General features: G+C 37.8%; 3 pseudogenes; all 3 read right to left on the bottom strand.

Annotated features, from left to right (window-relative positions):
* Positions 1 to 13,346: 13,346 nt before the first annotated feature.
* Positions 13,347 to 14,943, bottom strand: LOC149148439 (F-box protein At-B pseudogene; annotated as a pseudogene).
* A 99-nt stretch (positions 14,944 to 15,042) lies between these two features.
* LOC149148438 (uncharacterized) lies at positions 15,043 to 15,753 on the bottom strand (annotated as a pseudogene).
* A 16,129-nt stretch (positions 15,754 to 31,882) lies between these two features.
* Positions 31,883 to 32,569, bottom strand: LOC149148437 (uncharacterized; annotated as a pseudogene).
* Positions 32,570 to 69,208: the final 36,639 nt, after the last annotated feature.

Genomic DNA, 69,208 nt, shown 5'->3' with positions numbered 1-69,208 from the left:
TTTGATTTTCTTCCATCATATAATTTGTTGCAATTCTAAATTTCAAAGGTAATACTATACAAGAAGTTCAAAATAGAACCCAGCATACCATTTTCCATGTTTAATAACTCCCTTGAACCAACCCCTGTGATATCCATTCTTGTTGTGGCATGTCTCAAGATTCACACCTTCACTCCATTCCACTCTCACAGTTGACTTAACCAAAATAACCCTAAAAAACTTCTCTGGTTCTTTTTTGCACCGTAAGATCCTTGTTCTTTTCTTGCAATAATTCTCCTTGCATCGATTAACAACCCATTGACTTACCATTGCACTGAGATTCACCATCACACACACTGATCCATAGATGCACACTTTTCGCTCTCTACTAATCATAGATCATTCACATTGATTCAAAACTCACACATGAACTGATCCGAAGCTTCACTCCTTGCTTGTTCTCATCACATTGTTGCACCATCAGGCCATGCACCATAACACTATCACTCTGTAGCACCATCACATTGTTATAATTATGCATACCATTGCACCATCTCACTTTAACACCATTTCTTTGCCACGCCATCAAACCAATGGATTTATACACCCCATTACACCATAACACCATTTCATTGTAGAAATTATACATACCATTGCACCATATTACTATAGTGTCATAGATCTGTCACATTATTACACCATTGGTTTTACACACCCCATCACATGAAAACGAAGATCTATTCCTTGGTATGCCTTGATTGTTCATCACATCAATGCACAAATTTATCAAAGTATAGAGTCACTTGTTCTTGTACAGATCACATTGATTTGGAGCTCGACTTCTTGTTCTATTCCAATTGAATTAAATGGCACATATATATAGTTCTAAATTGGATTGGAGTTGACATAAAAAACAAGAATTATAAAATGGGTGTTTAACATGGTAAATAAATTTTCAAACTTAAACCAGGGGTGTGGTCAAAACGTTAATATTCACAACTTGTATTAACACACTTCATATCAACCATTTGGGTTGTCTTGAATTGGGGGTGTGGTCAAACTATTCCATGGGCAATACAACTTATTTCAGTCTTGCAATTTAAAATTCATGAAAATTAAATGACATATATATGTTCTTGGGTTCATTGGGTGATCTGTAAACTGTCATGGATATTCCATAGGACAGATCGTCACAATAGATCTGATTTTATTATATTAAAATATGCAAATTTTACATTATTACATTTTTAATTAAACTTCAAGATTTGTAGATTTAACTATAATTAGTGCATGCATGTAAATGGAAATTATGCATAAAAATAAAGAATGACAAAATAATTTCACATACACACATAAAACACAAGATATGCTATGGGAAACCATTTCTGGAGAAAACCTAGCTATAAGGTGAGGCCACTTCTCTCTCTTTCTATGTCTAGAAATATGGTTGTAAGTACAAAAAAGTATGGCCAGTGGCCTGTGGGCTACTACAATGCACAAATATTCATTATGTGCTTTACCTCCTATTTGTGTTGGCTATCTTTGCTCAAGTATGGAACAAAATTCTCTTTAAAGTATGGAATTCCTCTTCCTCTTAGTGGCCCAGTTATAACACAAACCTATAACCTACTAGTGGTTAAGTTTGACTACATCAACCCTTAACTAGAGTTACAATATAAACTCTTCTAGATTCATTTACATCAAAATCACGTGGCTAATCCATTTTCCATGAAGAATGAGGGCCGACGTGACATCCTCTCGAACCATGATGGCGAAAACAAGAAGGTCAACTTCTAAGTGGAATAAATTTTGCATACAGACTCTGATTGACACGATTCTTGTGCAATTGGAAAGGTCTCTGTGTGTAGAATAACATGAAAAGGTTTCACGCTAAAGAGGCACATTTTTTCCCAAGAAAACATCGTTTGATGCCTCAAAATGCACTCCCATCCTTTGACATCAATGACATGAGTTATTATCAATTAAAATATACTTGCTAATATTCTCCCACATTCATATTGATGGAAACACGACCAAACATTTATGATCATTGATAGCAATGGGTTCAACTCCCCCTATCAAGCTTCTGGTCCAATGGTTTCTTTCTTTCTCATTATTCTAATTAATTTTTTCTTTATCTCCCCCTTTGACATAAATTGAAAAGATGCTCTTTGCAAATGGTTGCTCATCCAATAATTTCTCACTGCTCAACTTTCTTTGCTGGAGTACTCAATTTCTCTTTTAAATATATTTCTACATGTGGATCACTGCTCAACATTTCTTCTACTATTAGTTGTGGATATGCTCCTCCCATTAATGGTATCTCTCTGTATGAATGCTTTATTTCATCTTTGTTGCAACCATAATCCCCATGTACTGTATAACTAACTAGTTAATCTAAGATTTATGTGGACATGTCTACAAGCTCCCTCTATACATGCATCATCATGATTTCCATTGTGATTTTTCATGAACTGCTCCTAGAAAAATAATGTGTCATACCAAGCTACATTACCTCAACCTAACTTTTTATATTAACTACTCAGACTAACTGATCAGGTGCTCATGTCATAAGTGTCGTAAAATGCTCAAATGCTCAGAACTAGTTCAAAGTTGAACAACTAGAAAGTGCTCATCCTCTTGATTCCAGCGCCGCAAATGGTTCGAAAAACGGTCGCCATATGAGAAAGTTATGGCAAAAAGAAGAATTTCTTAGTAACATTGAAATTTTGAATTTTTCAAAAAAAAAAATAAAAAAAAAAAAAAGAATATTCCACAGAATATTCCTTGGAATATTCCAAGGAATATTCCTTTAGGGAAACCAATCACAGGTTGCCACGTGGCAAGCCCGGAGGCCGCCACGTGTCTTAGGATGACGTCATCATATCCTATGGGCGCATGACGTCATCATATCCTATGGGCGCATTGTAAAAAATTTTGGCATTGGCAATTTTTGAACACGCGACCTCCTCCGCACCAGCCAAACGCTTTACCAACACGCCACCAGGGTTACATGTGTTATATGGGTGGCAAAAACATTTTATAAAGTTTAAATTTGGTTTGGGCGGGGCCCTAAGGGGGCCAACCCCTAACGGCCAACCCCCATTCCATGTGACCTTTGCCCTTGAACCGTGGGCTTAACCCTGAACCGTCGGCACAAAATCCGAGGTAAAACCACCAACCGTTCACATGTATTTATTATAACTGCAGTTAAGTTGGCGGAAATTTGGCAGGAGCGCCAAATTTTGGCGGACCTACCATATTTGGCGGGCCTAACTGGCTCCAACTAAATTTAACTGGAGTTTTTCAAGGGCAACTGGCAGTGGGGAGTAAATGGCCATAACTTTGGCTAGGAAAGGCGGTTTTGGACGAATTTTTTCTTTTTTTTTTTGGGTATTTTCGACCTTATGAAGCCATTGGTGCAGGTCTTACAGCCATATGAGGTCATTTTTAGAGGTTTTGGAGCCGTGGAAGTTCTAGGAGCCACTAGGGCCCAGTATTGGGAGAACTGTATAGGGTTGCAGATATCTATTGGAGGTGAACCAGTAGTCAATCCTGAAGGATTCAAGTGTGCTTAATCCGTTTTTACCATTTAATCCACCTGTAGATGCTTCTATTCAGCTGTATATTCAATTTGAGCATTTAATTCAAACAAGGACAGGCCCATTTGGGAGCCTTGGACCCAGCAGATGTAGCCCAGGAGGGGTGAACTGCTTCATCAACTTCTTTTGCATCTGTGGTTGATTTATTTTGCAGAACAAATTCGTTTTAATGTGTTAAATAGTAAAAAGAAATAAATCTGTTATACTTTAATGGGTCATGAACAGCTGAAAATTTCATTTGTTTCTTTTCTGCAAGACATGGACATCTTTTAAACATGTATATATCTGAATTGAATACCTTGCAAACCATTTACAAGTAGTTTCAAATTCAGATCAAGTTGGTATCAGAGCTATGTTGTTGTTTCTTTTTATCAAAAGCAGTCAAATAAACTATAGACAGAGCCTGAAACGAGCCAGGAAGCCTTCGAAATGCTCTTGTTATACAATTGTAAAGTAGATGAATGCTCTTTCATTCAATCTCTAGTATAGTTGTCTTTTGATTGTTTTTGTGCAAAGATCTTCTAACTGTCTTGCAAGTATTGATACTTACCAAGTTGAAACTTAAAATAGGGGAAGGACAGTTGACTAGAGAACGAGAGAATCCTCAGTCAAGGAAGGCCAGAAAGCCATCACCTCCACCTTCAATTTCACCCTCAAGAGTCTCAGCAGAAGCTTCAAGAATTTCTGCACATGAAGGAGAAATTCCTGCAGACATGGATCCAAAAGAAGAAGAAAGAGTCTTCAGAAAGGCTTTCTTGGACCTCACTGAAATGGTGAGGATATTGTACCAAGAAAGAAATGAGAAATTGGCTGGAGAAGGGTCCAAACATCCACATGAAGGAGAGGGCTCTTCAAGAGGTAAGAAGGATGATGATCATTCCAAGAAAGGACATGGAGGTAATGGTGATCCACCACCCCCATCGTCACCTTCTTCCTCTTCATCCTCGTCTTCTTCTTCTGTGCATAAGCATAGATCCTCTGGAAAAACTCCTTTTTTGAAGCTTGATGTAAAATTCGAATTACCTATGTTTAATGGTGAAGTGAATGCACAAAAGCTTGACAACTGGATTAGGCAGTTGGAAGTTTACTTGAGGATCCAGAATATGCATGATGATGCCACAAAGATTCAGTTGGCTTCTTTGAGAATGGATGGAGCAGCATTGGTCTGGTGGGAGGCCAATACTAAAGAGGAGATCAAGAAATTTGGTAAGGTTACCTTAACATGGCCTAAATTTCTGTTAACTATTAAAAAACAGTTTTATCCTCTTGCTCACATGCAAAAAGCCATTATGAACTGGCAAAATTTCAGACAACTTAAGGGTCAGAGTGTCCAAGACTACACCCAAGAATTCAGGAGAAGAGCTCTCTTGTTAGGGGTAGATTTACAGACCCAGGAAACCTTGCTGAAATACATTGGTGGCTTACATAGCTACCTTAGACACACCATCTTGATGTTTAACCCTACTAGCCTGGACGAGGTTTGTGTCCAAGCTACACATCTAGAGGCAAGGGGAAAAAACACATTTTAAGAGGGTAGAAACAAGCCCCCCAAGGGGAAAAACAAAGAGAAAACCTCCAAGGGAAAGGGCAAAAAGAATGCATCTATCAAACAGGAGAGTGAGAAAGTGATCTGTAAACACTGTTCTAAACCAGGCCATGAGGAGAAAAACTGTTGAAAATTACATCCTGAAAAAAGACCCCAATTTAACAAATTCAAAGGGAAACATAAAACTGCTGCTACTACATCTACACCACAGGATTTAGGGGATGATTCAGGTGATGAAACCAAAATTGCAGCCATGGCTTTGAAAAACTTGAAGGGAAAAGAAATTGAAACTCAAGCCAGCACTAGTACCTCAAACTGCCATGTACAAGCTCCTAATGAGGAAGAAAGAATTGAACTGTTTCATGTGAGGGTGATTTCAAAACATACTAAAATTGACACACTTTCTGATAGTGGGTCACAAGCAAACCTTATATCAGAGGACTTGGTCAAGCAGCTTAAACTTGAGAACGTTCCACATCCGAAGCCATATCCACTTGGATGGATTTGCAAGGATGCAAATTAACAAGTTTCAAGAAAGTGCACATTGCGCTTTGCAATTACTGCACATTTTATTGACACAGTTGAACTTGATGTGGTACCTTTTGATATAGCAGGAATTGTTTTGGGAAGTCCTTACTTATTTGACAGGAAAGCTATCTTTCATCGCCATGAAAACAAATATCATCTTTTCAAATATGGCAAGGAGTTCATTGTTAGAGCTCATCGCAAGAAGACAAATATAGCGATGGTGAATACAGGATAGGTAAAAAGGCTGGTCAATTCAAGTAAGAATTTTGTTCTTCTTATGATTAAGCCCAAGGTTGATGTGAATCATGAGTCATTTGACAATTGTGATCCAAAACTTAAGTCAGAACTGTATGATGTAGTTGATGCATATCATGAGATGTTTCAGGAGCCAACAGGTTTGCCTCCTAAGAGGGAGATTCAGCATGAAATCCATTTGCATCCAGATTGTCCTCTTCCAAACATAGGCATGTACCGCATGTCTATTATGGAGAATGCTGAAATAAAGAAGCAAATCAAGGACTTGTTGGACAAGGGTTTCATAAGGCCAAGTACGTCACCATGTGGGTCACCGATTTTATTGATTCCAAAGAAAGATGGCACTTGGCGTATGTGTGTTGATTTCAGGGCCTTGAACAAGATAACGGTAAAGAATCATTACCCACTCCCAAGTATAGATGATTTTCTAGACCAGCTGAAAGATGCTCGATATTTCACTAAGTTAGACTTGCGTAGTGGATACCATCAAGTAAGAATTGAAGAAAGTGACATTTGGAAGACAGCCTTTAAAACCAAACAAGGACTCTTTGAGTGGCTTGTGATGTCGTTTGGTTTGTGCAATGCACCCGCAACTTTCATGCGGGTAATGGATGATGTCTTGCGTCCTTTTTTTGATGATTTCGTTATTGTCTACTTAGATGACATATTAATTTTCAGCAAGTCTAGAGAAGATCATGTCATGCATGTTAGGAAAGTACTTGATGTTTTGAAGAAGAATCAGTTCTTTCTTAAAATGTCAAAGTGTCAATTTGGAAAGACTTCTTTGGTTTATTTGGGACACATAGTAGGAGGAGGTGCTTTGAGAATAGATCCTGCTAAAATAGAGGCTATTGTGAATTGGCCTACTCCCAAATCCATAACAGAGGTAAGAAGTTTTTTGGGTGCAGCTCAATATTGGAGGAAGTTCATCTCTAACTTCTCTTCCATAGCAGCTCCTATGTATGCAGTGACAAGTGTGAAGCATGCTTTCCAATGGGGAGGCAAGCAGCAAAAAGCTTTCGAATCTTTGAAAGAGAAGATTAGTTCAGCTCTGGTCCTTGCATTACCGGATTTGAGACAGCCATTTGAGATATAAACCGATGCTAGTGATTATGCCATGGGTGCAGTTCTTCTACAACATGGTAAGCCTATTGCTTTTCATTCTGAAACTTTTAATGGTGTTGTCATAAATTATCCTACATATGATAAGGAGTTGTATGCATTGGTGCAAAGTGTCAAAAAGTGGAAACACTATTTGATGGGCAAAGAAACTGTTATACATACCGACCATCATCCCTTACAGTACTTGCAATCACAAAGCAAGTTACAACAGTCACGACACTTCAGATGGATGGGCTTCTTGCAACAGTTCCATTTGGTAATAAGGTACAAGAAAGGTACTTTGAATAAGGTTGATGATATACTTTCAAGGCCTATTATTGGTGCTATTACTTTACTTAAGAATGATTCCATTGTACATGATAGTTACATAGAATAATATGCATCTGATGATGACTTTAAAGATGTGTATGCTAACTTGAGTAAAGGGAATCATGTAGAGGAAAATGACTATCACATGCATAACAATTTGCCATTTCATTTGGGCAAGTTGTGTATACCACAGGGGGAGAGAATAAATGTCATAAGAGAAGCTCATTCTTCTCTTATTGCTAGCCATTTTGGTGTAAGCAAAACAGTTGCACATCTACAGAGGTATTGTTATTGGCCTCGCATGGTAGATTTTGTTTCAAGGTTCATAAGAGGTTGTTCATTATGTGCTACAAGCAAGCCTAGTAATAGGAAGCTTGGCTTGTATACTCCTTTGCCGGTACCTTCTAGACCATGGGAGAGCATCTCTATGGATTTTGTAGGAGGTTTTCCAAAATCTAAAAGCAGCATGATTATTTATATGTAGTAGTTGATCGTTTCAGCAAAATTTGTATACTTATGCCTTGTAAGAAAACTATAACTGCTGAACAAACTGCTAAATTATTTTTTCATCATGTATGGATTCACTTTGGTTTGCCTACTTCCATTATTAGTGACAGGGATTCCAGATTTGTGGGGAATTTTTGGTCCAACCTATGGGAGATGATGGACACAAAGTTGAAGAAAAATAATGCTTTCCATCCGCAAACAGATGGACAAACAGAAGTTGTGAACAGAACCATTGTGCACCTCTTGAGAGGATATTGCAGCAAGCATCCCAAGCTTTGGGATGAACATTTGCACTACATACAGCATGCTTACAACTGTGCCAAGCACTCTTCCACAAACACCTCACCGTTTGAAGCTTGTTTTGGTTACTTGCCAAAATCACCTCTTGATTTCATTCTTGAGAAACATGTTGCCATTGAGGGACATAGTGATATTGACAAAGCTCGTTCATTCATTGAAAGAATTCAGCAAATTCAAGAACAGCTTGAGAAGAGTCAAGGCAAGTACAAGGAAAGACACGACAATCATAGTGTCGATCACAAGTTTCAAGAAGGGGATGAGGTATGGTTGTACATTAGTAATGAAAGGATGCAAGGAGAAGGTAAAAATCTAAAGCCTATTCGTTATGGTCCATTCAAAATCCTCAAGAAAATTGGAAATAATGCTTTTCAATTAGATTTGTCTTCCTACATGCAAATGTATTCTATTGTCAATGTGGAGAACTTACGTTTGTATGAACCTCCTTTTATTGTTGATCATGAAAGTGTTGTTCAGCTGCCATCTATAGAATATTTCTCGCCAGAATTCTTAGATGAGCTGAAAGAAGATACAATCCTTGATAGAAGGACACGCACTTTAAGGAGGCGCAGTGTAGATTATGTTCAGGTTGGTTTCAAAGGCAACAAACCGAACAATGCAAAGTGGATGGAGGTGGATAGAGTGAGGGAGCTATACCCTCACCTCTTTAACAGGTAGTTGAAGGCTTTTGGGGTCCAAAAGCTTCCCAATGGGGAGGCGTGATCAGGTGCTCATGTCCTAAGTGTCGTAAAATGCTCAAAATTTAAAATGCTCAGAACTATTTCAAAGTTGAAAAAATGTAAATTGCTCATCCTCCTGATTCTAGCGCCACAAACGGTTCGAAAAACGGTCGCCGTATGAGAAAGTTATGGCAAAAAGAAGAATTTCTCAGTAACATTGAAATTTTGAATTTTTCAAAAAAAAAAAAAAAAGGATATTCCACAAAATATTCCTTGTAATATTCCAAGGAATATTCCTTTGGGGCAGCCAATCACAGGTTTCCACGTGGCAAGCCCGGAGGCTGCCACGTGGCTTATGATGACGTCATCATATTCTATGGGCACATTGTAAAATTTTTTGGCATTGGCAAGTTTGGAACACACAACCTCCTCCACACCAGCCAAACACTTTACCAACACGCCACCAGGGTTACATGTGTTATATGGGTGGCAGAAACATTTTATAAAGTTTAAATTTGGTTTGGGCGGGGCCCTAAGGGGGCCATCCCCTAACGGCCAGCCCCCATTCCATGTGACCTCCGCCCTTGAACCGTGGGCTTAACCCTTAACCGTCGACACAAAGTCCGAGGTAAAACCGCCAACCGTTCACATGTATTTATTATAAATGCAGTTAAGTTGGCGGAAATTTGGCAATAAAGCCAAATTTGGGCAGACCCACCATATTTGGTGGGCCTAACTCGCTCCAACTAAAGTTAACTGGAGTTTTTCAAGGGCAACTGGCAGTGGGGAGTAAATGGCCATAACTTTGGCTAGGAAAGGCGGTTTTGGACGATTTTTTTTTTTTTTTTGAGTATTTTCGACCTTCTGAAGCCATTGGTGCAGGTCTTATAGCCATCTAAGGTCATTTGCAGAGGTTTTGGAGCCGTGGAAGTTCTATGAGCCACTAGGGCCCAGTATTGGGAGAATTGTATAGGGTTGCAGATATCCATTGGAGGTGAACCAGTAGTCAATCCTGAAGGATTCAAGTGTTTTGAATCTGTTTTTACCATCTATTCCACCTATAGATGCTTCTATTCAGCTGTATATTCAATTTGAGCATTTAATTAAAACAAGGACAGGCCCATTTGGGAGCCTTGGACCCAGCAGACGTAGCCCAGGAGGGGTGAACTGCTTCATCAACTTCTTTTGCGTCTGTGGTTGATTTATTTTGCAGAACAAATTCGTTTTAGTGTGTTAAACAGTAAAAGGAAATAAATCTGCTATATTTTAATGGGTCATGAACAGCTGAAAATTTCATTTGTTTATTTTCTGCAAGACATGAACATCTTTTAAACATGTATATATCTGAATTGAATACCTTGCAAGCCATTTACAATTAGTTTCAAATTCAGATCACTAACTTAGAAAGCTCACATTTTACAGCCCAAAATTCTTTACCAAATTTTGGTGCTTGTGCACTAGATTTCCAATTCCTAGCTCCTTTACTGTAAGTGATCCAAGTGGATATTTGTGGCAACCTGCCTATTCCACCTGGACCCCCACCATTTTTTCTTTCATCTTTTCAATTTCCTTAATTGTAGCATAAGTTACTATTTTTGGTAGTTTTTCAGGTCCTAAACTTCCGGAGCCATTTTGAGGCAATAAACGATGTTTTTTGGAAAACGATAAAACATGGGTCTTAATTTAACATTTGTAGTCGAAAGTTATAGTCATTAGACAGATATTTATAATTAAGTATTATGTGCATCAAACGAAGATCGCATGCCAAAGTTATGACCCCAGGAAGTTGATGTACCAATTTACACAAACGAGGCCCACAATTTTGGCACTTCATCTCCTAGGGTTAGGTTTTTGGATGTTTAGGGTTTTCAATTATTCCTCAATAATAAATAGGTCTTTGAGCCTCATTGTAACACAGTTCAGAGGCATGTAGCTATGACATCTCCTCTTAGAGATAAAGTTACCATCGCCCGAGCTAGTATATTTCCATTTTGTATGTAAGCATATTTCAGTACTTTAATACTCATGCAATGCTGTTTTATTTATGCTACATCTTTGTGTTTATGTTTATATCTTTATTTTGTTGTGTTCATGTATAAGTCTGGATTAGTGGTATCAAAGCGGTATGCTCCTTCTCTATTTTTCTTTGCATTTCCCCAACGAGGTCAGGGTATAAGAAGTTAGGGCTCGAATTGGTTGAACCTTTACAAGACCAGCCTTACAAACCCCAATGGTCTCCCATGGCAGAAGAAAATAAAGACGAGGGAACAGGAGATCCCTTCAAAATATTGCTTGAAGAAGCCCTTGACTGACAAAGGAACGCGATGATGGACAACTTTTCTTGGATCCTTCGGCGACTACCCACATGCAATGTAACTTCATCCAATAATCACTCTATAGGCGCCACTCCCTTTAAGGTATAAGTCAACTTTGAAATATCCATATTTGAAGTCCAGAGAGATGCAGATGTCATAGATAAATGGTTAAATATTTTAGAAGGATATTTTTTAGTTCATTCTTTTTCCAATCGAGAAAATATTACTTTTTCACTCCTCAAAGTCGCCCCCCAAGTCAAGGACTAGTGGTAAGCCTACTGTGAGAAGAGGGATGAGAGGGAACCCTCAATATTTTCAATCGCACCCACTTAGAACTATTTTTGAAATGCCATCACGGAGTAGTATTACCTTGTCAGGAGCTATGATGATAAATACTTAAAGTGGACCACGTTGTGGCAGGGAAGGGACCAAGATGTGCCAGAGTTCACAAATAGTCTTCATAGCCTTCGCACAAAGTTGGGTATCAAGGATTCTGAGCAGCATTTGGTACTCAAGTATCGTGGTTGACTACACAAGTACATCTAGGACAAGATGGAGTTCCTGGACATCTACTCGTTCGACACCTCCTACAACACGTTGTCAAGATCAAGAAAAAATTTAAACATAAGAAGTGAGACTTTGGATCTGCGAATTTGAAGCAAGGGAAAGGAGCCCCCAAACTACATAACAAAGGATAAAGATAAGGTGGGGTGACCCAGGACAACCAGTTGAAGCAAAAATCAAAGAACAACACCATGAAGACAAAGAATGACTTGGGAAAATTGTGTGATTTCCATAAGAGCCCCACTCACAACACGAGTGAGTGTCAAGCCAAGAAGTCACTCGTGGTCGAGTTGAAGGCTTCTAAATTAGATGCATGTTTCGAATCTGAGTCAAAACCCGACAAGGGGAATGAAAAAGGGAATCAAATTACTGATGTGGAGCCCAGTGCCACTATTTCCACCACCAAGATCCAAAATATTGATCTCGAAGATCCAGAGGAGGGGGAGCACCTCTTCCACTAATAGACGTGGGTGAAGGGTTCTCTGCTATAGTTATTTCTCAACAGTGGGAGCAAAAAGAAACTCATTTCAACAAAGGTCGTGAAGCGGCTAGGCCTATTTCCCACATGTTAGAGCCTAGATTTGCCTCAGGCTGAAAAGGTAAGGTTCCAGGTCCACATCAAACCACGTTGAGCCTTGTAGCTAGCCCTACGAGGACAGGAGAGGGCTCTCTCTGGGTCACTCTCAGTAAAAATAAACAGTAGGGTCTGAGATGACTCAAAATGACTAATGATTTTAGGCTAGTAAATAAATATGAAAGAGGTAATTTAATGAATGACTGAATTTTCTGGGTTGTATGGGACAAAGAACAGCATGAGCTGAGAAATTAAATCAAATACACAGAGTGTTTCATGAGGCAAGATAGGCAGGAAGTTTAGCAATCAAACTGAAATAATATGGAGTGAAAAGATTGTTGAGAAGCTGAAAATGGCATACACATGAATCCCTTTAAAACAGAAGAAGAGACACAAAGCATGAATGCCTTCCCAAGGCAGATTAGCAAACTGGATTCTACCTTTCTTACTTAAAAGCATTCAATTGGAAATGATCATGAAAGGACAGTAAAACATAACAAGGTACATATGAAACAGAAATAAGAGACAAATGATAAACTCATACCACATGAATCTCATGAATGAGAGTTGCATCATTTCATTAATTCTTTGCCAAAACTATACAGTGAAAGCGCTGGGTTTTTCCTCCACACTACTCTAGAAACTCCAACCCTTTTCAAATGATTTACAATACAATAAATAAAAATCAGAGGTGGGAAAGCAGATCGATGAAAATAGGGAGTTGTTTCAACTAAAATTCTGAAGATAGAAAAAGAGTTATCCATTTGTTCTAAAGACAGAACCACATTACATTATTCCACTTGAAAATTTCTGATGACTAATGAAAAGGTGAAAATTGTAGCGTGATTCTCATTGAATCATGACTAAAGATAAAAATAGGCAATTCGTTCTTATCTCGCTGCTGTGGTAGATATTCTTTGTTCTAATTTTGGCTTTTGGCCATTGACTTTTCATCTTCCCTTTGTCGTTTGAATAAAATCCAACTTTTAATAAAAATATTTTTGAATCGGAATTCCACCAATTCCAGTCGCAATTTCTCCTTTACACATTCAAAACACCATTTAATTGTCATTGCAAAAGAAATAATCCATATCTATCAATCATTACATATGTACCCTCATGAAAATGCCACCTGTCATGACAGCCCATTTCACGGTCTGCCCTGCATATGTTTAAATATGGACGTTCCTTTGTAATTTTATTCAGATCTCTCGTACCTGACAGAGCAGTAGATGCTAGACCTAGCCAGCGCAGCCATGGTTTTTTCAACCATTGTAGAGATACCAAAGATAAGCCTTTACAATTGTAGAGATCCAGTCGTCTAAGTGTTCCTCTGATCACCCCATCACAATCTTTACCTGCAAGAGCTGCAACAGACATGTCTGTGACAGCAAAACAATTGCGAATGCAAAGTTCAACTATCTCCAGTCTCACTTTTGTCAAAAAAAAAATTTTCTTGTCTGATATAGCAAGCATGTAACCCAAATCAAGTTTTCTCAATTTCTTCTTAGTGGAACCTCCCAACAAAAGTGCTACTCCATGCTCAGTTACTCTTTTACAACCACGCAGAGATAAGGATACCAAGGGAACATGGACATTCCAGTATCAGTGATATCTTCTCCACTAAGAGATAAAGTATTCAGTTTCTTAAGCTTTGAAATAGCTCGCATACCATCATCTGCTACACTTTTACAGCCTGTGAGGTCAAGCACCTCTAGATCTGCACAGAGAGTAATGTGTTCCAATGATTCACTAGTTAAAAGACAGCACGAGATTAGTCTGACAGACACAAGGGAAAGAGAAGTAGCTAGATGATCATGAGAAGCCAAATCAGACAAATGGAATGTATTATAGAGTTCAAAAGTTTTCAAATTTTGCAAGCATGTATGAGCGCACTAAAACCAGCATTTGTCACTCTATAAAATCCTTCGAGCTTGATGGACTCCATGTTTTTATAGCCTTCATTCATGAGAAACATGCCCATGTCATTTACTCATCTAAAAAAAACTGGATAATTTATTCTACTACGGGAAAGGGGGAGGTGACATAAATAATTACAAGAACCCAAAGACTCCACACCACTATTGGTCAGATCATGTCATAGAAATGGTTCTCATAGAGGCGCATCCCTCAGATCTAAATTAACCGGGAGAATGAGATTTTGTGTGATCTGTGATATGATCTACAAAAAGTGTTAAGGACTGTATACTTTGGAAGGAAACTCCCATTGCGAAGGGAATCCCATTTTTTCCCTGGACAACAGCTATCCTTTGAATGCCCCAACCATATAATGATCTTTTTCTGTTACTTATTTCATATGCAAGTAGTTTACTGTCATGGGCATGAAAGATACTGTCACTTCAAAAATGCAAGAATCAAATTGTGCCTCTTCAAACTTGATGCACAAGGATTCCAGAGAGTGGCAACCATCGAAAATTTTTTCACCAACACGGAGTGAGGAGAGCTAAGTGATTTGAATTTTTCCAGTGCAACGATAAAAATTTTCATTTTTTGCCCTGTGCGCCGCACACAAGCCCAGTGCGCCGCGCTCACTGTATGCGTCGTGCCAATGGAGAAAAACAATGTGGAAATGTGCCCAGTGCGTCACGCAGCCTATGTGCGTCGCGCCTACTGCCAATGCGCCGCGCACATAACTCAAACCCATTTTTGTAATGTTTCCTCTGACTTTTGAATTTGAATGATGAAACTTTGTATCAAATTTTGTAGGGATGACAGATTTTAATATACCAATTTGAATAAAGAATCATGGATTGTCACAGACGTTTGGAGACGTAACTGCACGTGCTATTCTTTGAGAAAGGCGATGAAATGGTAAATTTTGGATGAAAACAATACCAGGACCTATATATTTGATGTGGGAATATATAGTGCTTGACACAACAACAACACATGCTGGATCAACAACTAGTACTTCTCCAGGTGCCAAATTTTTCTGTACAACAGACCCTCTCGCAACTATAAAAGCAAGGCCACATCCAACCAGTTTCTATCTCAAAATTCCCTCGCCACCAAAAACTCCAAGAAGCGCCCTCCTATTTACCGTAGTTGACATTGTCACATCATTAAGTGAACAGAGGTATGTATCTAGCTGACAAATAATTTCTCCACCAAAAGTGACCAGATCAATCAGAAGTATTCTTGCAAGAGACGGTGCTGCCACTCCAACAAAACCATCTTGGGAGCCAGAATTCACAAAAGCAGTGGTTACAAAATTCTTCCCAAAAAAACCATTGCCATATACCGCCTCCATTCTCTGGAGGCAATATGTTTTCCATTTGAATAGATCCATACATATAGCACATCGTACCAGGCTTGGTAATGACTATCTCATGTGGCTTTAACATAATCTGCAGTGTCTGAGCTTCTCCACCCAATATCTGGAATGTTATTACCACTGCCTAGGACTCTGGTACACATAAGGCTGAAACGGAGTAGAAAGTGAAGGAGCAGCCATGGCGTTGCTGCATATTTTGCAACATTTCTAATAGCCAAAACAATCACCCATCCATTTTCGGATACTTTCTGCACTAACTCTGTTTTGTTTGCTTTATGATTTTATGATGAACTTCTTTGTCTGCTTTGCAGGAATAGATGGCTGGAATTTCAGCAAAGGTGACCAGGGCTGGGCCTGGAGATCTATAGAACTTAAAATGCCTTAACAATTACATATTTATTACAAAAAACAATTTTAATGATTTCTTCTTCAAAACAAAGTTTTGAAGAAGAATCATTCTCAGCATTATTGGTGACAAAAATTATGGATTGAAAACTTATTAGGAACATCTTCATGGCCTGCTAGCTTTATTAGACACTTTGAGGACTAAATTAACTAAACCCTAGACCCTAAAAGACCTAAAAACCTTAAATAACTCTTTGCTTACAAGAGGCCAAAACAGGACTATGAATGATTTCAAAATTGATTCAACAAACGGACCTAAACCAGCAGGTACAAAGCATGAGGGGAAATGACTGACAAGACCTTTCCGTCAGATAATGGCATGTCCCTATCGGAATGTAACTGAATGAATCGAGCGAGACACGTAAAAAATGAAATGCAAAAGAGAACTTTTGATCGCTGATGGAGGGCTGACAGGACCAACTCTAACATTTGCTCCAATGGGGATGGTAGCTCCCTAGAGGTGCCAAGAACAACAGATCTCTCAAAGAGCTAGACAGTGCCTTCATCCATTGGGCTATGGAGTCCATTATTTCGAAAATCCAACATGACTCAATTTATTGACTGGAAATTCGACTCAAACTAACTCGATGCAAACATAAATGATTGAAAAAACTTGACTCTAACAAACTAACTCAAAATACTAAGACCTGAACTTAAAACTTAAAGCTTGATGGTAGTACATGACCACCTGTGTTTCTTACAAGACAATATACCATCAAACTATATCAAAATGCCAATGTAACCAATCAAGCAGATGCCTTCTTGATTGATTCTCCTGATCAGATCTTCTAGTCAACATTAGATACTTGTAACTGGGCATCCAAAAAGCTAATTGACCATGATCTCCTTCATCACTGACTACTGCAATAATCATCTTCACTACTGACTACAACAGATTTACCATTGGATCCTGTAAAACATGAGGATTTACCTCCTGCTAAAGAAACAAGGTGTCTTTCTCTTTTGATTCTGATCTTCCTTCATAATGTGCTTCAGTAAAAGTATGTTCCTGGTCCTCAAATAATTCTGAACAAGTAGATGAGCAGATTTCTTCTTCTAAGAACACTTCAAAACATGAGACATATGAAGAAGACTCTGAAAGGCAGTGTTGAATGTTCTGATCTTCTGTAGTCTGAATATATTTTTGATCATCTTCATATGATATGACAGCCAGATTCTCATTACATTCATCAATCATGAGAAAAGAAACTTCTGATGTTTCTTGATACTCAAGCATGACATTTCTATCATCTACCATAAATTCAGCGAGAGAAACCTTTTCACTTACTTGAGCAAAGTTCTCGTCTTGTTTTTCATAGAGGGAATGAACTACCTCCTCGTGAAGATCTAGTTTTGGTGAGATGAGAGCATTTAGGTCTGTACCTCTGTTTTCTGCATTTGAGGCAGCCTCAACAATGCAACTCTCTTTTCTGAAATCTGGAACAACATGTTTTTCCTCATCACAATTTATCTCTCGATCTTGTTTATCGTCATCATTATCTGAGATTGGAACATCATTTTCCTGCGTATCATCCTTTATTTCAACCAGATCCGAAATAAAACTTCTTCTTTCATCATTTTCAGCCATATGGGAATCTTCAACCTACTGATCTTGATAAGTGTCCTCTAAGATTTCTGTGTGCTGCTGAAACGGGTTTTCACACAGGGCTTCCATGATTTCTTCATCCATGAAATTATCATCTTCATAATATTTTTCAAGGCTTTCAATAAAACCATAAGCATGCTTGCAACAGTCCTAGACTAAATTTAATGATGGATAAGATTCTTTATATCTTTCAATGAACATGGCATGAAAATCCTTTAAATAGTAAATACAAGCAGGTGGCAAATTTTCATACCAAGATTGGGCTTCACCTTCCGGAGTGGCCAAGAATATCTTCATCAAGCAATCTTCTGGAAAATCAAAATTCAACTTGCGAATATGCATGTGAAATCTAACCAGATGTAAAGCAGCATCCTTCCTATCATCAACTTTAAACGTAGGTAAATTCCTTGACCAATCTACCTTCGAAATTTTATTTGGGAAGCCTGGAATGTGATCTCGGCTCATGGGAGCATATCTTCTTGCAACCCATTCCATCTTGAAAATCTCAAAGCTACTGATCTCTCTGCAGTGGAGTGTTATAGACATTTTTGGGCCCTACAACCCCAAGCATGAAATGTCCATAAATCAAGGGCTCCTAAGTCCCTAAAAGTGTTGTTCTAACCCCTAAAGGAACAAGGTCAACAGATTACAACTTCTCCCAGAAGTTCTCCAAGAAAAATTGCTCATAATTGGTCAAAACAGGATCATTTCAGCTGCTCCACTGGCCAAGTGCGTTGCATCTCACCTAAATACACTGTGTGGGTGCGTTGCATTTCAAAAATCCCTTCTGTGGGGTACGATGGGCGAGAAATGACAAATGGCAGTGTCATTCCGCGAGGTGGAGAGGCAATGGAAGCTTCCAGAAACTTCTCCTGTGACACTTGCCTCACTGAATTCGACCAAGGATGAGTAAGAGATCATCAATCTCCAAGTGGAAGCAAGAAATATCAGAGAGAAGACACTAATCAAATCACAAGCTAACTCATCCCCCTTACAGATATCTATATATGGATCCCTCATCCCAGATATCCAGAGGCTGGAATTTTGCATATTGTAAGGAATTGTTGTTGGTTTCTTGAGACAAACATCAGATTTTTGGGTGATCTAAGCTTTGTTTGAGGTGAAGAGGGGCTTTTTAGCTGGGAGGTTGATGCTGGGTCAGAACAACTGGTTGTAACTCCTCTTGGCTCTTTCTTGTTTATCAATAAAAGCTATTAAAGTTTTCCTCCATGCTCTTGTGTCATTGATGCTTGGTACATTTGTATGGTAAATTTACATCTGATCCTAGATTGTTTATGATTATAGATCCATGTCTTTGTATAGTGTTATGCTTTTGTGATTTTCAAACTTGATGCACAAGTATTCCAGAGAGTGGCAACCATCGAAAAAAATTTCACCAACATGGAGCAAGGAGAGCTGAGTGATTTGAATTTTTGCAGCGCAACGATAAAAATTTTCACTGTCTGCCCTGTGCACCGCACACAAGCCCAATGTGCCACGCTCACTGTATGCGCCACGCCAATGGAGAAAAACGCTGTGGAAATGTGCCCAGTGCGTCGCGCAGCCTATGTGCGTCGCACCTACTGCCAATGCGCCACACACATAACTCAAACCCATTTTTGTAATGTTTCCTCTGACTTTTGAATTTGAATGATGAAACTTTGTATCAAATTTTGCAGGGATGACAGATTTGAATATACCAATTTGAATAAAGAATCGTGGATTGTCACAGATGTTTGGAGACGTAACTGTGTTTGGTCAATTTAGTGTGTCCTAAATTGCTATTTAAAATGTCAATCTGAGAGTCGTAAACTGTTGAAGTGAAGTGCATTGTATATGCAAGATAACCAACTTCTTAGCTCTTTGTCGTTTTTGAGTTTTTGGTTTGTTTTTGGGTTTATCTTCTATGGATTCCCTAGTGTGAGATGGCGAAATTGAAAGTCAAGTATGGATGGTAATGGTGATTTCTACAATGAATCAAGTATGGATGATAATGGTGATTTCTACAATGATTTTCCAAACTTTAAAGTTCTCAAAAATAAGGTTTCAAACTGATTGTGCTGAAATCAACTCTCAAAAGGAAATAAATGCACCAAAACAGTGAACTAGTGACAATGGCCCAGTAGCCTTACTGCTGTATGAAAAGAAAATGAAAAAAATTGAACTCAAAGCAACTCAAAGACTGAAAGCAAAGCAAACTAAATCATACTACTTCAACCCACATTCTGACCCTTCACCTTTCAACTCGCTCCGGCTATAGGAAGTAATCATAAACAAGCTGAGTAATATGATATCTAAATTGCAAGAAATCAAATTGCATAAAAGAAAACTAAGATTTAACTATTCATTCATATTTCAATTCCTGAAAATGACATAAGTAATTTACTCTCTAGCTTGCAGGAAAGAAAACTAAATCATACTACATCAAATAATATTTTGATTCCTCACTAATTGAGTCGCTTGGCTATAGGAAGGAAATCATAAACAGATGAGTAATATGATATCTAAGTGGCAGAAAAGTAAATAAGCAAAGCAAAATTGAAAGAAATGACAATGCTGGAATTAAAACTCAGTAAATGAATCAGCAGAAAGGACAAGATGATATCATGTCAGTAGTCATTAAAAATATGTAATTTACCCGGGCTACCTATAAGAACTTGAAAGACAAAGACTAATCAGCTAGCAACCATAAGAAAGCATAAAATGAAAAGATGAACAACAGCTAGTTATAAACATCAAGAAATATATATACAGGCAACTAATTATAAAAGCAATAACATATTGAAAGAAGGCGAGAAATTATACAGTAGATACAGGGCTTTGGTGTACAGGGGCCCTCTGCAACCTCAGCCAATCAATACTCAGTCACAAATGGAACTCAAGAATGATGTCTTCTCATATATTAAAGTGCAGTAAAAACATAGAAACAGAGCACGGTACAGTGGCTCGTAAAACACAGTCAATATTACATATGAAAAGCTAACTGTCAAGTGTTTGATAACGCGTTATTTATAAGTGAAAATGATGCAACTAATTCCTAGATTCTACGCTGCGAAACAGACACGTAAATCTCCACGGCCTGAGATCTAGCGGTATGGTAATTATGACAGTTAAAGCCATGGAGTGGTGGCTGCTCGATTCAGTTCATGGATTGATCCACAGGTGTGCCAACACCTCCAGAAATTGAGGATCGTGCCACACAAACCTTCACGTGGGAAAAACAGAGTCGTGCCACCGCAAAACTCTTGGTTTGACCCCTCCTTTGACCGTCTTTGACCATGGCTGTTTGTGAGTGATTCGGCTGAACTGAGGGGACACGCTCCATGTACATGTCACTTGCAGCTTACCCATGTGGCCGGATTCTCCATTGAACACTTGTAACATAGTCTTTAACAAAATGGTTGCAGAAACTTGAGCTGGCTGCGGAAAGTGACAAGTTTCCACAGCTGCTTGAACAAAAATCTAAATCAAACAGCAGTCGTAAACATAGTTAGGAAACCATTTCATAAGCTCTTTTTAGACTAATATGCGATGATTTGACAGCTTGGTGGATCAAATAGATGGAAAAGAAGGCTGAAAAGGTATATAGGGAAGATGCAGGTTTGGGACTCAACATACCCCCACTGTGAAGGTGTTGCATGTCCTCATGCAACCAAAATTTAGTCATTCCCCTCTAATCCATAGGTTCTGAAGCCTCTGCTAGGACATCTAGCCCTCTTTTCTTCTTCTTTGGTGCTACCACCATCCTGGGTTTCCTTATTAGACATCTGAATTTGATATTGATCAATTCTCTGCTCAAATTTCTGCACTTTTTCTTTAGTTTCTTGTTTTTCTTTTTCCATAGTCCCAAATGAAGCATAGTGTTATCATGAATAATTTTATCTACTTTGCTCTGCTCCTTGAGTGCTTCATTTTCTTGCTTGATATGCCTATTTAGAACCTCTAATTCAAATACCTCCTGCTTTAAATATTGAACTTGTGCATCTGGTGTCATGTGGGGCAGAGTGGTACTCGGACCTACAGCTGATTTTTCTAAAGATTCCAGGTAGTCATATACCTCCTATTGACAGGGATCTATTTCAGGTGTCTTTCTTGGACTGAGTTCAAAATCTTGTGGAGGAGGAGGACTTCTCTCTAGCTCTGGCCGAGAAGGGCTTTCATCAATATGTGGAGGACTAGTTTCAATACTTGGCTGAGGACAAGGTGGACTACGGCCAGCTGGAGGTTTCTCGGGTGTATCCCCACCCAAGTCAATGAAGTGGGGCCGTTTTACTTGTGTTTTACTCCCCTTTCCTCTTAGCCTGGTGCTTCTCCTTAAGTATGGTGGATTAGTACTCCCTTCTTGTATGCTCTGTTTTCCTTTTTCCTTTTTCTTTGCTATAGCAGCCTGTTCTTGAAGATGCACTAATCTCTCTGACATTTTTTGATAATATTCCTCTATAGATGGCTCAGGTGATTGGTAGACTTCTTGTATGGTTCTTTTGCCTTTCACTTTTTTCTGTTTCTTGTCCTTAGTTCTATTCTCTTTTTCTTTTTGACCAACTTCTTGAGTTTCTGTAGTAGGAGAGTCTTGGACTATGGCACTCTTTTCTTTTCTCCTACTTTTTCTTGGTGTCTTTGGTGTACTACTTTCAGATGCCTCAGGTGGCTCTTGAAAGTAGTTACTTATCAAGAATTGTTCCCAGGTATCTTTTTTTTTCTTTAGTTGGTCCTCAATGAGAATATTTATAAGTCCATGATGATATAGATGAGGTTCTATATTTCCTATGTGTTTTTGGACTGTAATACTCATCTTTTTCAAACTCAACAGTAAGAAATAAGGCAAATTAAGAGTTTGACTCTCTAAGAAATTCATCAACAGTCTAGCATGGTACATGTACATTGAACCAAAGCATCCTTCGCAAGTGATAAATTTTTGGATAACTAACAGCAGACTGGCCCATTCTTCTTTCAATGCATGAACAGGAATTCCTTTCGTAAACACAGTGGTGTCCATACCTGGGTTTCTTAGCATAATTCTCCATGCATGTTCGTCCACGCTTTTTTTTTTTAACCATCGCTCACCTTCCTGGGGTAAGCCTGTGGCAGCTGCTACTATTGTTTCAGTCACCGTGAGCTTCAAGTCTCCAATCTACACCATTTGGCCATCGAAAGACCGTGCAAAAGCTTTGGTTACCTCCTTATTATAGCCCTTAAACTTTTGAATGAAGCGTAACCATTTGGCTTTCTTCAGCAAATCTTTTGCTTGAGGGTAACCTTCTAAATTTGGTCCTTTTGGTTCTGCCCTTAGTAATTTTCCCATTCCTTCCTCTGTTTTGAATTTCAATATGAAAATTTAATTGCGTGTGCGGGTTTAGCAGAGGGAAGGTGGCTCGGTTGCAGGGTTTATGGTAAAATGCAGTGGCTGCAATCGGTAGGTGGATAGCGGGTAATGGGAATGCTTCGGGATTACAAGTGGAACAGAGGATGAGCAGCCGCAAATAAGTTCACAAGATGAAATGTGGATGTGTGTGAAGAGGATGGCCTTAATAGAATGGTAAGGGAATGGAGTGAGGTCGAGATTTTTGAATTAAACGGCTGCGTACGAAATATTACACGTTTTAATGGATGGCTGCGGAAAATGCGGTGGAGAGGAGCCGTAATGGGATAGGTCACATCTCATGAGTACAGGTGGTAAGTGAAAGTGCAGTCGACTATGAGTTTAAACCCGAAAATCAATCATGAGACCGTTAAGAAATGAATGCATGGTGTGCGGAATAATATCATGGAATGAGAGTGGGTAATGGAGCTATCATACCGATCATTGCACATAGTAGAGCTTTTATGGTTTGATAACTATGCATAATCATGACTTTAATTGCTATTTGATTAAAAAAATATGCTCATACCTTTGGAAACCTTACCATTTCTTGCTCATAGCTTTTAACCAACTGCTCTTCCTTGATGTCTTGGAGATGCTCCATGTCTTCATAGCATATGATCAATTACACTTGCATTTTCATGATTATTGCACTAACATTTTGACTATGAATTTGAAAAACATAGTGGTGGCTGCGGAAACTGCTTCTGGCAGTGGAAACTGCTATCGGCTGCGGAAACTACACAGCACCCTCTTAGCTGAACAAAGATAGTTAGATAATAACTAACTGAGTGAAAATAGTCTTGAAAGGGACTTTTATTGATGAAATGAAGATGAAATCAGTGGAATGGAGTGAAAGTGAAGCGGAGTGAATTGAAATGAAAATGAGATGGAGATGGAGTGGAATGGCAGAAGAGGTGGAGTGAATATGGAAAAAGAAGGAGAGAAGAGATTTTTTTTTTTCGGAAATTATAGTGTCAGGTGTCCCTGATTTTCACTCTACATTTTCTGTATAAGACCGCCAATCTGTGATTGGTTTTCAGTCTTATACAATTTTATTTTATTTTTGAACTAAAAGAAACAAAGGCTAGGCTGGTGGGGAAGAAGAATTCTTCTTCACCAGCCTTATTGCAGAATTCTCTTGAAACATTTTGACAAATTCCTTTTTTGAGAGTGGCTTATGATAAATTTTCAATCGGTGGCCATTCACAATGAGAGGAGTTTGAAATTCATCAATGGTCTTGATTCTTACTGCTCCATTGCTAAAGACTTTGTCAATCTCATATGGCCCAAGCCAATGAGTCTAAAATCTACCTTTGAAGTCTTTAAACTTGGAATCAAACAGTAGTGCCCAATCTCCCTCTTGAAACTTTTTCTCTTTGATGTATCTGTCATGCCACTTAGCTCTTTGATGTTGAACTAGATCAGTTCTTAGAATTACTTCTTGTCTGATCTCATCTAGCTCATTTAGCTGCTCCATTCTGTGCTTTTTGGCTTCTGATAGATTCATCCCCAACTGAACTGCCATCTTGAAAGTCTTGACTTGAAATTCAATGGGGAGCAGGACTTCTTTCCCATAAACAAGTTCATAGGGAGAATGCCCTGTTGTGTTCCTCCATGTAGTTCTGTAGGCCCACAAGGCTTCAGGAAGCCTCTCTACCCAATCTCTTCTGTGTAGATGGACATTTTTGGTGATGATGCTCTCAAGAACTTTGTTTGTAGACTCCACTTGGCCATTTGCTTGCGGATGGTAAGGAGTAGATTTTCTGTGCTTGATTTTGTATTCTTCCATCAGCTTCTCCATCAAGTTAGATGTAAATTGACTTCCCTGATCTGTCACAATTTCTCTTAGGACACCAAAACGAGTAAAAACATCCTCATAAAGAAAATGAACAACTGAATTTTCAGTGGTAGAAGGCAATGCTTTGGCTTCTACCCATTTAGTGACATAATCAGTGCATACCAATATATACTTCTTCTGTTTAGATGGTGGATTAATGGGTCTAATGAAATCTAAAGCCCATTTTTCAAAGGGTTCGATGAGTACCTGTGGTTGTAATGGCATTTCATTTGAAAGAGTTGGTCTCCCAACTCTTTGGCAGCTGTCACACCTTCTGACATATTGTTTTGTATCTTTGAAGAGGGAAGGCCAATAATATCCTAAAGAAAGGATTTTATAGGCCGTCCTTTTTTCAGCAAAGTGTCCACCGCATGGTTCATCATGACATGCCTTAAGGATGTCAAGCATTTCATCTTCCCGAACACATCTTCTGATCACACAATCTAGCCCTGTCTTAAACAATTCATTAGAAATCCATGAATAATTTGAACTCTCCTGAATAATTCTTCTTTTTTCACTAGGAAATAAATGTGGAGATAGCTTCCCTGTAACCAAATAGTTATCAATATCTGCATACCAAGGAGTCCTAGTAGTTACTGCAAATAAATATTCATCTGGAAACTTATCCTCTACAGGAGAATCTTCGTTAGTATTCTGGATTCTAGACAAGAAATCAGCTACTGTATTTTGTTTCCCTGGTCTATCCAACACAGTAATATTGAATTCTTGTAAAAGTAAGAGCCATCTTGTAACTCTTCCATTAGTAACAGGTTTGTTCATTAGATATCTAATTGCAAAATGATCAGTATGGACAAAAGTTTCACAGCCTGTTATATAATGTCTAAACTTATTGATTGCATGAACAACAGCTAAGAACTCTTTTTCAGTCACGGTGTAGTTTAACTCAGTGGGAGTCAAATTTTTACTGGTGTAGTAAATGGCATAAGGAACTAAATCCTTTTGACCCAACAAAGCTCCGAGAGCTGTATCTGAAGCATCTGTAGAAATATGGAAAGGAAGTTCCCAATTTGGCCCTCTCAAAATGGGTGCTTCAGATATTCTTGTTTTCAAAGTTTCAAATGCAGATTGACAATCAGGATCCCATTTGAATTCACAGTCTTTTGTAAGTAATTTGAAGAGTGGAGATGCTATTTTGGTGAAGTTTTCGATAAATCTTCTATATTATCCAGTAAATCGAAGAAAACTTCTAACATCTTTCTGACAATTTGGAATAGGCAACTTGGAGATGACTTCAACTTTTGATCTATCAACTTTAATCCCATCCCGCGAAATATGATGTCCCAAAACAATACCTTCAGTAAACATCATAAAGAATTTTTCATGACTCAATGAAAGGTTTGTTTCTTTACACCTTATAAGGACTTTTTCCAAATTCTCTAATGCCTCTTCAAATGAATTACCATAAACTGTAAAATCATCCATATAAACCTCTACACAATCATGGATTAGATCAGAAAAGATTCCTAGTACTACCCTTTGAAATGTTGTGGGTGCATTACATAATCCAAAAGGAAGTACTCGGTAAGCAAAAGTTCCCCATGGATAGGTAAATGTGGTCTTGTCTTGATCTTCAGGTGCTACCTGAATCTGATTATAGCCACTAAAACCATCCAAAAATGAAAAATACTTTTTGCCTGCTAAAGTATCTAATACCTTATCGATAAAGGGTAAAGGAAAGTGATCCTTCAAAGTTGCTTTGTTAAATTCCCTGTAATCAATGCATACCCTCCATTTACCATTCTTTTTAGGTACTATAACCAAAGGAGAAACCCATCGACTATCTGAAATTGGATAAATGAAGTTTACAGTGAGTAGTTTTTGGAGCTCTTCTTTCACTATCTCCCTAAGGTTTGGATTCATCCTTCTTTGAGGTTGTCTGGTTGGTCTACTGTTTTCCTCGATATAGATGTGAGGAATGCAAGTCTTAGGGTAAATACCTTTCATATCGGTATACTCCCATGCAAATGTAGTAGAATGTTTTTGCAAGATTTTGGTTAGCTCTCCCTGTTGTGATTTTTCCAAGTTTTTGTTGATATTCATTGTTTTACCTGGAAAGATCTCAATGGCGGAACTACCAAACTCTTCCATAGAGAAAAGAGACATTTGTCTAGATGATAGATACTCAAGGTCAGAATCTAACTGAAATTGTGTGTGGTCATATTCTGAAGATGTTTCAAAGTTTTCTAATGTGTTCAGAATTTGACTATCTTCACTGATTTTAGAAATGGTAAAGACAGGTTGTATAGTATCCTCATCATCAACCCACTCATTATCTCCTATTCTGTAATTTCTTTTGCTGGAGGATACAGATTGAATTTCTTTGTAGAATTACCATCAGAAATATGCATATCCCCAGACCTACAATTGATAAAAGCATCAGTTGTGGCTAGCCAAGGTCTTCCTAAGATGAGAGGCTGTCCTCCTAAATTACTCTTGGGAGTTAAAATCATAAAATCTACTGGATATTCCCAAGATTCTAAGGAGACCGAAATGTCTTCTAATACACCATCTGGTTTGATAATTGATCGAACTGCAAGTTGCAGTAAAATAGGTGTAAAAAGAAGATTAGGAAGTTTCAGTTGTTCCATAGTCTGTCTACTCATAATGTTGATAGCAGCCCCTAAATCAATCAAAGTATTTGGAATTTCTACCCCATTGATATGTGTTTTGACAATTGGACTACCGGGGTCTACATACTTCTGCATAGTAATTTTTCCCATCATGATATCCGCAATTTTTCCTACCAGGTGGATTCTTCTTGTATCTCTCGGTTTCCTTCCTGGTCTTCTAAGACTCAACTCCTTTATTTTTTTTGCTAGAATAGGAATCTCTCTAATGGCTTGTAACAAGGGAATCTTGATACAGACATTCTTTAATTCATCTAGGAAATCATAGTCAGGCAACAAGATTTGTTTTTCCACCCCTTTGTCAATTTGTAATCTTTTAGGAAAAGGAGGTGTAGATGAAGGTGCAGGTTGCTCAACTATAGGAGTTGTGGGGGTTGACTCTTTTTCTTTTTCTTTTTGAATGCTTAGGTTTTGAAGAGATGCTTCAGAACCTTTATTGGCTTCAAGAGAATCTTCCTCAGAAATGCTTTGCTTTTGAGCATCTATAGAAGGTTTATCTAAAACTCTACCTGATCTGAGTTGTACATCATTGAGAGGAACAATCATATAGGTAGGAAATTGTTGTCCTTCTACCATGTAAGCATTTTTAGGGTTTTTTTTGTTGGGGTTCGGCAATGGCTGGGAAGGTAATTTGATTGGTCTTCTGTTGGAATGGAAGCAAGAGTTGAGAATTTGGATTTTGTTGAGAAGGTTGTTGTTGTTGTGGAAATGGCAATGATAGTTGTGGATTTTGATTTGGAAGTTGTGGAGCTTGTTGGTTTTGAAAAGATGGAGGATATTGATAAAATTGAGCAAATCTCCCATAAGGATTTTGCATACCTTGTACCCATGATTGAAAAGGATTTTGAGGTTGGGACCAAGGTTGTTGCCAAGGATTCCAATTTGGTGGGGTTTGAAAGTTCATAGAGTTGTTAAACCCTTGGTTTTGTTGCCCCTGCCAAGGTCTCCTTGCAACAAAATAAAGAGACTCAATTGTATTTGGATCTTCTTGAAATACAGCTTTGAGCCCAGGAATTGAAGGACAATCCTTGGTCTCATGGTTTTCTGAACAAATCACACATGTTTCTACAACTTTTGCATCCAAGGGACATTCCCTTAGAGCATGTTTCTTTCTACATTTTGGGCAAAAGATGGCCAAAGCTTCAGCTTCTGCTTTCTGTTTGTTTTGTATTTTAAGGGTGTCTAGTTGCTCACTAAGACTCCCTAAGATATCAGTTTTGAATTCATCAAGCATGTTGCCAATCTCAGCCCTACTTACTGATCCAGTTGCAGATTTGTTTGCTCTAATGAGAGAAGGATCTCTAGGTCCTTTTCCAGTTTTAGATTTTCCCCTTGAGAGATGGACACATAGCTCTGCTATATCATGAAGTGGAAGTTGAGATATATCTCCTTTTCCCATCATGTTCAAAATATCTATCCATTCATCTCTAATGGCTTTTAATAGAAGGGCTTTCAAGGTTTCCTCATCTAAGTTATTCATTTTTGCACTTTTCAGGTTGTATTGAAATCTTTCAAGTAAATATTCTAAGTTTTCATCTTCTCTTTGCACCATTTTGAATACCTCATCCTTGTGATTGGTGGGCATACAATAGTCCAGGTATCTATCCAAAAATGTTTGTTTCATATCATTCCAAGTCCTAATGGATTGAGTGACTAATCCCATGAACCATTTCAAAGCAGCTCCTTTCAATGTTGAAGGAAACAATTTGAGTTTTTGAGAGTCTTCCAGATAATCATAAGTTCGACATACGACCTCAAACTCAAATAGAAATGTTTCAGGATCTTCATTTCTTAACCCATGAAAGTTTAGGAGGACAGATGGTGAGATGTTTTTCATTGTTGCTCGAGAATCCTCATCGACTATAGGAAATCCGAATGAGTTATCTCCATCCCTATTTTCCCCATTGTTACCTCTACCTCCTCCATTGTTTCCTCCTCCTCCTCCTCTACCTCTACTTCTACCGAATCTGTTTACTACTTCCTCTGTCATGATAGTTTCCTCAGAGACTTTAGAGTCCTCTGGTTCCTCTACTAATGGCGAACGAGGAGGAATTTCTCCCTCTTCTTCTTCAGGTGATTCTACTTCTTCAACTACAATGTGTCTCCCTGTAGAAGGAAAGAAAGGATCTTTTCCTAATTCAGATTCGATGGATAGTGTGGGAGAGTCTCCTAATTCAACTACTGCCTCTTGAATTCCAGGAATCCTAAGGCGAGGAGTGTGAGTTGGAGATGATTGAGGTGTCGCTTGTCTATTCCTTGAAGTAGATGGAGTTGTAAAAATCGAACTCTTGGCCCTAGCTAAAAACATTCCCCTAGAATCTCTTGCTCTATGCATGTCATTTTTTATTTTTCTTCAAGTTGGGCTAATAATTCTCTTTCTGAACTTCCAGGTCACTCTAGGTGCAAGAAGAGAGCATACTCAAGAAATTATTAAACCAATAACTCTCTCTTTTATGATCCTCCAGTTCACACTAAGTGCAAGAGGAGAGCATACTTTGAGAGGTTATAAATTTTACTTTCTTGAAATTTTCTTGTTTTTTTTTTAAGAAATTGGCTACCTAGTTTCACTTCCCCGGCAACGGCGCCAAAATGTTTGGTCAATTTAGTGTGTCCTAAATTGCTATTTAAAATGTCAATCCAGGAGTCGTAAACTGTTGAAGTGAAGTGCACTGTATATGCAAGATAACCAACTTCTTATCTCTTTGTCGTTTTTGAGTTTTTGGTTTGTTTTTGGGTTTATCTTCTGTGGATTCCCTAGTGTGAGATGGCAAAATTGAAAGTCAAGTATGGATGGTAATGGTGATTTCTACAATGATTCAAGTATGGATGATAATGGTGATTTCTACAATGATTTTCCAAACTTTAAAGTTCTCAAAAAGAAGGTTTCAAACTGACTGTGATGAAATCAACTCTCAAAAGGAAATAAATGCACCAAAACAGTGAACTAGTGACAATGGCCCAGTATCCTTACTTCTGTATGAAAAGAAAATAAATAAAAAAGCTGAACTCAAAGCAACTCAAAGACTGAAAGCAAAGCAAACTAAATCACACTACTTCAACCCACATTCTAACCCTTCACCTTTCGACTCGCTCCGGCTATAGGAAGTAATCATAAACAAGCTGAGTAATATGATATCTAAATTGCAGGAAATCAAATTGCATAAAAGGAAACTAAGATTTAACTACTCATTCATATTTCAATTCCTGAAAATGACATAAGTAATTTAATATCTAACTTGCAGGAAAGCAAACTAAATCATACTACATCAAATAATATTCTGATTCCTCATTAATTGAGTCGCTTGGCTATAGGAAGGAAATCATAAACAGATGAGTAATATGATATCTAAGTGGCAGAAAAGTAAATAAGCAAAGAAAAATTGAAAGAAATGAAAATGTTGGAATTAAAACTCAGTAAATGAATCAGTAGAAAGGACAAGATGATCTCATGTCAGTAGTCATTAAAACTATGTAATTTGCCCGGGCTGCCTACAAGAACCTGAAAGACAAAGACTGATCAGCTAGCAACCATAAGAAAGCATAAAAGGAAAAGATGAACAGCAGCTAGTTATAAACATCAGGAAATATATATACAGGCAACTAATTATAAAATCAATAACATAATGAAAGAAGGCAAGAAATTATACAGTAGATACAGGGCTTTGGTGTACAGGGGCCCTCTGCAACCTCAACCAATCAATACTCAGTCACAAATGGAACTCAAGAATGATGTCTTATCATATATTAAAGTGCAGTAAAAACATAGAAATAGAGCACGGTACAGTGGCTCGTAAAACACAGTCAATATTACATATGAAAAGCTAACTATCAAGCGTTTGATAACGCGTTATTTATAAGTGAAAACACTGCAACTAATTCCTAGATTCTACGCTACCAAACAGACACGTAAATCTCCACGGCCTGAGATCTAGCGGTATGGTAATTATGACAGTTAAATCCATGGAGTGGTGGCTACTCGATTCAGTTCACGGGTTGATCCACAGGTGTGCCAACACCTCTGGAAATTGAGGATCGTTCCATGCAAACCTTCACGTGGGAAAAACAGAGCCGTGCCACCGCAAAACTCTTGGTTTGACCCCTCCTTTGACCGTCTTTGACCATGGCTGTTTGTGAGTGATTCGGCTGAACTGAGGGAACACGCTCCATGTACATGTCACTTGCATCTTGCCCATATGGCCGGATTCTCCATTGGACACCTGTAACATATTCTTTAACAAAATGGCTCTGGAAACTTGAGCTGGTTGCGGAAAGTGACAAGTTTTCGCAGTTGCTTGAACAAAAATCTAAATCAAACAGCAGTCATAAACATAGTTAGGAAACCATTTCATAAGCTCTTTTTAGACTAATATGCAATGATTTGACAGCTTGGTGGATCAAATAGATGGAAAAGAAGGCTGAAAAGGTATATGGGGAAGATGCAGGTTTGGGACTCAAAAAACTGCATGTGCTATTCTTTGAGAAAGGCGATGAAATGGTAAATTTTGGATTAAAGAAATACCAGGACCTGTATATTTGATGTGGGAATCTATAGTTCTTAACACAACAACAACACATGTTGCATCAACAACTAGTACTTCTCCAGGTGCCAAATTTTTCTGTACAACAGACCCTCTCGCAGCTATAAAAGCAAGGCCGCATCCAACCAGTTTCTGTCTCAAAATTCCCTCACCACTAAAAACTCCAGGACGCGCCCTCCTATTCACCATAGTTGACATTGTCACATCATTAAGTGAACAGAGGTATGCATCTGGCTGACAAATAATTTCTCTACCAAAAGTGACCAGATCAATCGGAAGTATTCTTGTAAGAGACGGTGCTGCCACTCCAACAAAACCATCTTGGGGACTAGAATTCACAAATGCATTGGTTGCAAAATTCTTCCCAAAAAAACCATTGCCATATACCACCTCCATTCTCTGGAGGCAATATGTTTTCCATTTGAATAGATCCAGACATATAGCACATCATACCAGGCTTGGTAATGACTGTCTCATGCGGTTTTAACATAATCTGTAGTGTCTGAGCTTCTCCACCCAATATATGGAATGGTATTACCGCTGCCTAGGACTCTGGTACACATAAGGATAAAACAGATTAGAAAGCGAATGAGCAGCCATGGCGTTGCTGCATATTTTGCAACATTTCTAATAGCCAAAACAATCACCCATCCATTTCCGGATACTTTATGCACTAACTCTGTTTGGCTTCCTTTATGATTTTATGATGAACTTCTTTGTCTGCTTTGCAAGAATAGATGGCTGGAATTTCAAAAAAGGTGACCAGGGCTGGGCCTGGAGATCTGTAGAACTTAAAAAGCCTTAACAATTACATATTTATTACAAAAAACAATTTTAACGATTTCTTCTTCAAAACAGAGTTTTGAAGAAGAATCATTCTCAGCATTATTGGTGACAAAAACTATGGAATGAAAACTTATTAGGAACATCTTCATGGCCTACTGGCTTTATTAGACACTTTGAGGACTAAATTAACTAAACCCTAGACCCTAAAAGACCTAAAAACCTTAAATAACTCTTTGCTGACAAGAGGCCAAAACAGGACTATGAATGATTTCAAAATTGATTCAACAAACAGACCTAAACCAGCAGGTACAAAGCATTAGGGGAAATTACTGATAAGACCTTTCCGTCAAATAATGGCATGTCCCTAGCGGAATATAACTGAATGAATCGAGCGAGACACGTAAAAAATGAAATGCAAAAGAGAACTTTTGATTGTTGACAGAGGGCTGACGGGACCGACTCTAACACCACATGACATCTGCATTTGTACACCATCATGTGGCTTCACCAAGGACGAGATCTCGGTGTTAGTCATCAATGTCGACTTTCCTACAACATTAAGCCCTTCACATATGAGGTATTGTGTGATGTTTCTCCTCTTGAATTTTGTGATGTATTATTAGTCCAACCATACTTGTGGAAGTGGCATGTTTTGTATGAGTGTCTGCCTCACATTGTTATTATTACTCTATGTAAAAAGTTATACAAGATATCGAAGGTAGCTCCGCCTACCTCCATCTCTTTGATCTCTGCAAAGATATGTGGTAAGACCATTTCCTAGACCAGGAAATTTGTCTTCCTTATGATTCACCCTCAGGGTAAGAAGAAGAATATTGTGGCCACCTCCATGACCTCTAGACAAGGCTCCTCCACACAACAATAGGAGATGGAAAAGGTCATAGATGATTATATATGCATCTTCACCTCACCCATAAAGGTACCCCTACAGTATCATGTCAAGCACTCCATTGATCTGACCTCGAGCGCACTGCTACGCAATGGACCAATCTACCGAGACTATGTTCTAGAGAACGATGAGATCAGGAGACTATTTTAGGAGCTTATGCGGAAAGGGAACATCAAGCCAATTTCATCACCACGTAGTAGCCTGATCGTGTTGGTACAAAAGAACAATGGAACCTGGAGGCTTTGTATTAACTATCGGGCATTGAATAAGATCATTGTCCGGAATAGGTATCCAATCCCATAGATTGTTTACCTTATGGAACAGCTCAAGGGTGCCAAATATTTCAGCAAGATTGACTTGATGTCTAGTTATCACCAGGTACCAATTGAACCCTTTAATGTGTGGAAGATTGCCTTTAAATCGAAGGAGGGAATTTTTGAATGATTGGTCATGCCTTTCGGGTTGACGGATGCCCCCGAAATCTTCATGTGACTGATGGATGACATCTTGCAGCCCTTCACTAACTCGTTTTTGTTAGTGTAACTAGATGACATCATGATCTTCATCCGAAATTAGGAAGAGCACATACACCATATCCGACAGGTCCTCCAAACCTTGCAACAACACAAATCATGTGCCAATTTGGAGAAAAGAGTTTTTTGGATGATCGAGGTTCAATATCTAGGTACATCATTGATGATCAGGGTGTGCATGTGGACCCAACCAAGATACAAGTTATTTTCGATTGGCCAACCCCAACCACCCTAACATAGCTCCACAAATTTCTAGGTCTTGTCAATTTCTATCGCAGGTTCATGTTGGGATTCTCTCATATCACTTGGAATTTGAGTTAAGCCACTAAGGGTAGAGAGAAAGAAAATATCTTTTGGTCCAAATCCCATAAAAAGGTGTTTTTTGAGTTGAAGCATCGCCTCTGCTCCGCAATAGTGCTTACATACCATATCTGTAGAAACCATTTGAAATTGAGACATACACCTCTAACTATGCTATTGGCGTAGTTCTTACCCAGCATGGACGTTCAGTGGCATATCACAGTGAGACACTTTTAGATACAGTCTGAAAGTATCCCACTTATGGCAAAGAAATGTATTCCATTGTGCAGGCCTACTAAAAATGGAAGCATTACATTATGGGGAAGGAAATGCTCATCCACATAGACCACCAACCCCTGCAGTTGATACAGACATAAGGAAAGTTTCAAAACGATCACCATTAGAAATGGTCCACATATCTGCACTAGTTCCATTTGAAAATCAAGTAAAAGAAGTGAAACACCAATAATGTTGTAGATTGTCTCATCCAACCATTGGTTATGGAGATAACCATTGTGCTCGACTCTTGTGGACATGATACTTTGGGGTGGACACATATTTACAAACACGATCCAGAATTTAGCAACACATACCAGATTCTCCTAGAAGGCAAACAAGTTCCATATTTTCACCTCTAGGGTGCATCGTTATGCCACCTGGGACACCTCCATGTTCCTTCAAGCGAGCATGCCAAGATGATTTGGGAGGCACACTGCAGTCGAGTTGTTGGACATTTTAGAATAGAGAAAAATAGTGGAAGTGCTACAAAAGTATTTTTATTGGCCGAACCTTCGACAGGATGTGGGAAGTACATCAGATCCTGGACTACTTATTGCATTACCAAACCGACAATCAAGAAGCAAGGCCTATATACTCCTCAGCCTACACCTAGTCAACCTTGGGAACCCATCCCCATGGATTACATGTTGGGCCTTCCTTCTACTAAGCATGGCAATGACTTCCTTTTTGTGGTCATCGACAAATTCTCTAAGATGGCCATTTTGGCGGCCTGCAAGAAGGATATCCTAATAGAAGCCACTACTAAGCTATTATTTGAATGAGTGTGGGTACACTTTGTGATACCACATTCCATGGATCAGGATAAAAGGGGCCTGAGTACATTTTGGTCAAGCCTCTAGTTGATGTTGATAGATATTACCCTCCCTTCCAAGTCAGTAAATGAATAGCGCTTCCCTATCTTGCCTAGCTGTTCTAAGCACATCTGGGTTGATCCTACTTTGGAGGAGTGAAAATGTCTATAGGTGGTGGTGTAGTAGCAATGGGAGGAGCAAAAATGGGTATTAGTTATGTCTAAGGCTATGAGGTTTGGTGTCCACGACCTTCCACCCCCCAACCGATGCCCAAACAAAGGTTGTCAAAAAGATGATCGTGCACATTCTGTGCATGTACAACTCAAAGCATCCACGCACATGGGATGAAAGCATACCCTATGTATAGAACAAATACAACAGAGCTCTCCATAGCTCAACTGGACACAACCATTTTCAGGTGGGGTTGGGATTTCGGCCAACTATGTCCCATTGATGTGGCCATACCATTTGTAGCTACTCAGGCAGATTCAACTCTTGTCCAGTCCAAAGCTTACAGGGCCAACGAATTCATTGAGAGCATTCAACACATCTACCAGCAGCTCCTTGACATAATGGACAGAGCCAATGCTAAGTACAAGAAATTTCATGATCAACATCGGGTGCCACACAAGTTCCAGGTGGGTGATAAAGTTTGGTTACATTTGCAGAAGGAGCAGCTCATTGGGCTCCACCACAAGCTTCACCCACTCTGATATGGGCCTTACACCATCACTAAGTGTTAAGTAATTTACCCGAGAACACAAATTAATTACGGAGAATTACTGAGAGGAACAAATATAAAAAATAACCAGCAACAACCATAAATGCATAAACACACATGTTTATCTGGGAAAAACCCAACCTATTGATATTTCATTAGCATTGGCCAAAACCCTGGCCAATCCGACTAAGTGAGCCTTCACCGCTCACCTCCAAGCCTTGCTTTACAATGAAGTCCTTCCAGCGTTTTATAAGCTCCATTACATATAATACCATGGGCAGAATACTATGGGTGCACAATACCATGTGCCCCAAAACCATCACTGTTTAACCTCGTCAACTTTGACTCTATCCCGAGTCAAGTTTACCTAACAATTCCCCCCTTAAATTTGACTTGGGGTTCCTCAACTAACTCCAGGAAAACTTGCTATGTGAGACAGCCCCTCTCACTCTAGCCCTTACCCCCCTTAAAGTTTTTTTACCTGGGGTATTATTAACCTGACATCCCCCTATCACCCAGTTCTAGCCCAAACTTTATCAGTGATTACCCAAGGGTATACATGCCTTACAAGGTCTTATAGTGATATGCCCATTTACATGCAATAATTTAATTTTTATTTTTTTGTTTATTGTTGCTGCTATTCTAACCCATCCTCTCTCAATTTGATTTTCTCAAAAACTTCTATCAAACCGCTTGATGGAAGCATCTTTCATCAGGGCATCACCGACTCTCTTTTCTTTCAGATCTATTTTCATAGGTCATGCACTCCCATCGACCTCCATTAACTCCATGCACTTCCTAAACAAGTCAATACACATCTCCTCAAACCTCATGCGCATTAGGGTCGCGTAGAAATCGATTCCCTCATACAGGGACTCGATCTCCACCGTGGTCTGGGCAGTGGAGGAGAGAGTTCTCTTGGCTCTCTCGCTCGTCGTCCTCAGTCTCCGGAGCGCTTTTGCATTGGAACTGATATCCTTCTTCTGCTTCCGCTTGAACTCCTGCATGAAATGATTCACCAATCTGTTGTCGAAGTCCTCGCCCCTGAGATGGGTGTCTCCAGCTGTCACCTTCACTTCGAAGATGCCTTCCTCGATTGTCAGCAGAGAAACGTCGAAAGTCCGTCAAGCGGCAGCAAATCCTGAACCTTCTGGTTGCCTTCTCCGGTGAGGATAGCAGCCTGCACAGCGGCACCATAAGCCACTGCTTCGTCGGGATTGATGCTCTTGCACAGCTCCTTCCCATTGAACAAGTCTTGCAATAGTTGCTGCACTTTGGGTATGCGTGTCGACCCTCCCACCAGAATGACTTCCCCGATTTGGCTTTTGCCCATCTTGGCGTCCCTCAGGCATTTCTCCACCGCTCCATACGATTCTTAACTGAGGCATAACAATAACTACATATTGCCACTTTCCCAACAACACAATGATATTTTTCTTGACCGATCTGATCTGATCCATGCCGAATGCCCGCTGCTCTCTGCGATCTTCCCGTCCACGGTCATGGCGTACTTGAGCACCGATAAGGGAATCCCCAGCGCGCTCCTGTACAAAATCGGAGCATTCACCTCTCGACAGGCCTTCGTGGCTTCCTTCACCTTCCCCTTCACATCCCTCACGAGATTCCTGAGACCAACTATGATCCTAGCGACTCCGACCTCGCACAGTGCGCTCATAGCCTCGATCACATGGGGTTCCAGATTTAGGTACGTCGTGGCACCCTTGGCAAGCCCTCGGGCGCTCTCCACTGCCTGTATCTCGGCGCTTTTGTTCCCATGGGCATACAGATATCCTTCGCCCACTACCTTTGTGCCCTGAGCAATCACGCATCTGAAGTTTGGGTGTGGAGCGGCTAAGCCCCCTGATCTGTCTGAAATTTTCGTATCTCTAAGCAAGTGTTCAGCGAAGCTCGAATTGAGAAGGCCATAGCACTCTAAACAATTTGAAAACAAATTGATGTGGCCCTATAAACCCCTGGCATCAAAGAATTCCTTTGAAGCCAATATCTAGCTCTGATACCAATTGTTAAGTAATTTACCCGAGAACACAAATTAATTATGGAGAATTACTGAGAGGAACAAATATAAAAAATAACCAGCAACAACCATAAACACATAAACACACATGTTTATCCGAGAAAACCCTAAATCTGGGGAAAAATCCAACCTAATTATATTTCATTAGCATTGGCCAAAACCCTGGCCAATCTGACCAAGTGAACCTTCACCACTCACCTCTAGGCCTTGCTTTACAATGAAGTCCTTCCAGCCTTTTATAAGCTCCATTACATATAATACCACGGGCAGAATACTATGGGTTCACAATACCATGTGCCCCAAAACCATCACTATTTAACCTGGTCAACTTTAACTCTATCCCGAATCAAGTTTACCTAACACTAAGACTGTAGGGGACAATGCTTTCGAGCTCAACATTCCACCATTCATTGACCTGCACCTAGCGTTCAATATGGACCGCCTTCAACCATACTTTCTGCCATTACTAGGCACATCAAACATTGCAGAACAATTCACACCAACAGAGTTAAACCCAGAATACCTGAAACATGCTACAACTGATTAGATCATGGACACATAGATCAAGAAAAAACACTAATAGAAGATCCAATTGTATCGGGATTTCAAAGCTAACCAACTCTTGCACCAAGGCAAGTGGCTCATCAAGGACCAAGTTCAGCAAAAATTTCCCCATCTCATGGAGGCACTCAATGCAATGAGGACCATTGCTTCCTAAGGGGGGAGGAATGATCTAGGTGTATATTGGTGGCCACCTGTCTATTCCACTTGGACCCCCACCATTGTTTCTTTCAGTTTTCAGTGGCCTTAATTGTAGCACACTTTACTATTTTTGGCATTTTTTTGGGTCGTGAACTTTTAGAGCTGTTTTGTGGCCCTAAACCACAATTTTTGGAAAACATGAGACTCAAATTGATGTTTGCAGTAAAAAAATTTAGTCCTCAGATATATATTTCTACAAGGTATTGTGCTCGTCAAATGAAGATCGTATGCCAAATTTACGACCCTGGGAAGTTTGTTGGCATTATGACTTAGATTTGGCACTATGACACAAGTGTTGTCCTTGATGGCAACTCACTCAGAAGACAATTCAGCAGGTTAACAACACAGAGTTACAGATCAGATTTCATAGAATGAGGAAAGTGAGGTATACGCAGGTTCACCTTTGAAAAAATAGCTTATACATGCGGGTTAACAGACCAAAAGGAGTGTATACGTACACACGCACTTTCACAGAATGAAAGGCGCGTATATCTTGGAAAACTAAATTTTGGTCCATGGTATTGAGTAAGGCCTAAGACTATAAAAGGACGAGTAGATCCTTAGGCAAGGGCACTCAAGTATTGAATATCTGATGAAGAGAAAGATCTAGTATACAGGTTATTGGGTTATGGTGCATAGCTGGTTTTGCATATCAAAACAGTGTATACATCTTAAATTTGATTTGCAGATCTGTACGCAAGTTCTCCTTGAGAAAAGAGCATATGCACGTAGGTTCGACACATGGAAGTAGCGTATACCTTATAAAATATGTTTTAGCTGCTTCTGTTTGCTGTTGCAGTGTTCTAGGTTCTGGCTTGGGTTCTAGTTACTGTATTCTAGTTACAGCATTCTGAAGGATCAGATTGAAGGGTTGTCAAAGTGATTGATTGATTCAGTTGTGGTTGGTGCAAAAGAGATTGGTTGATGCAGATATATTTGATGATTGAATGATGTTATTGATGGATCCAGTCTGAAAATTTATGAAACGTGGTCCCTAGAAGAAAAGAGAAGGTTGTAGCCTTCTGTAGGCCGGCACCTACGTACTAGTAAACATATTAGCTAGTACAAGAGCTAGGGGGTTGTAGCTCCCTTCCAAGAGAAGCTGGAGAACGAGAGAAGGTTGTAGCCTTCTGCAGGTAGAAGCCTACGTACTGGTATAAGACTGCATTAGTACAAAAATTGTAAAAAGAAGTTTCTTATTATTAAAAACAAGATAGAGATGATTGCAACAGGTGGTTTTCACCCACATTGGGTTTCCACCTTATATCTTGTGTTCATGCGTGTGTTTGTATGTTCTATTTTTACTGCACCCGGTTATTGTTTATATAGTTCTGATGCACTGATTAAAGATCAACATATGATGAATTAACTGAATCATAAGTTTACTGGATATACGCTAGTTTCCTTAAACGCAATTGCATATACACACGAGTTCCATTAACTAAAGTAGCGTATATAAATCTAATTATGGCAATGAAAAATTATTGAATTGCTAATACTGATTCACCCCCCCAAGTATTATTTCCAACAATTGGTATCAGAGTAGGTCCTTCAGAAGAAGCTCGATCGCTTGAAGGAAGATCTATCATCATGAGTAATCAAGAAAGAGAGGGATCCATCAGACCTCCAATCTTTGATGGAAGCAACTTCGTTTATTGGAAGGTAAGAACCACAACTTATCTTCAATCTCTTGGAACAGATGTCTGGAAAATCGTGGAAGGAGGATATACATTTCCATCAGCAATTCCTACAAATGCAGCAGGTAAAAAGCAATATGAAACCAATGCCAAGGCTGTCAATACATTATTGGGAAGTCTGTCACAATCAGAGTTTGTCAAACTTATGCAACTCAAATCTGCCAAAGAAATATGGGACAAAATCGTTCTAAGCTATGAAGGAGACTCTCAAGTAAAACATGCAAAACTACAAACTCTCAGAATTCAATATGTAACTCTCAAGATGCACAATGATGAAAGTATAGCTAGTTACTTCTTACGTATAGATGAGATTGTTAATTGCATGAAGAATTTGGGTGAAGAGATAAAAGAAGTTACTTTATTTGAAAATGTTTTAAGATCCTTGTCTGTTAAGTTTGAATCAAAATTATCTGCCATAGAAGAAAAGCAGGATCTTCAGACTATTACTATGACACAGCTGCACGGAATCTTAATTGATTTCGAGATGAGAAAGGGAGGTCCATCAGATATGAGAGAAGCCACATTTAAAGCTTCAAGAAAAGAAGAACTCAATGAATCAGGACATATTTCAGAAGGAGTAGAAGAAGCAAACTTTGTCAAGAACCTTCAACAAGGTTCCGGAAGATTCAGAGGTAAACTACCTTTCAAATGTTTTTCTTGTGGAAGAGTCGGTCATTATGGTGCCAAATGTCCTCATAAAGGTAAAGTTGATAAAGGTAAGTAATCTGCAAAATGGAATAGAAAACAAAGTGTAAGTAAGAAGAGCTACTATACGCATGAAGATAGTGATGGTCTATCAATTAGTGATGAAGATGAAAATAGTAATGACTATAGACTTTTGATGGCTTTTGAAGATGATGATTTCTTGGATGCTTTAGATGAAGATGACCTTTATGAAGAAATCTCTAAACTCAAAATCTGTTTAGAAGAAAAGAATATGATTATAAATACTTTGACATTCCAACTTGTTGAAAGAGAAAAACACAATGAAAAACTAGAATGTGAAATTGTGGGTCTAAGAAAGGATATTGAGAAAACAAAAACTCTCAATCTTAGATTTGCTAAAGGATCAGAAACCTTAAATGAAATTATCAAAGTGCAGTGTTCTCCTCTGATAAAGACAGGTCTTGGATATACTGAAGAAGCATCTCAAGCACAGAAGTCGTCAACCTCCACTAAAAGCTATCTTGATGCAGCAAAGAGCAGTGAACAGTTTGACAATCGTCAGCAAAGGCATAAAGCAGATCACCAGGTAAATCAGGCTCAATTTACTTCAAGGATGAATAGAAGCTACAACCAACCTCAGGTAAATCATACTCAATCTACTTCAAGAATGAATATCAATAGAAACTACAATCACCAGGTCAGTAGATTCGATAATTGCAAGAACTTCTTTAATGGCCAATGTTTTTCATGTCATAACTTTGGACACAAAGCTGCTCAATGTGTTGCTTACAAGAACATCATGACTAGAGAAGCACAAAATGAAAGGAATGTGATAGAGATCATGAAAAGGTCCTACAATAGCTTTTCTCTTCTTGAAAATGAAATAGAATGCTCTATCTGCAACAACTTCGGTCATGAAGAATCTGAACGCAGGAGTAAATTTTGGCAAACATCTCAGAAGGAGAAAACTCCATTAATACACAAAATATGGAGAAAGAAATAACCACAAACATAAAGATGTGGCATAGCCTTGTATGCAGAAGGACAAGAAAATCAGTGGCACATCGACAGTGGATGCTCAAAACACATGACAGGTGACAAAGAAAACTTCACTCATATAATGCCTTAGAGAAGGAAAAGAAGGTCTCATTTGGAAATGACACTCTTTTTGTCATAAAAGGTAAAGGCTATGTTCTCTTAAAATAAAAAGTTAAAGTTGGGAATGTTATGTATGTTGATGGTCTAAAGCATAACCTGTTGAGTGTCAGTCAAATGTGTGATCAAAGAAATGAAGAAGTATTTCGATCAAATGGATGTGTTGTGCGTGAGCTTGATACAGGAGAAACTGTGATCAAAGGTATAAGAACTCCAAACAACTTATACATACTCAAGGGAGGACAATAATAGTTCTATCTAAGCAAAAATGATGAATGCTGGCTATGGCACAGAAGATTGGGGCATCTAAGCTTTTCTCAAATAAGAAAAGCATGAAGATTCCAGGTTGTTCGTGATCTTCCTGATATCAACATTCCAGAAAATACAATATGCAAATCATGTCAATTCGGTAAGCAAACCAGATCGCACTTCCCTGAAAAGGAAGGATCAACTAGTAAGCCTATTGAACTTGTTCATACTGATTTATGTAGACCATCAAGGTAAAATTCACCTCGTGGAGAAGAATACTTTATATTGTTCATTAATGATTTTTATGGAATGTGTTGGATAGGACTTCTAAAGCATAAAGACGAAGCATTTGAAAAGTTCAAAGTCTTCAAAGCTTTGGTTGAAAATGAATTAGAACACAAAATCAAATGTCTCAGATCTAATCGAGGAGGGGAATTTAATTCGGATGAATTCTTTGACTTTTGTGAAGAACATGGAATAAAAAGGCAATTCTCCACCACAAGGACTCCTCAACAAAATGGAGTGGTAGAAAGGATGAACAGAATTGTTCAACAAATGGCTCGTGATATGCTAGATGAGTCTGGAACTCCTGCAACCTTCTGGGGTGAAGCTGCATTCGTTGTCATCACTATTCTCAACCAAGCAAATGTTCAAGTAAACAACACTCAAACTCCACATGAAGTTTGGTATGGTAAGACTCCTATTGTAAAATACTTCAAAGTTTTTGGAAGCAAATGTTACATCAAAAGAACTGATGAAAAACTTGGTAAGTTTGAACCCAGATCAGATGAAGGTATTCTCCTTGGTTACTCTTCTCAAAGTAAAGGATATAAATGTTATAATAAAAGACTTGGGAAAATTATTGAAAGTATTGATGTTGTGGTTGATGAAGCTTGCAAAAAACCAAAACAAATAAAAACTGAAGATTATGAAGAAGATGAGGATTATCCTCCCACATCAAATCACACTAATTCTGAAGAAGAAACCAATGAAGCACCAGAAGAAGAGAACGGTAGAAGAAAAGACTCCGTCCAGGTATGTTCAAAAAAATCATCCAGAGACTCAAATTGTGGGACAGAAAGAGGTAGGTGTGCAGACAAGAAGAACTATTACAGAAGCTTCAAGCTATCTAGCATTGTTATCCTCCACCGAACCTCAAAATGTAAATGAAGCATGCAAATATGAATGTTGGGTCAAGGCCATGAATGAAGAACTTGAGCAAATTGAAAAGAATAATACTTGGGAATTAGTTCCTAGACCTCATGATAAGAATATCATAGGAACTAAATGGATATTCAAAAACACGCTGAATGAAAATGGAGAAGTTATTAGAAACAAGGCCAGACTTGTTTGTAAAGGATATGCTCAACAAGAAGGTATAGATTTTGAAGAAACTTTTGCACTTGTTGCTAGACTTGAAGCCATAAGAATGTTCCTTGCTCTTTCTAGTTTTCAAAAATTCAAAGTATACCAGATGGATGTAAAATTTGCCTTTCTTAATGGAGACTTAGAAGAAGAAGTCTATATTGAGCAACCAGACGGATTCATTCTTGGAAATGATGCAAAACTTGTATGTAGACTCAAAAAGGCTCTCTATGGTCTAAAACAAGCTCCAAGGGCCTGGTATTACCATCTGACAAATATCTCCATCAACAAGGTTTTTCAAAGGGATCAGCTAATAGCAATCTATATACAAAGATTGACAATAATAAATTGCTAATACTTGTCGTGTATGTTGATGATATCATTTTTGGTAGCAATGAAGAAGCCATGAGTCGAAATTTTGCTTCAGTAATGCAGCAAGAATTTGAAATTTCCCTGCTTGGTGAGCTTACATATTTTCTTGGTCTACAAGTTCAAGAAAATAAAGATGGTATTTTTCTGTCACAAACCAAATATCTCAAACAGATCTTGAAAAAATATGGCATGGAATATTCTAAACCAGCATGTACCCTAATGGTAACAGGATGCAGTCTCAGCTCAAATGATGAATCAGCAGTAATACATCAACCAACTTACAAATCCATGATTGGCAGTCTGCTTTATCTAATAGGGACCCGACCAGACATCATGCATGCAGTGGGAATAGTTGGAAGATTCCAAGAAAATCCAAAGGAATCACACCTTCAAGCAGTCAAAAGGTTTTTCAAATATCTTCAAGGAACACAGAATTTTGGTTTATGGTATCCTAGAGATACAGATCTTACACTTCATGCATATACAGATGCAGATTGGGTACGAAGCGTTGATGACAGGAAAAGCACTAGTGGTGGTGCATTCTATATGGGTTCTAGATTAGTGTCTTGGTTCAACAAGAAACAAAGTTCGATTGCATTGTCTACAACTGAATTAGAATATGTGGTTGTTGCATCTTGTTGCACACAACTCCTTTGGATGATGCAAACAGTGCAAGACATTCAAATCACATGTACTCCACCCATCTCCATTCTATGTGATAATACAAGTGCCATCAGTATTTTAAAGAATCTAGTCATGCATTCCAAGACCAAGCACATACCCATCAAATATCATTTTCTACGTGAACAAGTGCTTGAACAAAAGGTCAAATTGGAATATGTTCCCTCCAAAGAATAGGTTGCTGATATATTCACCAAACTACTGCCCAGAGAGACATTTGAATATCTCAAACAAAAGCTGGGAGTAGTTGATGCATCATCTTGTTGTTAAAAACTATATGTTTCAGAGAAAGGTGGGTATATGCGAGTTTCATGAAGCGTAGTCGCGTACATACACTGGTCTCTGTGGATACAATCGCGTATATGTTGGTTTGAGGAAAACAGTGGGCCAGACTCAGGAAGAAAAGGGTCTGATATGGTTCAGTGAAACATTTGCTCCGTTGGATGATGGTTACATTCTGTGGATGACATGTGGAAATATCTTGGCTCTCATAAGTTGTTGATAACTTGATGTATATGTTATTGATGATGTTGCCTTGATAACTCTTCTATTATATGAAATGATCAGATCTGATAATGATCATCTGGCACAGGTTCAGGGGGAGCATATTCTTCTAATTATGAATTTTTGGCATGATCTTATAAGATCTTGGTATAGATTCACATAGTTGTTTTTTATTCAGGTGGAACAGGTTCAAGGGGAGAACATGGTTGCTAGTCTGGATGTTGATTAACAGATGTTGCTGATAATAGTTGTTGTTGACTATCATGGTCTTGTTTCAGATATTTGGTCTCTGTTATATATGTCATGTATATCATTTAATGTAAGGGTCATGAAACGACCTAATTTGTTACCCCACTATGCATGGGATGGATGATGTAATGTTTCTTGTCTTGACATGTATAAACAATTGGTATATCCCCACTTGGTTGGGTGGATGAGCCAAACTTGGTATATCCTCACTTGGTTGGGAGATGGATGTATGTATGAGTCATTAGTGATAGGAAGGTCATTTATGATGTATGTATAGAGTCATGTTCTTCTTTTAGAACACCTTTTCTAGAGTTATATTCAAGGGAAGCATGGACTTGATCATAGGAGCTCATTCAGCACACTTCAACATATCAGAGATTTCAGCATGTACTCAAGGGGAACATGACCCTTTGCCCTTGATGAAAAAGAGGGAGAGTGACTTAGTGTTGCCATCAAGTCCAAAGGGGGAGATTGTTGGCATTATGATTTAGATTTAGCACTAAGACACAGGTGTTGTCCTTGATGGCAAGTCACTCAGAAGACAGTTCAGTAGGTTAACAGCATAAAGTTACAGATCAGATTTCATAGAATGAGGAAAGTGAGATATACGCAGGTTCACCTTGACAAAATAGTGTATACACGTGGGTTAACAGACCAAAAGGAGCGTATACGTACACACGCACTTTCACAGAATGAAAGGCGTGTATATCTTGGAAAACTAAATAGATATATGGTCCGAGGTATTGACCCTAGGTATTGGTCCTAAGTGGTTTTGGTCCATGGTATTGAGTAAGGCCTAAGACTATAAAAGGAGGAGTAGATCCTTAGGAAAGGGCACTCAAGTATTGAATCTCTGATGAAAAGCAAGATCTAGTATACAGGTTATTGGGTTATGGTGCATAGTTGGATCCGAACCAAGGATGAACCTTAGCACTTGATGAAGGATAAGATCTAATGTTGGGTCAAGATCTTAAGGCTTGAATTAAATTATCTTTATGTGGTTTGATCATTTATTTGAATAACTGGCACATGTTGAAGTCTATAAATATGATGATCTGGGTATAACTGAAGTCTGGAATTGTTGTAATGTTTAAATCATTTTTTACAGATCTGTACGCAGGTTCGCTTTAGAAAATGAGCATATACATGCTGGTTATGCATATCAAAACAGCGTATACATCTTAAATTTGATTTGCAGATCTGTACGTAGGTTCTCCTTGAGAAAAGAGCATATGCATGCAGGTTCGACACATGGAATTAGCATATACCTTATAAAATATGTTTTAGCTGCTTTTGTTTGCTGTTGCAGTGTTTTGGGTTTTGGTTACTGTATTCTGGTTATAGCATTTTGAAGGATTAGATTGAAGGGTTGTCAACGTGATTGATTGTTTCAGTTGTGGTTGGTGCAAAATATATTGGTTGATGCAGATATATTTGATGATTGAATGATGTTATTGATGTATCCAGTCTAAAAATTTATGAAACGTGGTCCCTGGAAGAAAAGAGAAGGTTGTAGCCTTCTGTAGGCTGGCACCTACATACTAGTAAACATATCAACTAGTACAAAAGCTAGGGGGTTGTATCTCCCTTCCAGGATGTTATCACTCAGGTTGTTCCCTGCCTCCTGAAGGGAATACGGCCGAGGTAACCACTAACCAATCTTTTAGCTGCAGGTCCTAGCCCACCTGCAACCAGAGAGGGCTCTCTCTTTGTAATTTTAGCTTTGTTTTTGGAGTATTTTAGGCTAGTTATTATGCACAATTTTTGTTTTAAGTTTGTTGGAAGGTAATTTCAGGAGGAACAGGGATGTAAGTAAGAAACAGTTTCTTCCATTGGGTAGATGGAGTCAGAGTGGGTGAGCTAGTGAAGTGTTGAAGTGTTCATTTGGCAAAAGGAGTTTGCTACAGAGCAGGGTAGTCAATTTAGGAGCAATTTTGATATCTGAAATGGTGGAATGAAGTCAGTGAATGAAAGGCAATCAAGAATATTTCATTATGCTGACAGAGGGAAAGTGCATGAAAATTACTAAGGAGCAATGAAGAATTCCTAAGCAACATTCAGGATGAAAGAACTAGTGCAAACAGGAGCAATTAAGAATTCCTATTTATGACTAATCCTGAAGAAAACACCTACAGTAACTGAGATTGAACACAGAGTGGTTTTAGGCAAATTTTGTGCTATTCTTCTTCTCTGCTACCAAGTTTATGGAACATACATGAAATTGCATACATAGAAAACATAAAAAACACAGAGAAGAGAGACTTATTGATCCATCAACGACACAAGAATTCTTTAGCATTTCCCAGAGCTTCAAGTCCACATTCAGATGATTCAGCACAGTGAAATTCCAACAGCCTTTGTATTATATAGCTTCAATAGCTTACAGTGCGGTTCAGAAATGAAATTACCAACCAACAAACTCAAAACAAAAATTATGCATAATAACTAGCCTAAAATACTCCAAAAACAAAGCTAAAATTACAAAGAGAGAGGCCTCTCTAGTTGCAGGTGGGCTAGGACCTGCAGCTAAAAGATTGGTTAGTGGTTACCTCGTCCGTATTCCCTTCAAGAGGCAGGGAACAACCTGAGTGATAACATCACAGGAGAAGCTGGAGAATGAGAGAAGGTTATAGCCTTCTGCAGGTAGAAGCCTGCGTACTGGTATAAGACTGCACCAGTACAAAAATTGTAAAAAGAAGTTTCTTATTATTAAAAAGAAGATAGAGATGATTGCAGCAGGTGGTTTTCACCCACATTGGGTTTCCAACTTATATTTTGTGTTCATGTGTGTGTTTGTCTTTTCTGTTTTTACTGCACTTGGTTACTATTTATATAGTTTTGATGCATTGATTAAAGATCAACATATGATGAATTAACTGAATCATAAGTTTGTTGGATATACACTAGTTTCCTTAAACACAGTTGTGTATACACGCGAGTTCCATTAACTGAAGTAGCGTATATGAATCTAATTGTGGAAATGAAAAATTATTGACTTGCTAATACTGATTCACCCCCCCTCTCAGTATTATTTCCAACAAAGTTGATGTACCAATTTACATAAGTGGGGCCCACAATTTTGGCGCTTCATCTCCTAGGGTTAGGTTTTTGTATGTTTAATGTTTTTTGTTGTTCCTCAATAATAAATAGGTCTTTAAGCCTCATTGTAACATATTTTAAAGGCATGTAGTGATGACATCTTGTCTCAAAGATAAAGCTACCATCACTCGAGCTAGTTTATTCCCATTCCGTATGTAAGCATATTTCAGTTCTTTGATATTAATCAAATGAAGTTTTATTTCTACTGTAGCTTTGTGTTTATGTTTATATCTGTATTTTGTTGCATTCTTGTATAAATCTAGGCTAGTAAGTTCCTTGATCCATGTGCCAACAGGCCAGACCCACGATCTTCAGTCTTTTAGGTGCATGCAAGAGCCAAGACTTCAATCATGGTTCAACTACAAAGTTCTTATTGATGACGTATGAGACCCTATGCTAAAACCAAGGCCTTAGTAACTTATGCACTCATGTCATTGTATTCATGGGTTCCCATTCAAATTCAATCAACCAACCTTCACAAACCACCCATGTCTGTGATGTTGAGGATTAAAACTCATCCCTAATTATTTTAATTCTAAAATTTAAACAAATAAATCACCAAGTTATTTACCAGAGTGCCCTGAAATCATGTCATGTCACCACCACATGTAGTTGACATCTTTTTTCCACCTAGAATCCTTTGGGTAGAGCCACATGTCACCCAAAAATAGGAGACTTAGCCACCTAAAATGGATGAATCCACCTTCCACGTGTCATGTTGATATTGCACCATGTCATCACTTTAACCATATGTGGCCACCAGTCTGCCACATCACTTGTGCCATGTACTCACTCTTCTGGGTTCTTGGTTGAGTTCAATTCCACATCCTTCACAAACTTGTCGGGGATGCACTATAGGGGATTAAAATTAATCCTTGCTCAAGGATTAATTAATCATTGTTGTGTCATCCGATCACCACCTATTTGCCACCTATTTTCCACATGTCTGTCACATGTTCTCTTTGTCGACAAATAAAATTCTACCACTTGTAAGCCACTGCCATGTTAAATAATTGTGATGTCCTCCCATCCTTGGTCCATTTCTTATGTTTGCAATTTATAAATTAGTCGGGGCCACAAAGTCAGGGCCATGTTGTTATCAAACCGTGCAATTTATGTCAACTGGTAGTAAAGTATTCATCTTGTCCCCAAATCCCTGGGAAAACCAATTCGCCAAGCCTTTGTGTAATAACACTAATCCACAATTAGACTAATCATCGAGTGGATTAAATGCATGTTGAAACCTAGGGAATTTGGAACCACTAGTACATATGGGTATAAAATATGACGTCGTACTTCGACAATTTGACCGTACTTTCGGATTTTACTTGCATTTTTTACTTTTATTTTTTTAAAACCCCCAGCTTTTTTTTAATATCCTAAGAACACAATTATTGTCGAATCTCCGATGATATGTTAGTCAGATAACCGATGATAATTGTGTTCATCTTGTTGAAAAGTGTGCAACAAGAAATGCTTGTTGAGAATGCAACAAGATGATGGAGCTTAGTGAAAAGAGTCGCCTTCACTAAGTGGGCCCGCAGGAAAATTATGACGCAAGTTCTATTTTTGGATCCCAGCAGGGATGGTCACAGCAGGAGTGACCACAGCAGGAGTGATCACAGCAGGAGTGACCACAGCAGGAGTGATCACAGCAGGAGTGATCACAGCAGGAGTGATCAAAGTCTATTTTTAGACTGGCTGTCAAAAATAGAAACGTCAAATATTATTGTCTCATAATAATATTTGGACTATAAACTTGATCTTATTCTCTTGGAGCACTTCAGTTTGAGCTAAAGATGTGGCACATGCAGCTGTCAGAAGGAAGTACACTTTCTTTGTGGTTCAGCTGAGTTTTCGCATGCATGACTTCAGTTAGAACTCAATCAGTTGAGTTTGGTGGAGTTGATTGTGGAGTTGATGGAGTTGTGTTCAGTTTGACTTGGTTAAACTAGTTGTAATTAGTCTAACTGCAGATAGACTAATGATGAGTTGTTAAACTAATTAGTAACTCATAATGCAACTATAGAATACATCAGTTAACTCAGTTGCTTGTCAGTGCATGTTCAGTTCAGGAGGGATAGGTGTTAGAGGATCATATTGCTATCAGTTGTGACTATAGTTGTGCATGATGATTTGCACAATCAAAGGGATCGAGTATGCCAATGAATTGGCCAATACCAAGTATTATAGCCTCTGCTCACGTCTTTCCCAGTGTGAGTGATTCTTTGGAGGTTAAATACGAGTTTGGTAAACCATTCTCATTCATTCTTGAGCAGGTATTGAGCTGTGGAGGCAGGCAAGCAGCGGGGGAGATTTGGAGATCAGATCTGAGCTGTATTGTGTGTAGCATGAGGAGATAGTACTGAGTACTTGGGATGACTATTGTACTATGTATTTTTACATGATTCAATCAATATAATATAAAGATAGTTGGGGTTTTTAGCGAGATGCTTTCCCCGGGAAAATACTGTGTTGATATGTGTGATTGATGCTTCTATGTGCACCTGTGAATGTTTCCTGCTTCTGTAAATTGATGATCAACATAGAGGAGGTTATGTATTATGCATGTTCCACTTATAAGTGTATAATCAGGATAATCTATGTGAATATGTGTCATATTATTCAAAATTTCTACACATCTTATATTTGAGGACAGTTGAATTTCCATCAAATATCCAATGAACATTTAATTTTCATTGGATATCCAACATTTGACCAGGTCAATTATCTATTTATTGGAATAATTAGGTGCTCAATCATTTTATGTGACCGTGCATAACTAAAATCAACCTAGAGCCCTCTTATCCATTGATCTATCAACCACCGATAGGGATCAAATATCTCGAGGTGAAAACCTTTCCTTAATTTTTGCACTAAAAAAAGAGGTTTGCACCTCGAGAAATTTGATCCCTCTCAATGCTTGGTAGATCCAGGGTTAAGGTTATTGGAGGATGCAGTAGGGAAACTATTAATTCAAATTGTCCTTAACTTTAATAATTTCTTGTGAAATTTAACTATCTTCTTGTGTTTCTTTATTAGATATTTTCATCAAACAATTATCAAGAGAAAACAAAAAGACAATGGACACAAGTATTAGGCTCCAAGCCAGGGAAAAACCCCTCGAAGGGGAAAACCCATAAATAATATATTCTTTTCTTATAGAATCTATTTCAAATGAGAAAAACAAGACCGAAAACCCTAGACCAAGTTCTCCTCCAAGCACCAAGTCAACCCTCCAAGAATCCCTTCCAATTAATCAAAGTCAAACCAATTCAACAAGGGTCAATGTCCTTAAAATCAACCCTAATCTAGCTCTCGACCCTGCAATTTGGATCTTCCCTTGACCTGCAACGCTTCGGCCCTACAATAGCACAAAAACCCTAATTCACTTTACAAGTGTGAGTATAAAAGTCCAAATTTTATCTTCTTTTCTTCGCTAGATTTCCTCCTTTTCTTTTAGCCTTTTTGGCATCAAATCTTGATCTTATTGCAACAAAGTTTTCAAACCTGCAATAGGTCTGCAATTTTGACTTCCTGCAATTATGACATAAACCCTAATCCTCACACGTGTGAGAGAAGAAGGCTCAAAATTCATATTTTGACTTCCTTCTCAGACCTCCTCTTGCCTTCTTATCCTTCTAACCTAAGATATTTTACTTACAGATGCATCAGAATTACATATAACATAGTTAATTAACCATGGAACTTAAAAGAACATAAACAATGCAGAAATAATCAAAAGAGCATAAAACCATGACACAATGATTTGATTACAGAGTTCGTCCAATTTGGACTACGTCTCTGGGCCCTGCTTAATAGTGGGGAGGCCTTCTTTTTATTAGTGCCATAAAAGAGATAAAAGTACAACAACAAGAAATTTCAACCCTTATACCTCCAAGCTGATAGATGGGAAGAGAATGGAGATCCTAGTTTTGAAAACAGACAGAACCACTGAACTCCTGGCGAAAAATAGTGCAAAAATGCCTATCCAAACTCTCAATTTGGATAATCGAGCCTTCTGTAGCCTTCTTGGAACCTCCCTACTGCTCAAGGCAAGGTTCCAGCCTGCTACTAGGGTCAAGGTCTGTTGTACGCAGTAAAATCTATGTATTCGACCATTCCTCCCCCTACCTCTCTCCAACACAATAGTCATATATATAAGATCATGGCGGCATGCCTCAAAATTAGGGTAGTTTCAAAATAATACCCAAGGTTAGCAGGCGAGAGCGGGCCTGAAGGATTCACGATACCACCCTTCCGCAATAGCAAGCCACTGTCTAGCAACCCATTTCAATGGTGCATGACTCTCGATAGTGGGTTCATCGGCAATTCCATCTTATCAGCAAACAGTCTAATGCCCAGTCACATCATCCTACTATAACTATGGACCTGATAGGAAGATTCACCATATAACATAATGTATTCGCATTCGGCACTCCCATCGCATTATTGCAATTGGCGTGAAACCCTTGGCACAATTGTTAGCACATTGCAACACCTATGGACCCACTGGGTTTATTAATCACACTGTATAACATTTCAGGTCCAGGCCCCTTATTGCAGTATCGCAATCAGCACCCACCGCAAAATCACAATTTACACTTTTAACCTGAACCATATCGCAAGCACCATCCTTTTCGTGCGATTGCAATATGTGATGTATATCGCATCACATCTAAGTCTTGCCAAGGCCGATTCGTAACTCCTTCAGCCTACGATATACGATATCGCAATCGCACTCGGGAACGCCAGGGGCCGATTCTTCCTTAAGTGCTACTCCTTTTCGCCAATATGCGATATGCAGAGTCCAGTGGCATACTGCCACGTGGCACTCCCTTATTCGCCGAAACTATGCCATGTCATCTTCTCCCTACTACCTAGACAAGTCAAACTCAAACTTTGAATTTCTCTAACTTTGTCATTTGGACTCAGATTTGAGTGTCGTTCACACCTTTGGAATCAAGATGACGAGCACTTCGATTCGATGCTATGCTTATCCAAATTTTTCCACTTTGAGTTTTGAGCCTTTTTTCATGCCACTAGTACTTTTCTGTAGATCCAACTGGATCACCTGCACTCTCCTTTCCTTCGTCTTATTGCTTCAGATCAAACTTGTCTTGCTTATAGATTGAATTTTTTGATGAGGGAGGTCAAAATTTCTTGTATATATAGCCTTTCCATGAGGTTGAATACCCCTCTCTAGGTTGACTTTTGCTTGGAGGTTCATAGCACATTCTAGACTCAAAATCAATATCTTTTACATGTTACAACTTACCCAATAGGGTCTTGTACAATTGAAAATGACTCTCTTGACTCAACAAAAATATTCTTTTGACATGAAAAACCCTAGAAGCTTGAAGAAGTTTAACCAACAAAATGGAGCATGAAACACATGCTTGAAATACTATTTTTCTTTCTTCTTTTTGTTGTACCATAATATATACATAATGACATGAGTACATTGATAATTATGAAGATTGAAACTAGTTACATTTTCCAACAAAAATGGATCTAGGTTGGTGATAAAACAAAAATAGTATATGAGCTACCAAGCCTTTCCATAGTAAACCAAGGAAGTTGAACATGATTGGAATTATTACAACTAAATAAACTTGTTATATGATTCATAATGTAGTTTAAACATATTATTATTTCAAGTTAATTAGGCCAATAGACCTTTATTTTGAATCAGTGCACCTCTCGTTTTCTTCTACACTTCTCGTCTTTGTCTGACATTTGTGCATAATTTTTTACGCCCACCCTTCTGCTCTCCACTTGACATCTGTGTGCACCATTTTTACGGTGGATTTATAGGAGGGTCCGTATGAATTCTTCATGGATTTTATGGAAGTGAACATGAGTCTCCCAGGAGGAGGGGAGACCAGGCAGGAGGTAAAATATGAATCGACTATCAGAGTTCAACCATTTGTACAATTTGGACACAAAGCTACTGACTGTCATCTATAGAATCTGCAAGTTTCCTTGTTGCTTTCATTCTTTTTTGCTTAATACGGTCTAGGCACCATTGAAGAGCTGCATATAACTGCATTGACAATAATCTTTCAACAATTTCCTCTCCAACCAGAACTTGAATTCATTGATACAAAACATGGGACCAATTTTCTACAAGAATATCTGCATAAGAAAGCTAGACATCCTAAATCTAGGGGTCATGGTGGGTATCAAAAGCATCGCAACACCAAAGGCTGGCAATTCCCATGAATTGCCTAAGCATATCTGAAAAATCAATGAGGTGCCCGTCATGTTCTAGGCGTTTCTCTACATTGTGAATGGATTCCTTTATGATGTATTCCTCCATTAGGAATCACAGGAACTTCCTCACCAGGTCTGCTCGTGCTACCATTTGCAGAAGAGTTTCCTTTTAAGCAGCAAACTAATTGATACAGCAAGAGGATATTTCTACATTTACAGCCAGGTATTTTTATATATTTTTTCTCAATGACTATGGAGCCTCTTGACCTTCTACATGCTCAAGCTTCATTCAAGTTTTGTACTATATTGAAATTGCAATAATATCCTAAATATTTTAACACACAACATGCAAGTAGCACAATGTATAAGCAAAATCAAATAACAATTATTAATTGTAGTTGATATAGGTTGATTTTAGTCATTTCTTATTTTACCTCCTCCCTGGTCTCCCTAGGCTTCAGAACCTTATTTTTAAAGGATTTCTTTTCCTTGGGTGGACAAGCAGGGATGGCACCAAGGTCCTCATGACCCACTCTTCTAACATATTCAACTGGCTTCACAGCCTCTTTCCCACAACATATACCCTTCCCTTTAGTCCACCCCATTCCTCTCAATGAAGCAACCTCGAAATTCTCCAATGGAAAGCTATCATAAGCATCCAGAGAAGACCCCTCCGATAATTCCTCCATGACCTCTCTCACAATCTGTTTCTCGGAATTTTCCATGAATTCCTTTCCATTTCTTTTCCCATTCCGCTCTATTTCCATGGAATCTAAAACATGATGAGATCTTCTGATATTGAGGTCATACTCCGCCAGGTTCAATCCTCGCGACCTCCGCCTTGGGCTCAAATTTTAGCTTGGATTCGGTGATCTGAATGTTTTTCATCTTTTTCTCTTCCCACCAGCAATTCTCCATCTTGGGGATAACCTTCAGCTTCTTGGTAGTGGGTTTTTTGTTGGGAAAGAACTCGTTCATGAACTCTGACTTTTCCTCATCTTCGTCTTCTACAACTTCTTTCTGCTTTTCCTTGTCATCTAATGCCCTGGTCATACACTTAGCCCATAGAGACCAAAGAAGGTAGGTCAGTCTCATACAATCACATTTTGTTTCTCTGTTGAAGTTGTTTGTTTTTTGTCCTATATTATCAAAAAGGAATACAAGGAAACCCTTCACCATGCGCCAAAAACCCTGAAAATTTTCTTAGAGTTCATTTAATGGAATACAGTAGATTTATGCCATGAAATTTTCCCCATTATCATTGCCAAATTTCTCTTTCTTTCTCAAATGAGGTTATTTGAACCTGGGAAAAGACATCATGGATGAATTTGGTTTTTATGGAAAAAAAATTGTCTTAAGATTTCTATTTTTTTGTTTCTAGTGGGTTTATGCACATTTGGGGAAAAATCAGGGTTGAATTGGATTTCTATGAATTCAAATAAAACACAAAGAGAAAAAGAAGTGACTTTATATGCCTTTTTTCTATCAATTTATGTTGTTTTCTGTTACAAATAAGTGAAAAAAAAAATAGAGATAGATGATTAATTGAAATTACTATTCGTTAGAAATTTTGGGAAATAATTCATCCCACAGTGGGATTCATTGTTCACTGTTTTTTTTAATCTACGTCAATTTTAAAGAAGAAAAGGAGAAGAAAACCATCTAAGGGTTTCTCACGTTTCCTTTCTAAATTGGGCTCGCCATGCATTTCGTCCTCCGTCCCCAAATTTTATTCAGGGAAAGTGGCCCAACACAAGAATGACTCTTGAAAATAGTGGGTCATCTGTATAATTCTCCTTATGGTTGTTGCTTGTTTTATTTGGTTCAATTTAATGTAAAGATTATGTGGATCAAGAAAAGGATATAAACAATGAGCTCGATGTCCAAAATCGACTTGCTCATATCAAATATAATTAGCAGTTTTTGACAAACTTTGTTGTTTCCATTTGCGTTTTCGTTTTCTTGTAGTTTAAGTTGCACTTTGAAAAGCCCTTTTATGGCCTTTGTTCATGCAAGGCTTGATCATCATTACAAAATTTCATTATTCTGGTTAAAAAAAAATGGTAGGGGTAATTTAATGGCCTTTTTATTCGTTATATTTTGCAGACTATGTTTTGAAAGTCTATAGTTTTGTTGGGACATAGATAATTTTTTTTGCAGACTATTCAAGGGCTTAGTTTTCAACTTTTCCAGGTAATTATCAATTTTTGAGAAACTCTATTTTTGCCATTTGCATTTTCATTTTCTTGTATGCCACAGTTTAAGATTATCTATGTGTTTTGATTAGAGGAAATGTACACAAAATTGCCTTTTGAAAAGCCCTTTTATAGCCTTTGTTCATCCAAGGCTTAATATTCATTACAAAATTTCATTATTCTGGTTAAAAAAACAAATTTTGGTAGGGGCAATTTAATGACCTTTTATATTTGTTAAATTTTGTAGACAATGTTTTTATTCTTTATTTTGGGTATTTTTTGAGTGATGTATTTTTTTTAATTTGGATTATATATGAAATTAAAATAACACCATTTATCATTCATATACAAATTAAAATACGTTGTAAATAGAGTTTCATTATTTTTTAGAAAAAATAGTATTAATTAATAATATAATTTAGACTGTAGATTTTTTAATCTAATCATTTTAATTGAGTTTAAATGGTGGTTTCCAACACTCGTTATTTTCTATTTTTAGTAATTTGTTAGAGATATATCAAATTATTGTTTTTAGTTTGAGCTCTAGAAAGAATACATTTGTAAATATGTATGTGTATATCATATGTATTGGCATATTTTAAATTACATAAATATTGTAAAAGATGATATTTTGGTTTTATGTATCTTTATTATATATAATAAGTTGTACATATTTATATATAATTATTTAAATTAATTATATATACTAAGTTGATTACTTGTAATATATCTTATTTTGGGGTTATACGGTAAAGAGAGCTTAGGGTTTGTTATTAATTGCAAAAGTTTGAGAAGGAACATAATACATTGCAAGCAATATGAGGCCAATTTTGATGAAGGGCCATGAGATGCCTTTGATGTTTCTCAAGTATAACATGGATGGGGACTTGTTGTTTTCTTGTATGAGGGATCACATGCCCACCATATGGTATGGACACAAGGAGGATTGCCTTGGGACATATCGAGGACACAATGGTTTTTCCTGTTGTTGTGATGTTTCAAATAAGTACTCTCACAATCTTGTTATTTCCCGTTCTTTTAGTTTTGTGGCTTTGTACGGTTGTGGGTATGGAAACATCAAGATTGACACCTCCAACTTTTTCATATTTTTTTACCCATAACAGATTATGGTTAAGATGTAATTTACATTTGTGCTAACTATTAACAACCTAAGACCAAAAAAAACATATATAAATAATAGGTCAACATGACATTACACACAAATGTGAAATTTTGATTGAACGCCCCTACCTACGTTGTAGATTGTGTCTCTTTTGTTGCTATTATTAATATAGTGTTTTAGGTTTCGTAAGTGTTCATATTTTGTTGTCGTTGTTTTAAATAATTTTGAACACATTTTTCACTCTTTTGTTTGTTTTATTTTTAATATTTTATTTTTTCTATCTAGGGTTATCAGTGGTTATGAAGAGTTTGAGTTTGAGGTGATCAACATCTCCACTTTGTGGGTTGAATAGAATAAATTAGAAAGACTAGAATACATAGATCAATACACAATGGAATTCTAAAATGGGGTGTGGTGTGAAATGAGTATAAAATTATTAGGTTTGCATGTTGTCATTGGAAATTAAGACACAAATTCCACAAGGTTGTGTATGGATGTGCTTTGAGGTTGTCTGATACATATGTGCATTGTGAACCACAACAGCAATATCCAACTATATTGGCTTCTGTTGTGCGAGAACTTGGTGTATTTTCTGTATAATGCATATATTGTATGGTCAAAATATTTTTGATTGTCATTGAAAATATACACACATTTTTTAGAGCTACCAACCCATAGACTCCAAAAAGTAGCAAAACCCCAAAATATCATTAAAAAAAAACCATAAAAAAGCCTATAGATATGAACTAAATAGCTAATTTTTGAAGTACTGAATTATTTTTCTTAATTATTGTGTGTGCTTGAGGTCAAAATTTCAAATTATTCTAAATTGTGGAACAATATGCTTTTCTAATATATATGAGATATACTCCTCTGTATTTGATCCATACTGGCTTTTTAAGTACTTGTTCCTAATTGTCTTTGAATTTGTATTCATATTCGAATCTTGCTACTATGATGTGACTCAACTCATTGGGTTTTTAAGTTTTTTGATAGTCTCGTAGGTCTTTTATATTAGCATCCCAATGCTTCCACCACTGTGTTAGCATCCCAACAATATTCTCCTTTCAAAGGAAAATAATGGTACCCCTATACCTATAGTTCAAAATTTCTCATCCTCATCGTATTGTACTAGTACCAACACCTACTCTAAGTATTACTCCTGCAGCATAATTTTAAGATGAATTTTTTACTTCTTGATGCTTTTGCATCTAACTGGTCAATTTAATTATTTAATTTCTTTCACTCTTTTAAAGCCAAATTTAAAAGTGAATGAATCAAATGATATACACAATTATTTGGCTACTTTTGGGAAAGTTTTATCTTCTATCTTGGTTTTGTTTTGATCGTTATTATCTTCTAGATATTTTTGGCTATTGGGTTGTTAATAGTTTTTAAATTTTTCTAGCTCTTTGTCCTTATAAGAAATAAGAGTCAATTATTCTGGTTTTTCTTCATCAATTTTATTATATTTCTTGATTGTACATAATCTTTCTGCCTATGTTACACAAGGTTTATTGTTCTACCTATTTTAGTTTTTATATTATGGGGTCTGTTTAAATTCTAATAGTCTTTCATTTGTTCTTAAGTTGTTGAGTTTGAAAGATAATTTGTTGGTAGGTTGTATTTGATTAGTTCTACATAGTCATTTACCTCTTGATAATAGTCTCAATGGTGGGTTCTCTTTATCAATAGTCACTCTAGCAAACATTCCTAATATAGGGCACATTAAGTTATTATGTTATTCGTCTTTTCATTTCTTCAACAATTTTTGGTTTTTGAAATAATAATAGAACTAAATGTTGGCCACTCTAACCAAGCAGTAGAAAAGTTTTCCTTGAATGGTTTAGTTCTTATATTATGATTTTTTTTTAACTATATTCGTGTGTGCTTCTTTGAATAGATATTTGTTAGCTCCCAAGGAATCCCCCCCCCCACAAAATCTTATCATGGAAAGTGTCTACAAGACAGGCCTTCTCCAAAACCAATAACTTATATATGTGATATTAGCTTGTGGAGTAGACATACAATATTTTTTATTCTTTTGGATTAGTAGAATATTGATGATCAGTGTTAGTAGTAAAATATTTCTCTTGCTGCTCTTTGGAGCAGAAGCCTTGCCATTGGTCATCATCCTTGTGAGGAGATATACTTGGCTGAACCATAGTACCTTAAAATGAGTGTATTTATTATATTCCCACAAATGGATTGCATCTTAATTTTAGTTCACTTCTTGAGAAAATTGACAACCCTTCTATCCCATTTGAGTTTGGAACTGGTCTCTAAAAGCTTCTCCTATTTCAATTTTTGAGTAGAAGATTCCTTCTTTCATGTGCAAGTAATAAAAAAAAAACATGCATTTGATCAACTATGTGCCTTTTAAATCACAACTACCTCCCTTTGAGAACTTTGATGAGAAACAACTCTGAATTTGTAGTCCCTGAAACTGTTTAGAACCACAACTCTATAATTTTGTTGCAGATGGCATGTCAGTCGAGTGTATATGAGAGTGTGATTTTAGTTGTTTTCTTGCTTGTAAACTTGAAACTCTTCAACAAATATCAGGGAGCAGAGCATGATAATATTCAATTTGTTCAACTTTACCATTTTGACTAATTTTTTGTCATGAGATTGTGAACTTTTTATGTAAATGGTCAACATGTTTAATCATTTTTAAAATTATTGCATGGTAAATTTGAACTCCCATTCTATATATATATATATATATATATATATATATATATATATGAACGGGAATATATGTATTTGACCTACTACTAAACCTTTGAAGATGTCAAAAGTCTAGGAATAGAAAACCCAAAGGATATATCTTTTGTAAATTTATATTGTAAACCGCAACTTAAGAACATAGTTGCATGGGTACTTCTACCCCAAGGTTGTACTTATACTCACTGTACCTGCATCTTAATGACATCCTCCTTTACAAATAAAAATTGATGTACCCCACTACCTGTAGTTCCAAATGTTTTCATCCCTATGGTATTGTACACATAATTGTACCCATGCAACATTGATAGTGTCAATGGTTTTATGTAGCCTTGTTCCCTCTTAATAATTTTGGACCTTGTTTAGTTTTCATCTATTGTAGATGAATGCTTGAATTCTCGTGATTCAAATATTTTGTAATATCAAAATTAAATAATATTTTTTCTAGGGGACTCTACACGTTTAATTACCAACAATCCAGATCATATTTCCAAGTTAAGGAATGTGGAGATGAGAACTCAACTATTTTCTTCTAACTTTGAAGCCCCAGCTAGAGCAATGTACCTTGCAATTTGGGATAATCTTGTTGTAATAATCACAAATCCATTTATGGAGTTTCCTTCAGTAATTCATATCAAACGTATTGAGAAGGATATGTCAAAATGTAAGTAAAAAATATCTCTCCTATTTTATTTGTTTAGCTTACGTAATATCTTTTTTCATGACTAGAAAAATGATTTTATGGATGCATTTTATGAATGTATTTTATGTTTGGCATTGAATTGGTCACGTTAGTTTGATGAGGTTATTTGGAATTGTTTCTTGCACTTATGACTATGTACCATCTAGCATTGTTGTTGTTTTTTTTCTCTCCACTTTTCTCTCTGTTTATATTTTTGTTTTTGTGTAAATTGTTTTTTTGTGGAAAATGTCATTGGGTAAACAATACAGGCCCTTCCTGACATTCCTTGAATGGTGCCTGGGCTTTAGGTAAATGCCAACAAAGCATATGTTACCTAAAGGGACTAAAAGAGTTTAATCCATGACCTCCCAGTGAAATTTGCACTATAACTTGTTTTTTCAAACCAATTGAGCTAACTCATTGGGCTTTTGGGTGACTTACCTAAAAGATAAAACTCCTAGGATTAAGGAAAATATGGGTTATAAAATGTTTTATTATGATTGGATACCACCCAAAATAGTGGTTTGGAAGCTCAATTTTGATTAGGATTCTGGTCTTTAAAAATAATCTATGACTCCACCTTAAAACTGGCTAGTTAAAACCAATTAAGCATAATCAAGCTAACTTAACTAAAGGACAATACTTCTAGGATTAAGGAAAATGATGGGTTTTAAAAAGTATGATTGTGATTGGTGAACCCAGAATAATGATTTGGAGCTCAATTTTTTTGGGGGTCACAATACAATATCTGTGGAGCTCCTACTTTGAAGGTATACTAGATAAGATTCAATAATTTTATTAATGTCCAACAAATGATCAAACCCATAAGTGAAAGGGACTAGGAATTCAAATGGTGATACCAAAAAACAAGAGTTCCAAGGGTTTATTCTTTTATTTTTTAAACCTGGGAGAGGGTTCTATTAACTCTCCAAAGGCCAAGAGTATCATAAAAGGGAATAAGACCAAGTTTTATACATTGTCTTTCAATATTGGAGCTAGAGGAGGGGTTCAATGATCCTCATGATAGCAAGGAGACCTAATAATTGGGCCTTGGACATAAATACTAAAGTCCTTAAAAAAATTAATTTTAGCAATGCTAAATTGGCTGGAAATAAAGCCATCAATTAGTTGACAATTCTAGTCCTTAAACTTTCAATAGGTGAAACTAATTCTGGCATTTTGATGTTATGCCTAATAGAATAAGGAATAATAGGACCCTTATGTAATATTCTAAACATACATAAAATATATGAATACAATTACTAATCAAAGTGATGGTATGAAAATGAAGAAAAATGACATGGAGATGATTTATGACCTACATCAAAGGAAGTAAAAAATATTTTATAGAAGTGAATGAATAGGTTGTGCTATCTAGAGAGTGATGATGATTGGAAAGGATAGGGACAATCACCTGAGAAGAGCTGTTAAGTGGAGTAAAGTGGTTTTTTGAGCCAACGATTGATCGTAGGGGGAAGTCAGGTTTATATAATTTAGAGAGGAAGGATTTAACATAAAGGAGTGTGCAGATACTCCCCTTTTGGTTTCTGTAAATCATAATTTCTATCATCATCTATGTTAATTGGTATAAGGAGATGATGAAAGTTCAAAGGGAAGGTAAATGGTTGGTTGGGAGGATAGTTTGCCTTGTATGAGTAGATGACATATTGATCGACTAGAAGTAGAGGAATTTGAATTAGAGAGAAACTTTGAAATTGTTATGGGGTTTTGAAAATGTTTGGAAGACATAAAGAAAGGAGGACCTTAAGAAGAAGATAATGAAAATGAGAATCAAGGAGATGCCAATTTTGAGAGGGTAAAGGTATTGAGTTTAACACACTATAGAATAAATATCACTCTTTCTCTAGAGCGAGTCTTGAGTCAACTGAGACCTTGGTATTTTTTTATATCTTGATTTGCAAATGAATTGAAAGTGCTTCCAATATAAGTATGCTAACATCCTAAAGGAGAAGTAGGTGTCTAAGTTTTCTGAAACTTAAAATGAAGTTGTGGAAAGTATGGTCGTCAAGGAGTTGGGCAATGGAAAACTTTAGCAGGACTTTCATCCCTTGAAAGACCTATCATGGTTGAGAATCGAGATAGGGTAGTTGAAGGAATTTGTGATGGGGTGTGGGAGAAAACAATATCTATAAACATGGCATGATGCTACCCAACTCATGTATGTCATTCAAGTTATTGTATGAGACTGCACTTAATCATGAACATGGTGTTGAAACAAAGGGGTTAAAAAATCACTAGCTATTACAGATATACTTGAGTTTGTTTATGTAGTTTTGGTGATACACTTAGATGATATCTGATATACAACATCTTACTAGGTTGTTTATGTAAGTTTTCAAACTATCTAGGTTTATAATTGATTTATAGAAACAAATATAAATTAGAAAAATGAAAGCTTTCATCCTTTCAAAAGGAAATGATAAGTTTGTAGATCAACTAACAATGAAATCATAAAGTGGCTATGGAATCTAGCTTTTTTGTATCATATGTAAAAATTTGGATTTTTTCCCACCAAATTAAAGTTTAAAATCATTTATGAGCTTATTGAAAGGTCACATTTGTTTTGTTTTAAAATAAAACAAGAAAATATAGTTTTGACTTTACCTTGGTCAAACTAGATTAAAATTCGAATTTCAATTTTAGTAAAATACTTGGAGGTAGTTAACTAAGGTGACATGGCACTTGTCACTAAGTTAACTCAGCGAATTTGAGTTGGAGACTTGAGTTCATTTTAGTATGATTCATTTCTAATTTCTAGCAATCTATTTCAGTTAATTTGAGTTATTGTGAGTTAAACTAGTTCTAACTATTAGAGAACTAGTGGAGGGTCCATTACTAGGGTGTGCACCTCAGCGATCAACCAGTTAACTTATCAATCAACCCAAAATAATTGTTTCATGCAGATAACTTGAGTTACCCAGTTGAGATTGCAGTTCAAGGGCAATGTATTATCAGTTGTAGACTATTCTGAGGTGTACATGTGGTGCTTGCAATCAAAGAAGGGCCTAAAATAACTGCACAGTTCTCAATGAGAAATTTCCTAATTAATAGGGGCCTAATTCCTCAAGGAATAGTGCAAGGAAATAGGAGCTTGGAAGGCAAGAAAATTGGTTAAGTGTTGGCCAGAGTCAGTATGTGAAGAAAGGAGATAGACTATACTAGTTCATAGGTTTCTCAGGCTTGAGGAAGCATTATATTTTTTCTCTATTTCCTTATTAATGCAATACAAATAGGAAGGGGTTTTCAGCAATTTCTTTCCCCTAGATAAATATCTGTGTATGTGAATTGAATCATGTCGCATGTTTAGGATTTCATTTCTCAATCGTCGATTACTTTCCACATATGAGTATACTATATTCAAGTTTTGTGTTTTAGTAAATTACATGAGAAATTTTGAATATACATAGAATTTCTACATGGTATCAACGCATGATTCAAAATAGAGAAGAGAATTTGAAGTTGTCTTTGCAGGAGAATCAAATTTGCAAGATCAATTCTTCAGAACTTGCAGGATGGTGTTATATGGTCTAAGGCTTGAGTATAACCTTGAGGGTAGCTTGAACTTTGTTGCTTGGAAGGACCGCATGGAGATGGTACTAGAGAAAAATGGGTTATAAGGAATTCATTGAAATTGACATTCCAAAACCAGGATCATCATACCTCAAGGATCTAGAAGAATGGAGGAAGTGTGTAGCCAAGCTAAGGAGAATCATATTAGAAGGTGTGAAGGATCACATAGTCTCCAATATCGACCAAAAAGAAACCCCATATGCAATGTGGCAAGCCAAGACAAATTTGTACCAGAACAATAGCAACCACAGGAAGCTGGAGCTCAAGGCCAAGCTTCAGAATATCAAGATGCAGAAGACTACATCTATTCAACAGTACCTGAGTCAGTTCACACAATGTCGTGATGAACTTGGAGGAGTTGTGGTTGTTTTTGTGGAGGATGATCTCATGAGCCTAGCCCTTCTAGGCCTTCCCAAGAGCTAGGACAACTACCCGGATTCGATAAATGGGAGGGAGAAGCTACCAAATTGGGAATGCCTATGGTATGATTTGGTACAAGAGGAGATAAAGCGAAATACTAGAGATGGGACCTTGTCCAAGGTTGAGGATGACGAGAATTATGCCTTGGCTAGAAAGGAAACAAAATGAAAAGCGAAGAAATCCCAATCCAAAGTAGAATCTAATCAAGGGAGCAAGAAGAAATACTTGTCAAAAATAAAGTTCTTTCATTGTCATGAACTGGGACACTATGCCACGAAGTGTCCACACAAGAAGGAAGGAAAGAAGACCTCGGGAGCAATGGAAGGTGAGGCTTTGGCTTCACAATTCGATCTTGATTTCATCCTCATCGCATGTATGGTGAGCATGATGATGGGTAGCGTGTGGTATTTGGATAGTGGAGCCTCATTCCATATGACGGGAAGCTGAGAAGTTTTCATTGACTTGGAGGAGAAAGACCTCCAAATGCACATCGAGATGGAAGATGATGGAAGGCATAGCGTGAACAGTATTGGTACAGTTACTTTTCAGAGGGAGTCTAGCTCCCATCTCAAACTCAATGATGTCATGTATGTTCCCGGTCTGAAGAAGAATCTTGTTTCAGTTGCTATATTGGAAGACCGTGGCTACGATGTGATATTTAGCAAAGGAAAGGCTTTCTTGAGACACATAGCCACATAAAACGTGAAGAGGATCAGGGTTCATGTGAAGAACCTCTACAAATTAGATGTGGAAGATTGTGTAGCATTGAGCACAAAAGTAAAGAAGGTGCAGAGTCGAGATATCGATGAATTATGGCATAGAAGACTTGACCATTTGCATCATGGCACTTTGAAGATCGTGCAACATATTTCTACAGGACTTCCAAAAGGAGCACTATGTGGCAACAAGATACATGCAAAGGGTTTACTTTGGGGAAGTACACAAAATGCACCTTCAATGACTGGGACAGTAAAGTGCAAGCAGTCCTTGAAAGGATTCACTCTCATGTGTGTGTACCTTTCTCGACAGCCTCCACTCCCAAGCACAAGTATTATGTAATATTTGTAGATGATTTCTCATGGAATTAATGGATCTTCTTCATGTACAATAAATACCAAGAATTCTCCAAGTTTGTTGAATTTAAAGCCCTTGTTGAGAAATAAACTCGCAAGAAAGTGAGGCTCTCAGGAGGGATAATGGAGGGGAGTATGTGTTGAATGAGTTTAAGAATTTTTTTGCAAAGGAAGGCATTTGATGGGAGCTGATAATACCCCACAACACAAAGTAGAATGGGGTGGTTGAGAGAAAGAACATAAGTATTGTGGGAGAAGTAAAGTTGATTTTTCATGACCAAGGCCTACCACTCCACTTGTGGGTTGAAGCATGAAACACAATGGTCTATTTACAGAACAAGAGTCCTCATCGGATTCTTGGCATGAGTACACCAGAGTATTTTTAGGGAAGAAACAAAATGTGTCACACTTCAAGATCTTTGGATCTTTAGTTTACTATCTTGTTTCCAAGGACTCAAGGAAAAATATAGAACCAACAATAGAGTTGGGCATATTTTGGGGTATACAAAAACACCTCATAACTATCGTGTGTACTTTCCATCTCTCAAGATGACAGTTGGTCGAAGAGATGTGAAGTTTGATGAGGAGAAGGTAATGAGGTGTTTTCTTGAGAGGGAGATTTAGTTGCATTTAGTTAAGGAGATTTAATCTCCAAAAGAAGAACCTCGGGAAGTTATGGAGCAACCAAAAGTAGAGGAGCAGAGAGTGGATACATCCACTCAAGCAGAGACATCCAGATATGGAAGGAAATGAACCAGGGAAGCTAACAAATTATTGCATGATTCTAGAGAGACTATGGGAGCATCCACTTCTTAGCGCACATAGAGGAGGTTGTAGAGAAACTAGTATGGGTTGATTCTATGGTAAAGGAATATGATTCCATTATCAGAAATTGTGTTTGGAAGTGGTCCCAAGACTAGAGGACAAATCAATGGTGGGTTCGAGATCGATCTACAAGGTGAAGCAAGCAGCAGACAGAAGTATCAAGAAAAACAAGGTCATATTTGTGTCCAAGGGGTCTCTCAAGTGGAGGGAATTGAATATGAGGATACCTTTGCTCCAGTAGAAAAGTACTCTTCCATTACATCAAATCTATCACTTTCAACACAGATGGGATGGAAGATCCACCAAATGGATGTGAAGACAACATTCCTCAATGGAGTTATTAAGGAGGAGGTATACATCGAACAACTAGAAGGTTTTGAGACTTCTGATAGAGAGTTGCATGTGTGCAGACTCAAGCGAGCGTTGTATGGATTGAAGCATGCACCTTGTGCTTAGTACACCAAGATCGAAAACTATCTCACTGGGTTGGGCTTCACCATAAGTGAGACAGATGCAAACCTTTATCATATTGTTGTTAAAGGTAAATTATTTACTATAGTATTATATGTTGATGATTTGATTTTAACCGGTGATGAGAAGTTGATCAACTCTTGCAAACAGGATCTTTCAAGAGAATTCGAGATGGAGGACAGGGGACTCATGCATTATTTCCTCGATTTGGAAGTATTCCAAGGAGATGGGGAACTATTTGTATCTCAAGGTAAGTATGCCAATGAGATACTAAAGAAGTTCTACATGGATAGTAGTAAACCTATGGACACTCCCCTAGCAAGCAGTTGGAGGAAAGAGGATTCCACTTTAGGTGAGGAAGTGGAAGCTACCATTTACAGGCAACTTGTGGGTTCACTTATGTATTTCGTGAACACAAAACCAGACATGTGTTATGTAGTTAACCAGCTTAGTCAAGTAATGGTTAAGCCAACCAAATTGTATTGGAAGGCAGAAAAGCATGTGTTGAGATACCTCATAGGCACTACTTAGTTTGGTCTTTGGTACAGACAAACATAGGCAGCTTCACATATGCATATTGAGTGGGGATTCCATCAAATAGGAAGAACAAATCAGGAGGAATTTTCATTGTTGTTTCAGCATTGGTTTCTTGGTACAGCAGGAAGCATAGATCTATTTCACTCAACTTAGCAAAAGCAGAGAACATGGGTGCAAGTCAAGCCGCATGTGAGGTTATTTGGATGA

Source organism: Pinus tabuliformis, chromosome 9, assembly GCF_031772625.1.
Source record: "Pinus tabuliformis cultivar Carrire ecotype Pingquan chromosome 9, CPIR1, whole genome shotgun sequence".
Taxonomy (NCBI): domain Eukaryota; kingdom Viridiplantae; phylum Streptophyta; class Pinopsida; order Pinales; family Pinaceae; genus Pinus; species Pinus tabuliformis.
Note: the sequence above shows the minus strand (reverse complement) of the source record. Positions and strands in the feature narration are given on the sequence as shown.